Genomic DNA, 72089 nt, shown 5'->3' on the forward strand with positions numbered 1-72089 from the left:
ACATACGGCTATTGATATCATGGGTCCTATTGGCTGTGAACAAAAGTTCATTCTGATCCTAATGGATTTATTTTCTAGATGGCCAATTGACAAAATAGTTTCCAGGGCTGATACTGACTCTGTTCTGAAATTTATTGACACATCTTTTCTATTAGAAGGTATCCCTTCTGTCCTTCTGAGTGATAATGGTGTTCAGTTTACATCAAACAAGGCTAAGAAATACCTTGACAAACTTTGCATAAAACACAAAACCACAACTCTTTATAACCCTAGCAGCAATGGAGTGGTTGAGCGTTTTAACAGAGTTATTAAAAACACTATCCAAATGGCTACCGAACAGGGTGATTGGGAAACACAGGTTAAAAAAATGGTTTGGGCCTATAGAGTATCAATTTGTGATGCCACGGGTTATCCGCCTTTTGTATTGATGCGTGGCAGGAATCCCACTACTAAATTTGCTCCTGGTTGGTTATTCAAACATAACATTGTGCATTGGTCTGAAGAGGGTGTAAGACAAAAAGCTATCGCTCTTCAAGCTAAAAGGAAGGATTGGTACGATTTCAAACACAATACTAAAGATTCTGATATAATGATTGGGCAGTGGGTTAGAGTTATAAAACCTGGTAAAATCCCTAAAGAAGTTTTTTGAACCATTCCAAGTCATTGAAATCATGAATAATGCTGTTCGTCTTTCTGATGGGAAAGTGTGGAATCTTAAAAGAGTTGCTAAATGTTCTGCACCTTCATCTGTCACAAATAGGGTTCCTGTGCTGTTTGATCTTGAGGATTGTGTTGACAAGGATTGTACTAGCGACAACATCATTGTTAACACGGATGTATCCACAAATGTAAATTCTTCCACTACGGTCCTCAGCGATGCTCCCAGTACTTTTGTACAATCCTCTAGTACTTCTGATCAGGGGGAGAGGATGTTATGTCCTCTTCTGAGGTCACTCATGGTAAGCGGGAGAGAAGACCTCCTGTTTGGTTAAAGGATTACATTTCTGATCATTTTCCTTTGTAACTGTAACTGGCACAAGCTTGTTGTAACATGTATTCTGTTTTTGTTTCCTTCTTGTTTCTTATATTTTTTTAATTATCTTCTCTTTCCTCTTTCCTGGTTCTCTCTGTTCTTATGTATATAGTATGCTTTTATTTTTTGTTTTCAAAGAAAAAGGGATGTGTTATGTAGGCTTCATGTAATGTATTTCACTGTATGTTTCCTCGTGCTGCTTCATGTTCCATAGAACATGGAACGTGGAGCGAGCAAGAGGTTGTGACTCACTGATTGCCTGGACGTGAGACTGATCAATTTACTTTCTGTACTCGCAAGCTTCTTTAAATAAATACCTTGTTGAATCGTTTAAGCGCTCATTACTTAACAGGGAGTATCTCGCCATACTTCAAGGATGCTTACCAAGTTATTGCGGAGTCTTAGTGTGTATGTATATATCGATCACAATAAAATTGATTAAACATATAAATAGTCATCAATACCTTCGTCCAAAGTTTTATCAAAAATATAAGATATTTATTGTAATCATCATCATATGAAGATACATATATCAATATACATCACTGTACAAAACATTACAAAAATACAAAGAATTGATGTACCATACATTTAAGCACCATGGAGCTAACCCCACTAATACCCAAATTCACACGCCCATACATCTCTCACAACGTTCATTAAAAAAGGTATTCTCACACCTCTAAACTACCTACAGAAAATCAATACAACAATAAAACAGAACCTAATATTTAACATAATACACTGATGGACCAACAAATATAACAAAAACGAAAAAGAGAAAAAGAATTTCAGAATTAACCAGGTAAACAACAATAGGCTTGGGCGTGGCTTGGCAGCCACCGATGACGGATGCGTGAACTTGCTGCTCCGTGCCGGCCCGATTTTTATCCTATACTTTCTGTCACAGACCAGGCCCGTGACCGGAAGCGGAACATATCCCCTGACACGGGGAGACACGAAAGACACAGAGTGCTGCCTGGGAGCGGAGGAGACGTCAGACTGCCCAGGATCGGAGAGTCAAGAGACGCACCCGAGCTCTCAAGATGGCGGCCTTGGTATTTTGATCTGTAGAGCCGGTGCGGCCTGAAGCGCTGAGAGACGCCGGGCCCATCTGATGTTGGAGGGTTTTGGTGCTGCCCTAATGACTGCACTGAAACTGCGGCCCTGAGGTGAGGGCGCGCTTCAACGCTGAGGGGCCCTGGCATTAGCGTAGCTGCAACGGGTGGAGGAGGCGGACCTGGCGAGTTCGGTAACAGGCCTGCTACTGCTTGGGACAAGCACACGTGTCAACGTCTGGCCGAATTGAGAGCTGTTGAGACAGAGGGAGGTGCGGCGAGTGGGGGGGCCCACTGTGTGGTGGATACTTGGGGCCTAGTTCAGGGCCCGGTGGGAGGCGCGACACTTGGTGCAGCCTGGCTGGGCTCCCCCATGCTCCTCCCCTGTGTGAGATCCTGTTCAACACCATGAGTTAGGTGGCGGGCCTCAACCATGTTCGGAGAGTGGCAGTCGGGTGCTGGTCTGCCCGAGGCAGTGTTGCCACCTGTAACCAGCGCAAGTTACTGCTATATCGGATCCTCGGTGGTGACATGCCCCTACAGGGGCCCAGCTTAAAGCCTAGCAGTGGTCTGCCTATCAGGGGTGACCTCCCGGGTCTCGCCTCCTCCTTCTGCAGGTGAGCCCCCCCGCTTGGTGTTGTGATTGGACTTTGGGCCCGGCTCTGCTGCGGACAGAGGCATTGGACTGTTTGGCAGAGCTGCCCTGCTGGGGATGCCCCCTGAATTGCTCCTCTTCCTTGCAATGTCTGCAGTGGCCTGGGGTCCCCCACAGCTGGTGGCTAATGAAAGAGGCTGACCATTACCTTACTGGGAACCAGGCATAAAGAGGTGGCCTTGATATAGACTATAGCCATCTGATCCCTGGTTTTGGGACTCCCCTCACCTGCAGGAATACCCTGGAGAGGTACTGCGATAGATGACCTCACGGAGCAGAAACAAGGGAAATTGGGGTCATCAATCGCGGTCGACCCAGTGCAACAGCAGATGACCAAAATATCTAAGCTATTGCCGACACCAAATCAATGCTGCATCAGGACATTAGCACTGTGTCGGTGGGGTTGGAGATCCTCAGAGCAGAACACCATAAACTAGCAGACAGGGTGAAAGCAGCAGAGTGTTCGATTGCAGATCTCCACCCTGCACAGCAAGCATTGTCGCGCCAAGTTGCAGAGCTCTTGGATAAGGTCAGCACACTAGAACACAGGGCTGAAGATGCAGAAGGCCGCAATAGAAGAAACAACATTAGGGTGGTAAGCCTGCCCGAGGGATTGGAGGACGGAGTCATGATCGCCTTCCACAAACCCTGGCTTCATACAGTAGTCGCACCAGAGGGCTTGTCGACATTCTACACTCTTGATAGGGCTAATCGTGTCTCGACCCATCCGCCAGTACTGGGTTACCCCCCGCGGCCAGTCGTAGCCAGGCTTCTGCACTAAAAGACAGAGACGTGCTGTTACAAAGAGCAAGGACCGAAGGCCCATTTGTAGTAGACAATTTTAAAGTCTCCATATTCCCCGATTATACAATTGCAGTCCAACAGAGACAAACCTCTTTCCTTGAAGTCAAGAAAGCCCTATGGGAGGCGGGTCTATAATACTCCTTGATGTTCCCTGCCCACCTCTGCAAAGCGTTGGAAGGGAAGAGACACTTCTGTGAGGACCCAAAGACGGCATGGGAATGGCTTGAGGACTACAAGTCTGGGGGACCACCACCCGGGGCAGGGCCTGATGCAAGGCCCGAGCTCTGGAACCCTAGAAGAGATCCAGAAGAAGGTCCAAACAGGGCCCGCCAAAGAAACCAAGCCCATCTCAAACTGAGAGGGAAAGGACTGGGGCCCTTCAGGCAGTGGCTGACATCATGCAAAATAAGGGAACTGTCTCAGAGGCTGGCTCCCACTCGGTGAAGGGGACTGAGGGTTCGTATTTGAACTCCTTCCCTGGGGACAGTGTCACTTTACTGATAGTTACCCCAGGGACTGCGGATGACATCATTTGAAAAAGGGATTAAACAAACATGGCGCCTGTTCCTCCTCGGTCTGGGTTGAGCCTTATTGAACTTATTTATGGCCTGGCTGTGCCTTGATGAAGTTTGGGCCGGCGTAGCATGACTGAGAGATTGCTTCTTTAATTCCCGGACCCCCCCCCCCAGTAGGACCCTTCCCTTGGGTGGGCTGGATCCTTCACCGATATTGATGGTTTACCCACAGTTTGGGCTGCTGGCCGTTGTCAGACTGCTCTGGGATTGGGGAATTGTCGTTTGTGGGTGTTTTTCTTACAGTTTGGTTTATCACAATTGCAGGGGTGATAATGAATCCTTTCTCAGGGAGTGGGGTGGGTGTGGGTACAAGGATGGGCAGTGTTTGAATGTTTGCTTCCTACCATGGCACCCACGCAGTGTACATTGAAGTTCCTGACATTTGATATATGAGGGAGATGGGATCAGCAGTTAAGAGGCACAATGTGCACAGATATCTGAGACAGCGGGGTACAAGTAGCCCTGCTACAGGAGACACACCTCTTGTGGGGGGAGGTGGAGAAATTACGGAGAAGATGGAGGGGGATGATCTTTGTGACCTCTTTTTCAGCATATGCCATCCGAGAGGCTATCACCAACATGGCCAAGGGGAAAACGCCGGGACGGACGGACTCCCTGCAGAAATGTATTCAGTATATGCCTCGAGGTAGGCAGAATCTCTGAGACTTGGGCAGCTTCCAGAATTCACGCAGGACACACTTGTGATTCCACTTCCCAAGATTACGATCTCAGGAGTCCCGGTCGTGGATTACAGACCTCTTTCCATTCTCAACATAGATTTTAAAACACATAGTAAGTTATTGGTTCTGTGCCGGCTTCCCTACATACCCGCCTTAATCCACATGGACCAAAGTGGCTTTATCCCATCCTGGAATACTTTCTTTAACCTGCACAGACAGTACCTAGTACTGTACCACTCTGGGGCACGATCCCACCCACGAGCTGCTCTCCTGTCAATAGACCTGGAAAAGGCTTTCGACACTATGGGTTGGGACTATTTATTCGAGGCAATGGCAAGTATGGGTCTTGGAGAGGGCTGGGTGAGGTGGGTGAAAGTGTTATATGATTGCCCTACAGCATGGGTGGGGATGGGTAAAACATTAGCTACACAGTATGTGATCAGTCATGGCACCTGGCAGGGTTGCCCTCTATCACCCCTTTTATTTGCTTTGGCAATCGAACCTCTGGCCGCACTGTTCCGATGGGGGTGAGGGAATGGGTCTGAAGGTGGATGGACGAGACCCTATAAAATCCCTTTATGCTGATGATCTCCGTACTTACCTGAAGGATGCTGTAGTGGGCTCTGGCATGGTGCTTGGTCTCCTGGGACACTTTGAGCACCTGTCGGGTTTACGGGTCAATAAAAGCAAGACTTACCTGTTCCCTGTGGCTGGAGCCCTACCCCAACCCCCAGATCTCCCTGTGAATCTGAATTCGACGCCCACTACTTTTAAGTGTTTGGGTAATCATATCTTTCACTCTCTTGATGATCTGAGAGAGAGTAATCTGGATAGGGCTTTTTGGGCCCTTAGATCACGCGTTCCTTTTTGATGCTCTTTGCGGTTACCTATTATGGCTAGGATTTCCCTGGCTAAAATGGTCATGCTGCCACACCTATTGTATTTTTTCATCAATCTCCCGATCTCACTGTCCACAGGATGGTTTCAACAATTGAACTCCTTGCTGTGGGATCTAATCTGGGGGATGGACGGCAGAGGGTCACATTGGAGACACTGCAGCGCTCCATAATGGAGGGTGGCCTGGGGGTGCTGAATTTTGAGCTTTATTTCCTGGCCTCTCAGATGCAATGGCTAGCACAGTCGCTGGATGGAGTGAACTCATCTATTTAAAAGTGCTCCCTTTGTATTCTTTTAACATGTGCGAGCGTTTCACTTTAGTACATCACTTTATATCACTATAGTGAGAGGCAATTATTAAAACAGTTTGAATAAATGCCTCTCAAGCTAGCGATGTAACTGATGTATTAAAGTGAAATGCTCCTGCATAGTAAATGCATACAAGCGGCGCAACACCCCTATAAAATTCCACCAGCAGCTATTGATAAATAAAGGTGCAGAGAAATGTAAGATTGACTTTCTGTGAAGCTTATGTATGTGAAAATAATATCTTCAGAGAGTACATCTGAAAACACCATGAGCATGGGAGGGGCTGGAGCTCAACCAGGGGTGAAGACTGGCTCAGACATCTGAGTTAGCCTGAGTGATCGCAAGGACATTTTACCACCTCTCCTTGTAATATTTCTGCAGCCAATGGCCTGATGTATTAAGTGTTCATAGAGGTTGTACGTCAAAACATCTAGGTTAATATAATATTTATAATAATATCGACCAGCACACATATCTACTCCAGAATATCACCTTCCAACATATCACCAAGGTAAGCAGATGTAGCAAAGTATATATTTACTATTAACATCTACTTAACTTGACAATATACAGCCGCGGCATGTGCAGGTAAGAGCGGGGGACCAGAGGGGCAGGGTGGGGAGGAGTTGACATATGACGACGAAGGAGAATAAAATAAAAATAAAAAAACACTTACTTTGCGCTCGCCGCATTGCCGAGTCAGCTGCACCGCACCCCACCCCACCCCACCAATCTTACCTGCACCGGCCACGTCTGACAATAGTCGATATTGTGCAGCCTATGCAAGTACAGATTCATATAAAAAGCAAAAACTATATTTTGGTAGAACGCGTGATAGAAATGCTTCTCTCATTATATTCACATGAGCGAGGCATAAAGAAGGCCTGAAATGGAGAAATGCTCATTAAAAGCCTCTAAAAGACAAGCATTTAATATTGTAAAAATTGTACATCATTACAAAGCTAGGGCTGCATTTGAGCAATGAGGATACAGAAACCAACCGTCTGCATCCTAGATAGGTCGTAAACTGATATTTTATTTAGCTGCCCAAAATGCCAGGGGGCTTTCAGACCAGGTATGCTTGCAGGACGCAAGAGGAAAGCAAACAACGGTGTGGGCTCTGGAAAGAAGCGTTCAGATAGCGTTGTAATAATTCACAGCTGTGCTCCGGGGCCTCCATGTTGCTGTGGGCAAAGAAACTGTATTATAAATTATAGCACACAAAGCAGGATTTGACCTACCACTTGATGCATAATAAACTGACTTAATTCTGAATATTAACTACATATTGTGGCCTAAAGGTTTACTGCTCTCTGAAGGATATCACTGAATTATACACAAATTCTTCTCTTGGGTGAAACCTGAATATAAATACATTCACAATTTTGACACTACACAGAAAGGTACAGTTTTCTCAAGATACCAGTGGGGGAATAAATTAATCTTAAACATTCTCTGTGTCAGGTTAAAATCGCAGCTGAAAATCACTCCTCGTTCTTAGGCAGTGGGTGATAAAATATTTACTACTTGAAATAAGTCATTTTGCGCGCGTTGGCTCTGATCTCGAGTAGTGCAGCGATATAACCTTATCTCTTAAAAATATATCTTTATTTTAGGCTTTACAGGTGAACACAAGGAAACAATGAAAATGGAGGCTGCTATTTATCTAGGAAGCTCGTGACCAATGAAAGTGATCCCGAGCTACTAATGCTATTAGTGTTTGAATAGTGACCACGTAAGATAAGACTACTTTAGTGGCCACCCCAAGCAAGATTGCCAGCAGCGATCACCCCAGTGCATCATGCAGATTTGTCAGCACTAATGTAAAAAATGTTTTTCAATTTGGAATTCCTCTATGTGGGTGATACTGAGCAGTAATAGTTAGAATGCCCCCGTCATAAGGGTATATTAGTAATATTACATGATTTATCATTTAAATATAAGCTTTAAATATATTTTGGAAATCTATTTTACCCCACACACATTTTCATCTCAAAGACACACCTTTCAATTTTGGGATACCTATGTTGATTCTACCCAACAAAAGCTTATCATTTAGTATGTAAATGTAAATATGTATTTGTAAAGCGCGAACGACTCACCCTTACGGGTCTTAAGGCGCTGGGGGCCGTTGTGGAAATTAAGTGAGCTATTGCCCAGAGTCACATGGTGCTGAGCTGCTGCTGGAGCCGGTGATCGAACTGTGAGCCTTGTGCTCCGAAGTCCCAGCTGCACCACACCTCTCGTATGCTGTGCTGCACACAGGACAGTGGCGGTGCGTCCATTGGGGGCGTTGGGGCGTTGCCCCACTAAGCTGGAACAGCCCCAACGCCCCCAATGGACGCAAACTCCTGCAAGAGCATTTACGTTCCAATCCTGCCTGAAAGTCCTTTTCAGTTTCACTGAGTGCACGTCGCAGTCTGTGGGTGTGTGTGGGGGCGGGGCTGCTGCTGACGTGGAAATAGCGGCACGCAGCAGTCCAGCAGACAGCAGTGCGCAATGCACATGTCAAATTTTGGGCTCTATTCTCGAATCCTGGCCTGAACATGCGCACACGTGTGTGTGTGGCACTTAGAAACTTTGACTACTACAGTGGTGACTGGGACCCGAGGGTGCATCTCATAACGCAGCCCCCCGGGTCTCATTATGGGCAGGGACTAACCCTGCTCTTAAGCCAATCCTGGCGCTGCTGGCACAGTGGCGCTGGTAATGCAGCGCCAGGGTTGGCTGAGTCTATTCACCGCGGTCCGCGCAGCGTGCGCAGTGCAGCAGTCGAGTGAGTCATGGTGCGCCGTACGTATGGTATGGCCAATCACACTGCGGCAATGTGAAGCCATGCAGTAGTGATTGGCCATTTCAGTCTCTCTCTACACTGTCGGCGCACCATGTCACTGCGCCTGCTGCCTGCCACACGACACACACGAGACGACACACACGAGGTGCGAGGAGTCACGGTCAGAGAGAGTCACGAGTCGGAGCGAGCACGACGAGCAGACGAGACACAGTGCAGCGGCCAGCAGCGAGTTTTGACTCTAGTATGTATCACTCACTATAATGTGGAGGCTTAAGCTTTTGTATTTTGTAATGTGTACACTGTACAGTACACCGTCACCGAGCCCTTCGACTGAGGCCCAGTCCCTTACACATAAGAACCCCTCTCTCTCCTCACTTGCACTTACCCAGCACTCTAGCGAGCCGGCGGTCCATGCTCTGGCCTAAAAATGCTTTCTTCATACACCGGACTGCCCCAGCCCCTCCCGTCACAGCACGAAGATCCCTCCTTGCACCCAGGTTCGACTGTACAGTTCCAAGACAATTCTTCTCCTCACCCCGGCCCCCACCTCCACTCTTCAACTTATTCTCAATTAGGATCCAGGAATGTGCTCTTAAAAGTGCAGTCTACACCCTAGCAACAGGCAAAATAACAGCACCCTCGGTGAGCCCAGGCCAGGCAGGGCCAGTCCCTGCTCTGAGGTGCCTCCGGTAGGAGGTATCGACCAACTCATAGGCACGAGGGCTCCCATTTGGGGTATTTTTGCTTCATTCTGTTATCTTACACACTAGTCCCAATTTAAATTGAAAAAATACACACAAAAGTAGTTATCTACAAGTGTTTCTATCCTCCAAAATACCTCTACAGAAAAATCTGACACTATCTTTTTCGGGCTGAAAATGCAATTTTTTTTAATGATTAGTTACTTTCCATCCTAAATATCAGAGCTTCCTTTCCATTTCTATACCCTTTCGTCATTTTGACAGAATGAAATAAATCTGACTAACATAAAACCCTGTCCCCGGGCTCCGGGACAAGAGAACGGGGTGTACGACTGCGACTCACCCTTTGGGGTAGACCTAGGGCAGATGGAGGGGTGGATGAGGCCCCCTTCCCGCCTCCAGTGGTGGTCGGACAGGGGCCTGTGTGTGTGGCACAAGGCTTATTAGGAAGAAGTGCGCTGCTAGAGTGGAGGAGTACAGACGGCACAGCGAGAGAGCATAACATCACACAACACACACTAAGTAGTATAAAAGAAAGCTAATAAAATACAAGGAATGCTCCCAATCCTGCTGTCAAGTACGAAGCGAGGGGATGCACCCAAGAGAAGGGGAGAGCAAACAGAGACAGATGGAGGGAAATGGCGCAGAAAAAGACGTGGGAGGAAGAGTGTAATGAACCGCAAGAGGGAGAGAAGAGAACGGGGGAGGCAAAGGGGAGACAGGAAGTGAAAACAATAGTGACAACAGAGAAAAAGGGGACAACGGAGTAGAGATAAAAAAGGATGTAGAAAGGAATGGTGAAGCGGGGGGGAAAAAGAAGAGACAGGGGAGAGAAATGAGCGCATGAAGTGCAAAGGTGAGAGAGTACAAGACAGAGAGGGGTGAGATGGGGTAGGACAAGGTCAATAAGAGGAAGAGGAAGGAAGAAAGCAATTACGAGGGAGTAGAATGAGGAGCACACGAGAGGAAGATAGAAGAGATGCAAAGAGAGGGAAATGTTGTTATAGATGTAAATGCAGCGATGAGAGGAAGTGTGAACGAGCGAGGAAGGAAAGGGGCAAGGAATAAAATAAATAGAGAAGGAGGGGAGACAAGAAAATGGAAATACGATGGAACGGAGGGAAACTGGAAAGAAAATAAGGCAAGAAAGGAGAAGGGCAGAGAGAAGCAAACAAAGATCAGAGGAAGGGCTCAAAGAAAGTAAAGTAAAAAGTGGACGGGGGAGCTTGATTGCGAGACAGCTGGAAATTTGCTTGAAAATGCACCATTTTTCCACTCTTTTTTCAAAATTTTCTCGGGGGGAGAACCCCCGAACCCTCTTTAGGTTTTTCGGGCTCGCTCGCCATGGCTCGCTCGCTATGCTGAAGTATGACAAACATTTTACGCCACACCACTTTCAAAAGTCACCGTCCGCCACTGACACAGGAGAGCTACTTCCAGGTAGCTGGAGAGCTACCAGTTGCTCATGAGCTGCTCGTTGGAGAAGCCTGATCTTGGGAATGTGAGCAGGATCTTATAGGTACAGTATTACACCACTTTTATTTTCACTGTGAATGTTTCCTACTTTTCTAAACCATTATCACACTCCTGGAACAGTTCTTTTCACAATTAAAGCAGAACCCGTTCCTTTTTATGTGCACTTGATTCTTTCTTTTCTTCTCATTAGTCCGTGTGTGTTTCTGAAGCACAGAGAGGCATCTATGTTGCAATCTGTTTTAGCTAACCCTCCCCGACTTTCACCATCATTGTTTGCCCTTTTCGGCTCACCTAGTTAAGATTTCGAGTGTTATTTTTATACCGCAACTTAAACTTTACCTTAAGGATTCTTGCCAAAGGAAATTCAGCTTCATATCACATCTGTGACGGTTCAGACTTTGTCACTTTTGATTTTGGTTTTGCTTAAAATGCATTCAGAATTCGGGATACAGAGTCCAGTTTTTCATTGAAGAGGCTACAGTACCACTCAAAGAAAAAAGAAAGAAAACTGTTGAGACCTACTGGAATGAGATAACCTGGTCCACCTTTTCATGGAGGCCCTCAGTACCCTGATTCTGAATCTGCCACTGGCACAGTAGCCCTGTGGGGGGCAGCAGAGTTGAGGTCTCAGGAAGAGACTGAAAAGAGGGGACAGAAATGATTGGCCACCACACTAAGAATTTTTATAAGAGTTGTCAGTAAACTTGTACCCCAATATTTACAGCACTCACAGCAATGTGCGGCATCCACAAAATGAGTTATTCAAAGAAATCACATTCATGAAAAATGCATATATTGTGTACATATTTATTTCTTGTTGCACGTTGTCACTAGAAACAATCAGTACAAGTAAGGGCTTATTCCTATGAGGAAAACATGAAAACATCAATATAGCGGGTCAAAGTTCAAAGTGCACTTTAAAGAGCAGCTGGATTATTTGAGTATATCGGTGGGACCCCGTTGACAAGGCGGGCCCGGGCAGAGGGGAAGGAGCACCCCCTCTACCTGGGGATATTGAGTGAATGCAATGAGGCAGCACATCATGGGCATCCGCGGAATTGTGTAAACATTCAGTGTATGCACAATCCGAAATCCATAGTTCACCTGTGCAGCGAATACCCACAAAGAGTTAAGGGGGGGTTGGAGGGAGGCTGGGTGGGTAAAGAGTTTTTGCATTGTATTAGTTGACAGAGGCAAAAGGAGATAAATAGCTCAGACTAGTCCAAGGCGTAGCAGGGAAAATCTGTGGATGGGAAGTGCAGGGGAGAAAATGTTTCAAACGATGAATAAGAGCCATATCAGGTCCTAGTGGGAGCAGGCTGGATGCGAATGATTGTTTGATAGCAACAGAAATTGGTAATATTGAGAAATGGGACTGCTCAAGTTGCTGAATTTGAATTAAGAAGCAAAAGTTTTAGAAGGTTAATGGGTGGTAATGTTTTAGGTTAGAGGGAGCGTCCTGATTGCGCTAAGCCGAAGGATGCTTATTATAATGTCATCTATACTTGCATACAATAAATATGACCTTTTACACTTACCAGAGAGGGTATATTTTGCACTCCTCTTCACCAAAGACGTACTGCTACCCAAGCAGCAATAGTACAGGAGCATCTCTACAGCATTCCTGGGCAGGGTATGAGACAGAACTCCAACAACATAGCACCTCCTAGCACACACTGGTCTCCCAGGAAGTGGATGTACTAGTTCTGACACGACCTCTGCCCCTTTTGCATATTCAGGTATAACAGCAAGAGACTGTGGTAACCCAGTATTCGCACAACACTCTCACAAAATGCCCAGAAATATCAGCATGGAGGTACAACAGCCTACCAATGATACAAAAGTCCTACAGCAGGGAGTGCACTATTAAAAATAGGTTAGATTCTCTCATAAACACAACATCAGCCCTACGGTATTCCCAGGCATATCAGCAAGTTTTAAATATTTCCTGTAGTATGAGAGGAGCGATGAAATGCGCAGACTGACTATTATGTCCACTGTCGGCAGCAGTACAGAGAAATCTGCAACCTCCATGGAAGAAAGTGTAGTGAGGGCTGTTGGGAGCAGGCAGATGCCCAAACATGAACAATACTGCCAGGAGGCTGAAGAAGCAGACATGACTGACAGTAGGCAGGGAGGAAAGCTGCTTTAGTTGCTTATATCGGGTTGAGAATTGTAGGTAAAACACAAGACCATCATTAATTTCAATGGAATTTTCTCTCAATACGAGTGACACATTTTTAATATGAAAGATTCGGATCAGTTATGGCCTTTATGTTCTGCACTCTTTGCCAGGAAGAGAGGGTGTTTTTTGGTAGTTTCAAAAGGACTTTGAAGTAATGTACAAGTAAGTCTGTGTACTATTTTAGAGTTTTCTGTTAGTAATATTATCTCATGATTTTGTTCAATATTGATGTTCTATTGTTCATGATTGGCCAAGTATATTGCTTGGTTCCAAATGTATTCAACGTTCCGCAGCGATTGGTGGAGTTACCAGCCTAGAGCAGGGGGTGTTGGTGGTGAAAAAGAATGCTCATCTTCTACTCTACTTTCTTCGTATTACAGAACCACATTTGACGAAAAGAATTACGAGGATTCTGGTGCGCTCATAGCTACAATCGCTTGTTTTAGTGCACAGTACAGAGTGTACAAAAAGTTAGCCAATTTAATGAAGTCTTCTCGAAAAACTCTTAGAACGAAGATTGTACTCAAAGACATAACGGCACACATAAATTAGGTTTGTCAACTGGTTTAGAGAAATTACCTGCTTAAACATTGCTCAACAAATAATGGGGTTCCAGTGAAAAGTATATGTTGAGAGTGGAAGGCAATTCCTTCGATCAGCTCTGATTCTGTAAAAGTCGATGCTGTGCGTCACATGCCATACACAAGCGTCATTTTGCTTCCATAGGTTTGAGTTCTAACTTGTGTTTGTGGCATCTGTCATACATCAGTAACAAGCGCCATTTTGTGTAAAGGGAAAGGTGCAATTTCACATCTGCTTTGTTATGAGATACTCAATTCTAGATACGTCCCGCACACCTGCTTCTTCAAAGTTCATCAAGTCTAGTTATTTCGGGGTGCTATCCTGGCAAGTGCTATGTCATAAAGCACTATGGAAATACGTCAGTTTGCTGATATTTGCATATCAGTCCCAGGATGCAAACCACCACTTGTTAGATGAAAAACATCGTAAGCCAAAAAATGTCATCCATTTTAGTCCGTTTTAATCAATTTCCTTGTAAAGTTTATTGTCCGTTTAGATAAATAGGTGAAACATGGTTCTTCCGATATTCAAATGCGTGTATAATGCCACAGCCTTTAATACAGCATGTCGGATTCGCACATTTCATTATAATATTTAACCCAATGCATTTCGGCCTTTCAGCCTTCGTCAGGGGTAACTCTAGAGTAAAGAAAAAATATATCGTATCATGAACAGTTTCACAAAATCTAAAAAACAATTTTTCTCATAAATGAAATTAAAAAACACTCTCCAATGATTAGTCCCCCGTTTCTTGTGCGCAATTAATTTTTGCAACCCGCAAGGGCGGGCACAGACGAACGTCTTTGAATTAGATTGCAGAAATATTGAAGGTATGAACTAGATACAATGTAGCGCACCTCGCTGAGTAACATAGGGGTTTAATAATATTTGATGATTTTGAGCTCAATGTGGTGGTTTCTTTTTAATGTTATGGGTTTTGAGCAAACAGTGGAATTAATTGTGCACAAGAAACGGGGGACTAATCATTGGAGAGTGTTTTTTAATTTCATTTATGAGAAAAATTGTTTTTTAGATTTTGTGAAACTGTTCATGATACGATATATTTTTTCTTTACTCTAGAGTTACCCCTGACGAAGGCTGAAAGGCCGAAATGCATTGGGTTAAATATTATAATGAAATGTGCGAATCCGACATGCTGTATTAAAGGCTGTGGCATTATACACGCATTTGAATATCGGAAGAACCATGTTTCACCTATTTATCTAAACGGACAATAAACTTTACAAGGAAATTGATTCAAACGGACTAAAATGGATGACATTTTTTGGCTTACGATGTTTTTCATCTAACAAGTGGTGGTTTGCATCCTGGGACTGATATGCAAATATCAGCAAACTGACGTATTGTTATGAGATACTGGCACTAACTCATTGAAATAACGCGGTTTGTCTTTGAGGAATAATTTACAGTGACCAGTGTTATCATCATTTAGGGGCACATCAACAACAACCGGCGATAATTATCGCTAAGCGCACTTAGCGCTAGGATAATTATCGCCGGCTAGCGTTGATTTTTATCGCTGAGATAGCGTGCTATTAGCAACACTTATCTCAATAGCGATAAAAATCCTCACGCTAAGTGGCTAACATGAGATTATCGCTGGAAACCCAGCGATAATCTCACGTTAGCTTGTTGATAGGGACAGACAAACTTAGCCATGATATCCTCCTTCCATAGGATATCATGGCTAAGTCAGAAAAATACCAGACGTAAAAAAGCAGCGTTAACCGCGGTTAGCGCTGCTTTTTTTGTCTCTAACAGGGTTAGCGATATTCTTGATAATAGGAGAAATGTCGCTTAGCGACATTTCTCCTATTATTTTAGTCTGGAACGCCCCCTTTGCATCTCATTAGAGATGCAAGGGGAAGCGTAGAGTAAAAGGGTGTTAACCTGCAAATTTGCATGTTAGCACCCTGTTGTTGATAGGGTGCTAGTTTTATCTCTGCTTTTGTGGCTTTTAAAGCCAAAAAAGCAGAGATGAAGCCCTTGTTGATATGCCCCTTAGAGAGAAAAGTGATGCTTAAACCGAAGTTTAATATAGCCTTATAGCCCGCCGTAGCGGGCTATTCCGGCTGTTAAAGGCCCGCTGCAGCGTTAAAGGCCTGAGCCGAAGGCGAGGGACTTTAACAAAGCAGAGGGACTTTAAAAGCCGGTATAGCCCTGCTACGAAGGGCTATAAGGCTATTAGAACATTCTGCCACTAGAGGGCAGAATGTTCTAACAAAACAAAGCCTTCAGGCAACGCGAAAATCCCCTCAGGCTCCCTGAAGCCTTTGTTCACAGCCAGAGCTGTGAACAAAGACACATTGGAATGTTGGCGCTCCGGGCTTATACCAGCCATTATGAGCCTGGAGCACTCCATTGTTTTCAATGGAGCTTCCAACATTCCAATGTTCTAATTTCTATTATTAGAAGGAGGTACATGTAACATTCTGTTTTAGAAGCCCACAACTCATTAAGTTACCATTTATGTTCCAACCATTTTCTTGCTGTTAACTGTTTTCAGATGGATATTCACTGTAGTAAACTCTGACAGCTCTGAGTCTGAATATATTCAACATTTAACATCAGTGTTACACATGGAAACCCACCATCACCTTCTGTCTCTGGGCCAGATCAACCAAGCATAAAGTGTGAAAAATGGTTGACACATTTTAAAAACTACAAGCTAGCTTTAAATGGTGATTTGTTTGATTCTGATCAATTCTTTTCATTTTGATTGGTATGGAAGCTGAGGATGTCTTCGAATATTTGCCTCCTATTGTACCATCCCAAACGGGGTATTTGCCAGAGACTGTGATTGTTTTACTGAGGCACTGGATTGACTAAATAGGAGGTTTACAGAGGAACCACACATCGATTTAATTTCTTTACAATACATCAACATGTAAATGAGCCAGTTGATGCTTATGTACCAGCGTTAAGAATTTTGTCCGTGGATTGTGCTTTTGGTGTGGAAGTCGATATTTATAAGAGATCAGTTGATCATTCGTAGCTCTAATAAAAAATATACAGGAACAGCGTTTTCGTCAACGCAATAAAGCACTTCAAGAAACTACTGAAACAGCCAAATGTGCAAAACAATCTATTGATTCAAATCTGTTAATATGAAAGGTATCTAATGATATTGCTGCACTAGCTATGAAGGATTCAGTCAAAGAGGTTAATGTGAAAGGGAAGTATGGTAAAGCAAAACAAGTATTCATTCATATTCATCTAGTAGTAGTGTAAGAAAATCTATGTAATCGCTGTGGTTCAAAAAAATAATTCTTCACAATTTAAAACTTGTCCGGCAAATCATAAAGAATGCTTCAGGTGTGGCAAAATTGGTCACTTCAGAAATGTTTAGATGTCAGCTAATAATAAGAGGGTGTCTGTCATTCACTATACTTCTAACAGTGAAAAGTTGTTAAGGGGAAATGTTGTACTTTCTGCATTAGAGAGGGCAAGATTTGCTATTGATAATGTTGACTCATTTAAAAGTCAAACAGTTGCTACGGCATCTATTTTTTTTAGGTCAAGTGTAGAGTCAGCTCGCATGCGCTGCTCTAGGGGAGACTTTCTGTGGTGGACTATGTAGTGGAAGCTCCGCCCACTCTCCGGCCATATTTACCATCGGCTTGTGCCAGTGTCCTTCATAAATACTGGTGTCTGATTTGCAAACAAGCTTGTTAGTCCCTCCTTAGTACCGCCTTTTCTCCATTTGTACCCTCCCATGGTGACTGGCCCTTTTACTTCAGTTGTTACATGTACGCCTTCTTAAGCCTGTGAGCACTATATTCATTGATAAGTTTCTCTTACTGCAGGCAGCACATGGGTGGCCGCTTTCAAAAACAGCACGGGCGCCCGGCATTACCTCAATTTCCCCACCCACCCATCTTGCTCCGTCGCCCTCGTGGATGTTTCTCCTGGCTCTGCCAAACCATCTTCATTTTGATCCGTGGGCAGCCTGGGCACTAGGCAGTGCTTTAAATGTCCGGTACTCACCGGTACTGATTACCGGCACTTCTTATTTTTATCCCTTCAAGTACCGCTACTTCTCCCCGCCAAGGAGAGCACGGTACTCATGTCTTGTATGTTGTGTATTGCTGAATCTGCTGAGGCAGGGTGGCGCCTGCCTCTATGATACCCTGACATCCAAAGTGCCCCTGTAGCCCTGTAACTAAAATAAAAGTAACTGAATTTTTTTTATATATTAATAACTAACATGCAAAATTTAACTATAATATATATTTATATTATTAATCTACTTACAGATATAATGACAGAAGGTGGCAAATGTATCACTTTACAAACATAAAAGCAATTATTGAGTCATATGGGCTACACCTACTTCCAAGAAAGTGCATCAAAAGAAACTATAAACTGGAAGTATACTAAATATTATTCTAATTTATGCTAGGGGAGAACATCTACTAAAGAAAATGCTGTGGTTAATGTAAAAGACCACAACCACCCCCAGATGTTACAGAAATAGAAGTGAGAGAATGTTTACAAGACTTAAGAGTGCAAGAACTAGTTCTCAGGAACCCACAACCAAAATTCTTAAAGACATACTACCAGAAGTTCCTGAACACATAACAGGCAAACTACCATCCATTCCCACTTTAAAACTTTTAATTACGAGCACTAAAAAAGCCACGAGCGACACCCCACCTGCTCCTAGAAGATACCAGAACATAGACATACCAGACAGTTTAACAATTACACAAAAAGAACCCTTCCTTTTGCATGGAAATAAAAATATTGAAAAGCGAATGCTAATCTTCTCCACTGCAAAGTACTTAATGAAACTTACCTAATGCCAAACCTAGAGGATGGATGTGACCTTCAACATGTGTCCCATACCATTCACTCAGATATACATCATACCCCTAAAAAAAAACTAAAAAGTTACCCTACCTGTTCCAGCGAACAGTAGCACATAACTGTGACTTGCCTCCTGTAAAAACTGCCCAAAATTACCCCCAAAAACTGCAAAATAGAAGCTAGTGGTAACAAAATGGCCAGCAGACTAAACTAAAAAATAGAATTGAATGGGAACAATATTAAACACGTTTATTGAATTAAAAAAAATATATATATATTAAAATGTTCAAGTAGGTCAATGTTTTACAAAATGTTACAAAAATTATGAAGCAAGGATTAAATAATAGTATAACATATATATCATTATTTAATAGATACTAATAATAAATATGTTAAACAATGTTTAAAAATGCATGTAAAACGTTTTTAAAATGTGTACAAATTATATTGACAATAAAATAACATGTGAAAATGTACATTATACAAATATGTATAAAATATGATTTTTTTCAGTTTTTCACAATTAAAAAATAAATTACTTTATTTACTTAACTTTAAAATTGCTATCATTTTTATTTTAAAAATATGTTTGACAAAATGTAGAAGTATACAATAAATTACAATTGTTAAAATATAAAATTAAAAAAATATTTGTACCATCTTTTTATTGTACTAATTTCGGTAAAATCTTAAATACTAAATTCGGGGAAGGTGTTGGACACTAAGAGCCTCATTATGTTATACTGCCCGACACCGCTGTGGTCTCAGGAATGACTGACCTCTGGTCGGCGGTCCCGACACCGCTATTACAATGCGACCGCACATTGTGCGGTCGCATACTCCACAAGCTCCCATGGAGAAATGTGAGTTTTTGTTAATCCCTGCACCGCATGACAAGGCGGTAGATAAACCATAGGCCCCTAACCGGAGGCTGCTTTTGCAAGGGGACCCTGCTAGGGGCCCCCTAAGTCACTTTCCAACAGGCTTTTCATGTCAGACATGAAAAGCCTGAGGGTAACCAACATCGTAATCCCAATGGCGGAAACACTGTCCTTAAGGGATTATGTGCTGGTTCCGACTGGCCTACGGGCTCCTTAAGCCCATTGGTAGCCAGCCGGAATGCCAGGTCAGTGTCACTTCCGAACGCCGTCATTGTAACACGGCGGTCGAAAGTGAAACCGCAGATGTCAGTTTCAAAAAAGCCCCTGACCAGAAATCGGAAGCTTTCCGATCGACATCAAAATAGGGCCCTAAAGGGTCGACATTTACTAGTCCCACTCCAATCTAAACCAATTTGGGGAAGGTGTTGGACACTAAAGGGATAATATTTACTATTCCCACTCCAATCTAAACCAACTCAGGGAAGGTGTTTGACACTAAAGGGGTGACATTTACTATTCCCACTCCATTCTAAACCAATTTGGGAAATGTGTTGGACATTAAAATGATGAAACTTACTATTTCCACTCCAATCTAAACCAACTCAAGGAAGGTGTTGGACACTAAAGGGGTGACATTCACTATTCCCACTCTAATCTAAACAAATTTGGTAAAGGTGTTGGACACTAAAGGGGTGACATTTACTTATCCCACTCCAATCTCAGCCAACTTGGGCAAGGTGTGGAACACTAAAATGGTGACATTTATTATTCCCACTTCAATATAAACAAACTCAGAAAAAGTGTTGTACAGTAAATGGGTAACCTTTACTACGCCCACTCCAACCTAAAGCAACTTAGGGAAGGTTTTGGGTAGTAAAGGGGTGAAATTTACTATTCTGACTCCAATCTAAACAAACCTGGGGAAAATGTTGGACACTAAAGGGGTGGTATTTACTATTCCCACTCAAATTGTAACAAACTTGGTGAATGAAATCCAATTCAAATTAAACTTTTTACCTACAATATAACATTTTACAAATACAAAATACATAAGTAATGCAACAAATTATCACACTTTAGGAAATTATATATTTTTCTAAAATGTTCTACTATAACACACTCATTTCAACTACTATTATTTATATAAGTAAAAAATGAGAACAAATTTTTATTTAATTAGCAAATTTCGAAAACTGCAATTAATATTATCTACCATTTACTTTTTTTAATAGTACAACTATTTTCTTTTTACAAAAAAAAGATTTTTAAATACATTTCACAAAATTACTAAAATGTTTGACATCAAAGCAGTATGTAATTTTTCTCTTTCTAACCCAACATCCAGCTACTAACAGAAAATTTCAATTCTTAAAAGAACATTAAAACAAATAAAATTTACAAATTATAACAGTTTATTAAATACAAATTATTCTAAAATTAAAACATATAAAAAAGTGTAAACACAGAATAAAAAAAAAAAATACATTACATACAATTTTACACTAAAAAACGATATGATATCCAGTAATATTTAATACATCGATATTTTTTACACGGATATAAAATACAACACTTAAAACTATATTTTTACCTTCAATATTCCTGCCCATGATATATATGAGATCTCGATATTCTTGACAAAATATTTCTGCAACACGATATACATTTGTATCCGATATTTTATCTAAACACCGTACTAATTTTAGCAAGCTCACCTACCATCTCTTCGGCTTTTCCCCTGCATCTATTTTGGTGCATAGTCCGTTTTCCTCATGGCCCTTATTACAGGTGACTTGCTGGTTGCTTAATGGAATAGTGCATGATATTAAATTGAAAAATTGAATATAGTGATTGAAATTGGAGCTTTAATTACCATATATTCATATCACCAACACACCCCCCTTCATAGCTGGCATGTTTGCTGGAAAAGAGAAAATAAGAGCATTGCTTAAGAGATTTCCATAATTTTATCGGGCGGAATCAGATAATTTTTCTCAATTTTCTTGCCCTGCCTTGTCCTTATTCCTCCTCTTCTTTTTGTAAGTGTGCACTTCTCTGACTAGAGAGTGCCATCTGACTTGCAGAGTGAGTGTAATAAGAGAGTTGGCTGACAGGAGAAGGTCTTAGAGCTGAAGAGACTAGTAAAGCGAGAGGTGAAGTAGAGGGAGCCAGACATAGAGATTAGCTATAGGAATAGGTGATGTAGGGAGAGACAAAAGAACAAGAGAGAAATGTGAGGTAGCAAGACAGAAAGATATCTAAACATAGAAGGAGGAAGAAGTAGATAGAGAAGAAGAGATGGACAGACAGAGTTAGAGAGGTAGAGACGGCTAGAGATTTGGAGAAGGAAATGAAGAGAGAAGTTGAGTAAAGCGATACCCGGAAGGGAAGGTTTAAGAGTGAGGTAAGGTAGAAAGAGGTGAAATAGAGAGAAGTTGAGGTAGAGAGGTATATAAGGACAGGTGGAAAGGTGAGTTATTAAGAGAAGCAAAGAGAGAGAATCAAAAGGTACAGAGCGTGATATGGTAGGCAGAGGGGTAAAATAAGAAAAGGTGTAGAAGGAGAGGTCCAGTAAAGAGAGGAGTAAGGCAAATAGAAAGATAGAGATTGGGATGATGAAGAGAAACAAATGGGAGTTTTAGAATAAAATAGAAGGTAAATAAAGAGGTAGAGATAGAGGGGGGGGGGTGAGGTCCTGAGAGAGTTCTTGGCTGGAGAGAAACAGAGATGGGAGGAACAGAGATGTATAAAGAAAGAGAGCAGTAGAGAGAGGTGAGGTAGAGAAATATAAGTTGAAATATAGGGGAAGCTGCGAAGAGAAATGAGAGAGGAGGTAAAGATAGAGAAAAGGAGGCAGACACTAACAAATAGAGATAATGATAAGTACATAAGACAATAGGAGAGACAATAATAGAGGTGAGATGGCAAGCACAAAGGTAGGAAGGCAAGGAGTTCATGTGGTTAGGTAACAAATGGAAGGTCGGGTGAATTTAGAATGTGAGCTGCAGGACCAAAGGTTAAAAACTGGGTAGGAATTGAGGATGTGTGAGATTCAAGAACGAGAGAGATGATGAAAAGAGTAAAGGTAGAGTTGTGAGACAGAAACAGGTTTGGACAAGAGGTAAACAGAGGGAAGGTATTGAAAGATGGAGAAGGAGACCGAGAGGTGAATAAAGAGAGATGTAGTGAAAGGGGTGAAGTGGATGGTGGAGAGATACAGGGATGAAACGTGTGCAGTGAGGTGCACAAACAGGGGGTGGTAAAGATAGAGAGCTGAGGTAGAGGGAGTGGGCAGACCGGCTTAGATGTACAGGTATGTAGGGAGAGGTAAGCTAATGAGAGGCAGTGTGGCGGGACGTGTATTGAGAGAAAGTGAAGTAGAGAGAGTCGAACTAGAGATGAGTTAGATGTAGAACAGGTACCAAAAGAAGAGGCAGAGAGGGTTGAGGTAGAAGAGGTGAGGAAACGTAAAAAGAATGACAAGAGAAAAAAATATTTTTTCCGGTTAAACTGCCTTCAACTGCCTGCGAGCTGATGAGTTAAGGTTGTGCAATCCAAGCGTGCACACTAGGTGAATCTTTTTAATGCACACTTTTGACTGTGAGGCTTCTGCCCGTTCCATCACTTTACTGCAGGGCTTCTTGGACTGTAGGAGGCCCTGGGCAATTGCTTACTTCGACCCTGCCTTAAAGCATCTCAGGAAGCCCACTAGATCACTGCCCACATGGAAAATGCCAGAGAGGCTGAATGGCCAGTCCAGCCCTGGAATTTGTCCGCTCTACTTGTTTCCCACACGTTTATCCTATTGTTTCTTATCACTTACATGGTATTTTGCGTACAAGTGACAGTGTACGAGTAATGAAACTTCACCTGTCTCTGAATATAACCAGAAACTCTAACAATACTGCCAAATAGCAGCGAAGTTATCTGCGTGGACTTATGGTATTTCCAGGTATACCTGCCAGCCATCATACTTACCCTGCATTCGGACCTTTTTAGGTCTAGCCTATCGTTGGAGCGCGAATGAGTTGTCATCGCTTTGCGAGGCATGCAGTATATACTGTAGTGTGGAAGCTTCGTGGAAGCTCCGCCTACTCTCTGCCCATTGGCTTTTATCTTAATTGCTGCCTTCCGATTGGTTTGAGGCTTGTTAGTCCCTCCTCATTCATCATTTGTATCCTTCCACGGATATTCGCCCTTTTACTCCTGACACTATTTTCTTTTAGGTCTTGCCTAGCGTTGCAGCGCGAATGCGCTGCATCACTTTACGAGACATGCAGTATATACTGTCGTGTGGAAGCTTCGTGGAAGCTCCGCCCACTCTCTGCCCATTGACCTTTGTCTTAAATGCTGCCTTCCGATTGGTTTGAGGCTTATTAGTCCCTCCTCATTCATCATTTGTATCCTTCCATGGCTATTGGCCCCTTTACTCCTAACACTATTTTCTTCCCTGTCTCCCCACCCCACCGCCCCCTCCCTCAGTCTGTGACTTCTCACCCTCCCCTGCCTCCCCCCACTCCCGTTTGTGTTTTCTTGCCTGCTGGCACTTCCGTTTTCTTCTTTATTATAGCCACCTTGAACTAATGAGTTCAAGATGCATGCTGTACATAAACTTCTTGTGTTTAATGAACTAGATTTTAATGTTACTCTAAATATAATAAGACTCTAGTCAACATTTGTGGTATGCATGGCCACTGACGCCTCTTAGTTCACAAATGGCATTGTTGTCGGCCGGGAGGAGCTGCAGTGTTTTAACTCATGCTTAAAACTAGCACTTTTAATAACTTCCTCTCAATTCAGTGCTATAATGTTGTGGACTGAAGTGACGTGCTAAAGAAATGCACTTTTTCGAATTCTGAAGAGACATTATCGCACATTTACATCATGTTTACTGTATGATTAACATGCCGATCATTTTCACGGCTCGCCCACTGGCTCGTATACGCTTGGCTCGTCTCCGGCTGGCTCTACCTGTTAATTAATATATTGGCTTGTGCACCTCTAACAAAGAGAGATGAATAGATACATGACAGTGAGCACAGTAGATGGTAGAGAAATAGACTGGTGCAGACAAAAAGACAAAGTCAGTCTCTATTGCCTCACGTCAGAATCATCACTTTCAATAACCTGGAAATCTGCCGGCAACTCCTGCATGCCCCAACCTCATCTCCCTCACCTATTCTTTGCAGAAGTGGCAGATTCTGAGCTGTGCCCTGCTGGTGCAGAGGAGCACGGCAGAGTCTGTAGAAGCGCTGGGATCCCTAGCCTCTCCAGGCGGGCACCTAAGCCTTCTGGGTGCCTACACACACAGGATAAATGAATACATTTTGTTCTGTGCTTTAGTCGCCCCTCTGTGAGCACTGTCTGGTAGATGAAGCTTTGTGTTATTAAACACATTTAGAGAGGTGGTTGTGTACAAACAAACAACAGTCACAATACCGTACGTTTTGAACGTGTAGTTAAATACCTGCTCATCGAGTACCTCATTGGCTGATCGTTCCATGGCACTCCCAAAATTACATTTGGACACATTTGCTCAACTGTAAAACGCTCCCTTCGATGGGTCATTTAACAACTCGGGGCTTTGGCATTAGGTAATCTATTTTAGATGCTGTGTAAAAGAGTAAAGACAAAAATGAATGCAATGAAACTAAGCAACCAGTACTGTCGACAACACTGTGAAAACTGACACGCATTCTGGCATTTTGTTTAGTTAAATTCTATTTTCTCATAGATGCAAGTAAAGTTAGGGGCATATTCACAAGGAACTATCGCCGAACCAACGTCCCTTTATCACAGCCAAGGTCAGGATAAAAATACCTCCCCATTCACAAGCCTGTGTAAACAGCCCACAGGACCAAGATTACCCGCGATAGCAGCTGCAAAAAACATCGCCACAGAGGCACACCTCAACTATCGCTGATGAGATGCAGAGTGGGAGTTCCCGTGCCAAAAACTGCGACAACATCACACCTCAACATTCTCAACGACCAGACAGAACTGCGATAAAAACAAAACAGTCGATAAGGCGCGTTAGCACCAGGAAATCTACACCTGCTCTCACCTGGTGTAAAGTCGGACGGCAGCCTGCACAACAAAAGGGAGCACAGCCCAGGGCCACATCTGAAGGGCAACGGATGTCATGGAGCCCCCATCATGCGGCCCGGACACCCAAGAGGGCCACAACACCCACCCACACCACCCGAGGACCACAACCCACACCCGAAACACCCCCCCTGGACCACCACAGATGCAGCACAGACAAAGACAGCGGACCCCCAGGAAGCGTACCAGCCTCACAGACCCAACCTCTGATAATGTCACCATCCACCACAGTCTGAAAGGGACAACTATCCCACGCATCCCAACCATCATCGCCCAACAGGCCTACGGCACCAACAAAGCAGACAACCAACAACCCACCCCACACCAGGCTGCTAGCTTGGCTGCACCTGTTGGCCCCTGGCACCCCTGGTACCCCCCAACCAACACCCACCAGAGTCTGAGGAGTTTCACTGCCAACCACATCCAAGTCCCTCACACCTGTCCTGGACATCACCATCACCCTGGTACCCCAGTCCCCATACGTCCAACACAATGCGCAGGTCACGCTGGAGACCAAGCAAGGATCAGACGCCATAGCAGGATGCACGCACATGTTGGGGGCAATCCACAGCACACATGTCCCACCTGTGCCCCCTGATGACACAGTACACAATCACCGCAACAGAAAGCACACGTCCCACTCCAATGTGCAGGCAACAACAGAACACTGTGGAACCTCCAACAATGTCGCCTTCAAATACACAGCCAGTGTGCATGATTCCTTCATCCTCCGACCGTCCATCATCAACCAGTGTACCCAGGGTTCCAAATGAACACCCCACTCACCTTAACTCCACAACCATGCATATCACAACTCTGGCAATGCACATGTCACAAAATCACAACCAACATGCACAACAACAACCCCACCCACCAGACACGACAGAACAACCCACAATGGTTACCTGGCCAAGCCGTGAACATGAACTGTCAACGGCATGGCACCTCAGCCACACAACAATGTGGGGAGAGGTGGCAAACAGGCATGTGTGAAGGATGCAGCAGTACCATGATTGGGAAAGTACACAATGCCAAGAGTGGCAGAGATGTGCTGGACAGACCGCAGTATGCAGCACACACCCATATCCATGGCGACATACACCTCTGGTGTATGGAGTGTAGTGGACAGTAGACGCAAACATGTCACCACAGCCAGTGGGGGACCTAGCGGAAATCTTGCCTGTTACGCCCCCCCCTTAGGGTGATTGGAGTGGGATGGCCCAGCTTACGCAACGCCATCGTAGGGGTGTGAATAAGAAGCACGTAGCGCTGAGCGTGGTCTTCTTCCGGAAAGCCCAACATCTCTGCCAGGGTGGCGCCTCTCATCCCGCCACGAGGCCGATGCCGTTCTCTAGAGCGGAGTTGCCTGGGACGCTGTGCGCCTGCCAGACCACAAACCTGTCAGGCCCGCTCCTGCGCAGCCAGGCCTCACTGAACACCTGCTGACACCGGCGTGTGTCAAGGAGGGCCCACCACGTTCCGGCGAAAGCTCCAGGCCCGAGTCCCGTGACCTTGGTTGCCTCCTCAGACCATCACAGCCTCCACCACATGGGCCCACTTTAGTCCTTTTTCGTTGAGGTACTCTACTGACGCCTCAGGCCTACTCCTCGGCCCAGTAGGTCCCATGTGTGAAACTGTGTCCCGAGTCATGAATGGCAGTGACCCCAAATCCGGGCCAGCGGCAACAGCACCAGGCCCCACCCGATCAGTGAGGTATAGTTCCATATGGAGTTATCGCAACACGTGGTACCACTAACCCTGTTCCACGCCAGCCAGCGATACGTGGTGCCACTAACCCTGTACAACGCCAGCCGGGAATACGTGGTGCCACTGAAACTGAACTACGCAAGCCGTTGGGGCCATCCAACCTGTGCCGGCGACACTCGGTGAATGGCCTGTGCTGACCGCTGCCTCAGGCCTACACCACAGTCAGGTAGGTCACACATTTGGAACTGAGTTTTGATTACACCATGGCAGTGAACACCATTTAAGGCATAGGACAAGTCACTATACTCATTTTCAATATGGTGCCAACAAGTCTCTGCATGGCATCACAACCACACGTGTCTGTGGCCCTACGCGGACTACTGCCCTTGACCTACGCTGCGCACGAGTGGGTCGCAGATTTGGAACTGAAGATCGGTTATTCAAAAGGCAGAATACATGTCATCGCATGCACGGAGAGGAGTAAGAGGATGATGTGTTGCAGTCCGGAGGAAACAAGATCATCGTTACAGAGGTGATTGAACACTACCGACAACTGCCCTTGTGTCACTAACTCTGTGCCTCGCCAGCCAACGACACATGGCTGTGGGCCACTGCTGACCACTGCCTCCGGCCTGCACTGCAGTCCAGTAGGTCACAGACTCTTCATTTTGCAATGGCTGAGTTCATATCAGCGTACCGGCATCATCACAGACAGCATCCCCTCTCAGCAGTAGGGGGTGCCACTAAGTCTGTTCCCCGCCAATCATGGACACTCTCTGGTCGAACTTTGATGGCGTCTGAGTCTATGGACTAGAGGGCAGTTTTCATCCTCATGTAGCTGATACCAAATTGGTGGTGGCAACGAGGCTGTCGCATTCCACTTCTCCATTTGCTGCTTCTGGATAAAATCAAACCTTTTGGTGTCATGCCCTGGAGGACACCTTCCACTGTCCCCCCAAACCCTCCACAACATACATCTCGGACATTGATGTGACCCGCTCAGCTCGCATGGCCCATCTGACTGCACCGCAAGTCACTGTCCCGTGGCTGTGTGCCTGTGCCGGCCGCTGTGCATCCGGGGCCACTTACTCTGTGCTGATCAGGTCTGGGACCCCTTCTTCTGAGATATTGGATGGGCCCTGAAGCGTTGGCCTTGGGGTCATCAACGCTATTTCTCTGTGGCCCTGCACTGTACGTAGCCTTGATGTACCCATAAAATAAACTAAAGGACTATACCTACCAATAGTCCCAATACCATTACCAAATGATCAGTCAATTAGCAGTGAAGAAGGTTCAACTGTTTATTAGACAAAATACTCTATAGAGGAGCCTCCCCAACCCTCACCCAACAGGTGCGCCGAGAAGACTTTTGGCTCGTATTCAAACAAAAGGTTATATACTTTTCGGTTCAACACATACAATCACTGTAAAAGGAAAAATACCAGTTGGCCCTCGAGCTCCAGGGAAGGACCATATATGGCACACATCAGATCAGTACAAAGACTTGACTATCTATTGCTGAGAAGGTCAGGAGGTTGACTCCCTTTCGTCTTGGTGCCTGGGAGTGCAGACACGGCGCCTCCAGGAATGCGCTTATCGCCCCCCAAAGCCAGATGCGACCCTGAGTCTTAGAACAGTCGAGTAAAAACAGCCTACCTTCAGCTGCTACCAGTAACTCAAATGAACTGGGGCCTGACAACTGCACGTGATCAACACGTGATCACGGCCCGTGCTCGAGCATATGATCAGAAGATGGCGTCTGTATGGTTCTCGGCCTACTCTTTTAGGAATAGATATACGAGGAGGAAATAAACGAATTTCCTCCTTACAAAAGCCTACATATCAAACAGGGAGTATACGTATAGATGCATCATGCTAACATAATATAGGTCCAATACCCCTTATATACGGGAAATCTACTTTTTTATCCCTCAGAACGGCCCTTTTAGCATGATGTAGCTAACAAAAACCGTTCAATCTTCAAATATTCCCTCATCAATCTGCATTAAGTCTTTGAGCTCCTGTTGAACTAACTGAGCTTTTACCACTGCTGGGGATGGACCCGACACAGAAGAAGTGAGTTTTGTCGCACAATAAGAGCAACATGCAGGTCCACATTGTACACAAACACAACATGTGAATATGATACCGGCTATACATGCCAGCACCATCAAACTTTTCCACCCCCAAGTAGACAACAAACCCCAGAACCAACCAGAGAGAGACCACGTACCAGTTCCTACATGTATATCGGAAGCTAAACGATGTAACTTCTGTATAGCCAAATGAACAGAGGGGGCGGAGTCAGGAATATAAACACAGCAAGAGCTGCCGATCACAAGGCATGCTCCTCCTCGATCTGCCAAGAAAACGTCCAAAACCATACGGTTCTGAATCTGAAGCGAAACGAGTCTGGTCGCCTGTAGCTCTACAGTTATATTGGTCAGTATTCCTGCAGTAGTGTTAATTACCCCTTCAACTACTCTAGACAAACGTCATACTTCTCGGCTAGTAAGCATAGGCCCCCAAAAGGGAAGCACTCCCTTCATAATGTCGATAAAATGCTGCAGTGGAGCATCGGTCTGATCTATATCGGTGGTATCTATCTCCCTTTTATTTCTTCTACTAAGCACACTACGTTTATCTAGCCGGTGATCCTTGTGATAATTAGAAGGGGCAATATAGACTGGAGGGAACAGGAAGGACAGGTAGCAACGTCCAGTCCAACCTCTTGGAAGCCAAGTATAGGCACTTTCTCCACAGACAAAATATACATTAGGAGGGGTTAGCAACGGAAGACTGCTCAAGGTACGCAACCGATAAGTATAATTACATCGGCTTTCTCCTACTGATATATACCCTGCTCGTTGAACACAAAACGTAGAGGTACTATTTAATACAGGCACTGGAATAGCCCTATCTTCAGTAACATTACGGTCCTGAAAGTGTCGATAATATTGAGTGAAATTGAATTCAACAAAGTCCATAATTTCATTTTTCAACCAAGTGGTATTTTCATACGTCATATACATATTCATACAAGCATTCGGCTCTAAAGTTCCCTCTCCATTGTTCCCTTCGGGGTTAAATCCTTGATGAACCTCAATATATGCTAAAATCATTTCATAATCCCTCTCTGAGAGTCCACAGTCTAATGCATGTACATCATAGAAAGCAATTTGAACCAAGCCTCACAACTTCCCAGATGAGACAAAGGTAGGGATATAAATAAGTCGTGCTTATGCATAACAGATGGTAAGAGACCATAAACCCAGCAATTTGTAGTATTGGTAGCACTGTGTGCTTGATGAAGCATTTCAATGAATGCATTTTTCACATTGGTCTGACGATGCCTTTCCTTATGAGGAGCTAAAGTATGACCCACATGTTCCGGAGGTGGGGTAGTTGTTCCTAAAACAGTATGCATAGGGTGGCGAAAATCCAAATATATGAACACTCCCAGTAATATAATTAACAATATTGCTATATTAGCTACAAATGCAATTTTAACACGATCGGTCCAACTAGAAAAAACAGGCATATATGCAGAAAAATAGTGTGGTACAAAAGGACGGTCCTCTTCAGGAACAAAACGAGCAAAGGGATACATGCTAACTAAAAGTCCAACAATAAACTGGGGCAATGCAGTCCAACCTGCCAGAGGGTGCTTCTTTCCTGTGTCCGTTTAGATCCTCACAGACAGGCTCCTATCGTTCATCTCAGATAATACCAATACAAACTTCTCACGTTGGAGTTATGTTCTCACACAACCCTTGAAGAAAACACAACCTGGGTCCCTTTGAACATAAAATTCAGTCTTTCTTTCTGAACAGAGCAAACAAGTGTTCAAGGCTCTCAGCGCGTTCAGTCCAGTCTCTCGCTCAGTACACCAGAAGCGTATCTAACAGACATTAATAGCACAGATCTGTACCCTATTACTCAAGTCTCTCCCTATCTCCTACCGTGTTCACCTGGTGTACCGTGTTGTTTTCTGGGCCGCAGGTTGTACAGAGTATGGCCAGGCACTTCTTGATCAGAGAACAAAACAGGGGATGATGAATCCGGTGAAACAGGGGTACTGCGAGCCTCTGGGTTAGCTGCAGGAACAACAGAATCTGGGGCGATCAATTGTGCTGATGACAGAGCCCCTTCCGAGCCCGGTGCACCTTCTCCTTGCCCTTCTCCAATTACCTGGGCGTCAGAAAAAGGGATGAATCGAGAAACTCGCTCACCTTCCTGAGTCAGAACCCCGTCCTGGATTCGCTGATCATATGGAAGCGGGATGGGTAGTTTTTTCAAATGTGACACATGAATCCAGTGTTGCTTGCCATTCACTTTTACCGCCGTCCGCGTAGCCAACACGACTTGAAATGGTTCAGACCAACGAGGATCCAAGCTGGATTTTCACTGATAGTTACGGACCAGCACCCATTGTCCTGGTTCCAAATGATGTCCAGGACCCTCCGGCAGGGGCTGCAAAACTGCTGAGACCTTTTGATGAATGGAACGAAGATCTTTAGTCAAAGTATACAAATAGTCTGTCAGCATAGGGTTCTCTATATCACGAAATGTTCTGGGTCTCGGGACGCCCAAAACATTAGCAGGGTGCCCAAAAATGACCTCATACGGAGACAAACCAGAACGAGAATGTGGGGTAACTCGTATTGACATTAATGCCAGCGGCAGAGCATCTGGCCACCTCAATCCAGTACTTTCTTGAATTTTAGCTAATTTGAGCTTTAATATCCCATTATACTTCTCAACCAACCCAGCGGACTGGGGGTGTCGAGCCGCATGGAATTTCTGTTTAATCTGTAGTCCATTACATATATATGTGATGAGTTCTGCATTAAAATGGCTTCCGTTATCACTCCAGATCACACGAGGCAATCCGTAGTGAGGGAAGTACTCCTTTACCAACGTTTTTGCCGTTACCAAAGCAGTAATTTCTTTTGTTGGGTAGGCTTCCACCCACTTGCTGAAAGTGCATACCACGACCAGGACATACTACAAATTGTTGACACACTCCAGCTGGATATAGTCCATTTGAAGCACCTCAAAAGGCAAAGATGGTGGTGCAAAGTTTCCACTCAGAACAGTCTCCCTGCCCCCTGGATTATGTCATAAGCAAACCATGCAATATTGTACCAAATGAGCAGCGGTCCTAGAAATATTGGGATAGTACAATACAGGATCTAATAATGCACAAATACCTTTCACCCCAATATGAGCTGAACCATGTGCCATTGTCACCACCGCATTCAGTAATGCTTTGGCAATAGCCACTGCTGCTTTTCTGTCAAATCGATTCAACAACGATCTGCATCTAATCTCCCAATTCGCTCTTTCCAGTGAGCCAGTTCAATAGGGGTAGCTTCTTTCTGTATTTCTCGGACACTCTCCATGGTATTATCAAACATCTCTGTTTCAGCCACCCACCTAGCAGAACTAGTCACAAACATTGGGGTCAATTTGGATTTTGCAGTTTCCTTAGCGACTTGATCGGCAAACGCATTGCCCTCCCCCACTGCATCAACCACTGCCTTGTGTGCACTACATTTGAATACAGCCACTATTTCTGGTAACGTCAATGCTGTCAGTAATCGCTAAATCAAGGGGCCATGCTGTATTCGCTGAACATTGGAAGTAAGAAAACCTCTTTCTGCCCAAAATCTACCAAAACTATGAGCCACGCCAAAGGCGTACTGGCTGTCAGTGTAAATATTTACTCGCAGTCCTTCACTTAACTCACAAGCCCGAAACAATGCCACTAATACAGCCGCCTGTGCTGACTGATAGGGTACTCGAGAAGCCTCGACTATAGTGTGAAGAGTAACCCTGGGCGCGACACTACGCTTCGCCCACGTAGTGTACGTAGCGCTGCCTGCTTCGCAGTTTTCGAACTAGGCGAAGCAGGCAGCGCCTACGTACACTACGTGGGCGAAGCGTAGCTGCCTGCCGCCCACCACCCGCCTCCCGCCCGCCGTACTTTTAAAAGGTAAAATAAATTTGTAATAAAGCAAATTAGGCACTTACCTGACGCGCGGCGTCTGCCGGGGCTCCCGTCATGCGCATTTGTCAGGAAAATTGAAAAACAGGAAGAGGGAGCCCCGGGAGACGCCGCGCGTCAGGTAAGTGCCTTTAATTTGCTTTATTACAAATTCATTTTATCTTTTAAACGTAGGGTGGGTGGGTGGCGGGTGGCGCGTAGTGGGGCTACGCGAAGCGCGTAGTGTGCGTAGATTTGGGCACACTACGTGCTGCTTCACGTAGCCCCACTACGCCCACTACGCCCACCCTTAGTGAAGAGTAGCTATCGCATATGCAGCAGTTGTCGTGCAATCTGGTAACTTAAAACAAGAGCCATCAACGTACAACTCCCCTTGGGGGTCAGCTAGAGGAGTGTCAGTCAGGTCTACTCGTCCCTTCGTTTCTTCCTCAGTCCGAAATATACAATCGTTCGAAGGGAGGGGTAGTAACGTGGCAGGGTTCAGAGTGGCACATCGTTTAATCGTAATGTGTGGAGCAAACAAAGTCAATTCGTATATCCAGTAAGACACGCACTCGTAAGGTGCTGGGTCTTTGTCTTGATCAATAATGTATCCACAGCATGCGGTACCATCACTGTGAGGTCAGTGTTCAGAACAAGCCCTTCCAACTGTCGAATAGCCACCGCAACCGCAGCAGTAGCTCTTAAACAGCTAGGAAGTGCTCTGGCGACGTTATCCAACACTGCCGAGAAATAGGCACAAGGTCTCTGCTTACCACCAAATCCTTGTGTTAACACAGAAAGCGAGCAACCGTCCACCTCATGTACGTAAAGCACAAAACATTTTCGGTAGTCAGGAGTACCAAGAACAGGTGCAGAACAAAGCGTAGATTTCAAAGAGTCAAAAGCATCTTGACAAGCATCATTCCAGGGTAAAGGTTCATGCACATTTTTGGTGGTTAGATACAGAAGAGGTTTAGTAAGAAGGAAAAATTAGGGATCCATTGGCGACAGTAAGAAGTTATGCTGAGAAATGCATGAACATCACACTGAGTACGAGGTACAGACATATTAAAAATGGTAGTTACATGCTCAGGGGTTAGTCTCCTCCCCTCCTTCGACAGTAGATGACCGAGTTAGGTCACCTCCTGTCGACAATATTGAAATTTAGAAATGGAGACTTTATTGCCGTTAGCAGCCAAATGAGACAATAATAGTACGGTGGCCTTCTTACAACCTTCCTCGGTATCAGAAGCCACTAACAAATCATCTACGTATTGCAAAAGAACATTACCAGAGGGCAAGACCAAATCATCCAACAATGTTTGCAAAGCTTGATTATAAATACTAGGACTCTCTGTGTACCCCTGGGGAGCGCGGCAGAACCGGAAGCTGCGATCAGATAATGAGAAGCCAAAAATATGACGGCTATCAGGATGAATCGGAATGCTCAAGAAAGCATTTTTCAAATCGATCACAGAGAAATATTTAGCAGTAGGAGGAATCATAGTGAGAATAGCAGTAATGTCTGAAACCACAGGGTATTGGGGCACCACTATTGTATTAATTTCACGCAAATCAATCACAAAACGATAAGTATCAGTATAGTCAGTATCACTTCCAACAGGGGCTCTCTTTAAGATAGGCAAATTGGGGCTGTTACACACATTGGCAGCTGTCTCTTCCACTACACCTTTTTTCACCAAATCTTGTATGATGGAGAGCAAAGCCTTCTCACCTGCCGGAGAAATTTTGTACTGAGGTATACGAGGAAGCAGGGCATTTTACTTCAAAGTAATAGAAAAGGGTGTAATCTTTAATAATCCTACATCTGTGTCCCCGGTGGCCCACAATGTTGCTGGAATAGCAGCAAACTCAGGAGGGAGGGGTTCATTTTTAGAGAAACACTGCAAAGTATGCTTCCCAAGGGAATTAATAGTCAAATAAATACCATCAGGTGAACAATGAATCCTAGCATGTAATTTTTTCAACAAATCCAAGCCCAACAAATTTTCACCACAATGGGAAGTCAAAAGAAACGGGGAGTCTATCGTAACAGGACCAATAGTGAAAGGAATAGGTTTGAAGATGGGGCTCACCACCAGAATTCCCACGAATCCTACCGAAACATTATTGTGCCCGGACAGAGCAGCCCCTGGTACCAGGGAACGATAAATAGAACTATTCATTGCACCCGTATCAACTAAAAACTTTTCAGATGTCCCCATCAAATGCGCCTCTCCATAAGGTCCTTGCTGATCAACGGGTACTGACACCTGGCCCTCACTCTGTCCATGGCCATCCTATGTATAAGCATACCCTTCGGTCGCGTCCGTTGCACACTCCTCATTGTAATACTGCCTACCTCTTGGATTATCAAAATAATTCTTCTCTTGTCCAACTCGTCGCATATCACTGCGATCCACACTTCCCCGACCTCTTCCTCTACTTCTCAAAGCCCCGTTCTGGGCCAGCAACAACAGACACTGAAATCGCCAATACCCTTCCTCCTTACAATAAGCACACTGATTTACTCCCAAAACGACAGCCGGCCCTCTGCCTCGTCCAGTTCCCACCCCCCTCGGGACGAATCCTCTACCGCCTCTCTCTCTGCCTCGTCCTTGAGCAACTTGTTGCAACAACACCCGTGTTTTAAGATCCTTTGCTTTCTTTCCGTCTTATCCTTACTCTCATTTTCTCTATGTTCGTAATATTGGGCCATACTCAATATTACCGAGGTCGTGGAAGTGGACCAGTTACTTTCAGCGGCTTGTAGCCGTGCAGAGACTTCTGGTAACAAATTGGTCACAAAACGATTAACAAATAATCGTATACCGCCTTCCAACGATAAATCCTGTCCACTAAAGTCGATGAATACGCCCTCAAATCTAGTGAAAAAATCAGAAACACTTTCATCTTTCTTCTGTTTACATGCGGTCAATTTGTCCCAATCCACCTTACGAGGCGGAATTAAGGAATGCATGTAAGTGATAATACTGCCAGGTAATGCCAATAATTCAGGTCTCGGCTTATCCCCAGGCTTACGATCCTTATCCCAATCTTTTATCTGATCCCATGTTCCGCCGAATTCTTGAGCATGGTCTTGATCATGCACCTGACGCCATACGTCAACGGGAACTAATAATGCAAAAAATAGCTCTATGTCAGCTAAGGTCATGACGGCCGAAGAGGCCGCCTCTGTGAGTTCTTTATAATAAGCCGTGGGATTCTTACGGGGGTCGGGTAATTGTGATTTTAGCGAGAGGACTTCACTTCTCTTCCAGGGGGTATAAACCCATTGCTCCTGCACTCGGGCCTCTACATGAGGTCTAGTCACCACACCATGGTCATCCTTTAGCTCCGGTATTTCAGGATGAAAGATAGGGTGAACTTCTCGCATAGGATGCTTAGAGTCCCTCAAGGGACACTTTTGATGCATCCGCGATAATTTAATAAAATCTCCACATTTCTATAAACTTCCTCTGGGCTAAGTTCAGACTTATGAGCCCTGTCCCGGATGTCATACATCACTTGGGGGGCCATCCCTCCTGGAAAACACTGTTGCCAGAGAGTAATGATACATGCAGCCATGTGTTTCAACGCATGTTGCTGCATAACAGGCTCATAGTCTCGAAGCGTGTTCCATATGTCAGTTATAGTGTAAATAGGCTGTCGCATCCACTGGGATGACTGATCCTCAATCATCTGTTTCTCAGTCGGTCCCACAGCCGAATGAGTAAACAACTTCCGCGCGTCGAGATCCCTCGGAGCACGAAATGGAGTCGAAACAGCTGGAGATGGGGTTGTGCTCGCAGAAAGGGAGGTCCACACAGGGGTGGGGGGGAGACAAAATAGCTGTGGCCGTAACGGAAGACGGCAATGTAACAGGCCATAAAGTAGCCATCTCAGACACTTTAGGAGACAAAACAGAGGACATTCCCGGGGAGGCAAGGGAAGAGGAATCAACAGGGGCGGAAGCTGAAGGGGCCTGTACTAAAGTAAGGGGAACAACAGGATATATACGCTGTGGGCCATAAGGCGGAGGTGGACGAGTATCTAATAATTCCTCTATCTCATCTTCCGCTTCAGTCCTAGCCACATAAGTCTTATCCACTTGCAATCTAAATTGTCTGTCTGCACAATCAGTCCCTTGTTCAGTTCATGCTTTATCATAAGCTATAGCTTTCTGCGTAATCGTCTGATTTCCTTTCATCCTACATACTTTCTCCTCCCGCATACGTCTACGCTTTGCTTCCTTCTGCCACAGGCTTAGGGAGTCAAACATTGACTGTCGACTACGTTTAGAAAATAATCGATACTGCAGAAAATGTATCTTTTTCTCATCAAAAGACCCGGTTAAGGGCCATTGTAATTCCACATTATCTTTAGCATATTTGTGCCATAATGTATTAAACAAGAGAGGTGTAATACCATGCTTAACATACATATCATAACTTGGGCTTCCCTCAGGCGGGGCAGGTTGACTTTCAGCCAAACGTGTATCATTAGGGCGACAACAACATCCAAAATAACTCAATCTACTAAAACACGGCATGGTTATTGTCGTCACGCGTTCCTCATTTGATCATAAGAATAAACTTCCAAACATGGCCATGTTCAAACATTCACAAAACATACAACCTCACGCTCATTCAAACATACACAAGACAATAATATATAAATACATACAAAGATATTCAAATTGACGTCCTTTCAAACAAAGAACAGAGCCCTTCGACTCCTGTTCGTGGAGAATCAATCAAATTCAAATTCCAAGACCGACAGATACCAAAATCAAGCAGTCCAAAGACTACCAACAGACCGTCAGACAGGTATAACCACAGACCGACCTACAGACCATCCCGTAGCCTTCCTGGTTCACTCCTGGGACTATTCTGACTAAGCCCACTTCATTAGCGCCACTTCAGATGTGTTCCCAAGGCTACCCAGATATAGCCACAGGCTTTTCCGAGAGCAGTCCGGCCGGGCGCGCACCACACGTGCCACACCGGGTGTCCGTTCGGCGTCTCTATTATTCACAAAAGGTCCGTGGAGCATCTACACGTGCAGCCACCACAATGCTGCCCCGTCAGACCCCCAAGATTCTCCGTTGTACACTGACCACCAAATACTTGCACAGTTAACTGCTTCAAAAGCACTGCTCAACAGTGCATGCCAAAATCATCAAAACAATTCCACTCACTTGGTGCACACAGGTACAATCGCATGTTCTCCACTGCCAACTCCTGAAGACCAACACGGTCAGCTCCTGGGTTACGCCCGTAGGACTCCGGTGAAGGGTCACTAGCAGCAGGGGATACTCTGAAGAGGTTATATACTTTTCGGTTCAACACATACACTCACTGTAAAAGGAACAATACCAGTTGGCCCTCGAGCTCCAGGGAAGGACCATATATGGCACACATCAGATCAGTACAAAGGCTTGACTATCTATTGCTGAGGAGGTCAGGAGGGTGACTCCCTTTCATCTTGATGCCTGGGAGTGCAGATACGGCGCCTCCAGGAATGCACTTATTGGCCCCCAAAGCCAGATGCGACCTTGAGTCTTAGAACAGGCGAGTAAAAACAGCCTACCTTCAGCTGCTACCAGTAACTCAAATGAACTGGGGCCTGACAACTGCACATGATCAACACGTGATCGCGGCCCATGCTTGAGCATATGATCAGAAGATGGCGTCTGTATGGTTCTCGGCCTACTCTTTTAGGAATAGATATACGAGGAGGAAATAAATGAATTTGCTCCATACAAAAGCATACATATCAAACAGGGTGTATACGTATAGATGCTTCATGCTAACATAATATAGGTCCGATACCCCTTATATACGGGAAATCTACTTTTTTTATGCCTCAGCCTCTGGGCCCAACAGCATCCCACCAGGGTTCACACACCAAATCGAGTCATGCCCGGCCCGGGCGAGGCATCACCGCAGAAGGCACACGCCACCACCGCAAGGACCACCTCCAACAGCCATCTGCCAATGTCGACAAGGTGGTCCTGTCAGACTTACAGAGTTGCTCAGACCTGTCGTGGATGCCATCATCGGCCTGATACCCTGCTCAGCACTCCAGGTGCCAGTGACTCAGTGCACCACAAGCCATTGTCCGTTACATATTGAGTTTTGGGCTGTGGAGAGGTTGCGCAGCTATGTCACCTCAAACAGTGTGGGGGCCCTGAGATGTTGATGGGGAAGATGATGCAGGTATGACACACCCCACTGCATCTGCATCAGGTATCTGTCGGAGGGACACAATCCGAGACTTTTTCTTCACATGGGCGTGCTCATCTCTGGTGTCCCATCTCCAGTGCACTGCAAATCACGGACACTTCTGTTTGCATGTTGGCTGTCCTCTGGACTTTCTCCGGCTCCCTCCTTGTTGCTCAGCAGTTGACTCTTTTATGCATGTGCTTTCTGTTTCCATTGCACTGGTGTCTAATGTTCAAGTGGTTGCCAGCACCAGACATTCTGTGCGTGCTGGCTTACACACATCCAGCACAGGTGTCACTGTACATGTGGCCCTGCCAATAAAGGGGCCGTGCGCACGTGACCGTAGCCAGTTCAACGTAATATCTGCATGTGCCCCTGTGGTCTTGTTGTATGCATGAGGACACTGGGCCCAACGCCATTACATTGTGCTGTGTTCATTGAATGCAGATGTGTCACCGCAGGCAGGGGGTTGGAGCTTGGACATGTAGCTTTGTCGTCACCGTCGTACGCAGAGCCAACCTGGGTGTGTGATTGATATTTGAGCGCCCCTGCCCATGGTTCAGCACTGTGAATGTGCAAGTGTCGTGGGCCAGCTGAGCTTGTGGGTGCCTACTGCTGTGTGGTCTATTGCAGGCTCAGTGTTCTCCTCTGGGTAGCTTGGCTGTACGGGTCCTGGTGGGGGTTTGCATGGGATATCCTTGTGCTGTTGTAGGACGTCGGTGTCGAAGGTGTGGTGGTCCTCTCCGGCATCACTGATGTGTTGTAGTCTGTGCTCTTCTGAAGGTGTTGTGTGCCCCTCAGCGATGTGAAGGGGAGGTGCGTATTGACTTTGCGTTAACATGTATGTTGGCGCATTGTGCAGGTTTGCACGCAGACTGTATGGCAATGTACATAGTGACTGTCTGGGGGTGCTGGATTCTTATGCGGGACAGTGTACATTTGGTCTACATGACGGATGTGATGTTGTACGCATACATTTCCATTTCAAAGTTTCCCGGTCCTTCAGATGTAGTAGGCATGTTTCTGTGCATGTGCGGAGCCAGTTGTGTCCTCTGTTCTGCAGTGTCAGCTATGTGCGTTGTTCCTCATTGTCGTCAATGTGGGTGTGCTGTTCGTGCTATGTGTGTGTGCTGAAGTGTGCCAAGGGGATCGGGCCCATGGACCTGGGTGATTGTGGGTGTGCAGTGTGCTACACCTCATTGTGCATTTATGCCATAGTGCCCACTCCCTCCGTCCCCCCAGTCCCTGTTCATTGCACTCCCTATCGATGTTGTGTCAGGTCCTCTCGAGCTGTGTCCGTACGCCCTACTCCTTGCACCGTCTCCACACTGATGACTGTGGCCTGGGTTTCCTTCAGTTCCTCAGGTTGCGCAGGACTGCCACCTCCTGTCGCCGTTGCTGCCTTCCTGTTGGCAGTGGGTTTGTGCCTGGTTTAGGTAGTCACGTCATGCCAGCGCCTATTGGCCTCCTGGATTGGCCTCCTCGGCACTCCGAGTGCAATCCAGGTGGTCTGCTAGTGGGTCAGTTGCTGATAGTGTTCTGTCATCTCCGTGACGCTGGTCTTGTTTTCCTGCGGTCTGCACCCCGTCTTCCTCTCCCTTGGCCTTCCCGACCCCGTTGTTCCTTGCTGGTAGTCTGTGGGGGTTGTGGGGTTCGAGTTGGCCCCTGCGCTGTGTCAGGGTGCATCCATGTTGCTACACGCTTTGGATTGTTTTTGGTGTATTTTTTCTGTGGTTTTTATGGTGCATTGTTCCGCCAGATGCGAGGGATTTGCCTGCCTGTGGCTGGTTTTTGGTACTTTTTGTACCGCGGTTGGCCTCATCGCATGGTTTTTTTGCGTTCGCGTATCGCATTTATGCGGCGTGGCGTTGATTTTCACACGGAGATTTGGCGAGTTATCTGGTGACTATCGCATGCTACCGCCTTTTTGTGAATTCCACGTTGGGACGGGGTTATTTTCCCGTGATAGGCTGCAATATTGAAAGTTGCGTTAGGCTACTCTTGCGGTAGTTATCACACGTTCTTGTGAATATACCCCTAATATCTTAATGAAATCTGGACACTTTTAACTAATAGCACCGGACGACCTTTGACAACTAGGCAATGAATACATTTTCATGTACCCCCGAAGCCCTCCTGCCCCCGCCCCCTTGGCAAACTTGATTGTCTCCCAGTGTTTGGGGGATAACCAAGACGCAGGACAGTGAAAGAGAAGCCGGGATTCGGATTCACATGCTCCAATCCTGACTGCGTTGGTTAGTCCGTAAGCACTACTTTTATTAATGAGTTTCGCATTAGTAAAGCACCATGGTGTGCATGTGTGGCGACACTTCACCCATGAAGTACGTGCCAAGCAATTGTTGACACAATCCACACTTTCCGTCTTTTTTAATATATTTTTTTACGAAGTGCAGGACCTTTCCAAGGGATTTTGCAACCTACATACATTCACTCCAAAAATAAAACGTGTAGGTAAAAAAACATTGCCATTTACAATGTCAATAGCTCTAACTCACAAATGCGAGACCTATTTGCATTGCAAATGCTTGTTTTGTAAGGATTCACTTTACAGTACACATTCCCGCGCACGGTGTCTTTCTAATAACCTTCCCGTGCATTGAATCCCAACCCCTGCCAGCTAATGAACGCTCCCTGAGGGCAGAGCCGCAGCGACGCTTGGCCAGTCCTCTCTAGCATGCCCAACAGGACTCTAGCTGCTGGAATGATGCTCCTATTATCCGTTGACCCCGGTAATTAAATGCACCCGGATTGTTCCTTGGATAAATGTGTGGGAATTCAGGAGCAGCAGAGGATGCTGCGGGGGACGTTAGCTAATCCTCTAAATGACATTTGCTGCTGGAACCGCAGGGTCACACATCACACCGGTGCACTTTTAATGTGCCGTTTGCAGGAGAGGAACTTCCTACTTGTCCCTTCAAAAAAGTTTTCATTCTGCTTAATGGACATTGATCACTTAAGATTATTACAAAATAATAGACAAGTTTTACTGTTGCGCACTTTAAATGCATGATCATGCATGATAGTATTTTGTTGCTGCCATTTAAATCTAGCTCCCCTCAACATGTGGAGACCCGTGAGGATCTGCACTGTTCCTAATGTTTTTTAAATGTACTTATTGCCTTACATAAATATGATGGCGATTTATGGCTTTTAGGTTTATAAACATGTCAGTGATATTCAGCTCTTGTTAACTATATCGAAACATACATCGGCAAAAGGCGATTTGCACCATCACGTCCCACGGCCATAAAGAGCTGGAAGAGTTGCACCAATCACGCCCTACGGCCATAAAGAGCTGGAAGAGTTGCCCCAATCGTGTCCTACGGCCATAAAGAGCTGGAAGAGTTGCACCAATCACGTCCCACGGGCATAAAGAGTTGGAAGAGTTGCCCCACTCACGCCCCAAGGCCATAAAGAGCTGGAAGAGTTGCACCAATCACGTCCCACGGGCATAAAGAGTTGGAAGAGTTGCCCCACTCACGCCCCAAGGCCATAAAGAGCTGGAAGAGTTGCCCCAATTGTGTCCTACGGCCATAAAGAGTTGGACGAGTGCAGCTAAATTACAAGTCAACTTTATGAAGTCAGAGTTATTTATCTTTGGGTCTAACCTGTAAATTAGAAATCCTACAATCTGAGAAACACAGACTTTGACTGATGTCCTAATCCAGCCACACGCGTTAGAATCTAGAATTACTGGTGAAGAAACACGCTCCCTGGAAACCCAGATTAGACCCTCAGCCAAATCAAATGGCTCGGTGTGACACTGAAAACTTCCATATTTAGGAATTACCCACGGTGTTGCTGACAATAACAGGCTTTGTGCTGTCACGCTTTGTCTAGATGATAAGCACATGTTTGGGTTTCTCTGGGTAACTTCTACACCTCATACAGGGTACAGAATTCAGCCTCCTTCACGCCTTGAGAGAAGTTTGTGGGGGAAGGGCTGTGTCGGCCGACAATGTTTCAGCTGCTCTGTGTATCCTGCATTTGCTGCCTCTCGTTCCGAGGGTTGGTGGTATGATCCAGGCGGGCAACTAGAGCCAAATTTGGGGGAGGGTGGGGGGGAGGAGCTAGAAAAGATTTCGGGGGTGGGCTAATTCTTCGAGCCATAGGCAGAGTGGCTCTAAGTGAGGGTGAAAACACAACAAAAGCCTCATTAACAAGTAAATGGTATTTTAAAGACCTGTGAAGTACTCGGGTGCGGCTGCAATGAGAGGGTCGCCAGCGCGCGAATCTGTCTCAGCCGGGCTGACACTAGGCCTGGGAGGTAAATTTCGTTCTGCTCGCGGAATTTGCGATATTTTGACATTTTCGCGTTCCGCGGAGAGCGCGAAAATGTCAAAACTTTCGCAACCTGCCGTGAAACTGAAGTTTTTTCTTGTTCGCGCTTTAAAAATGCATTCTCGCGCACGCGGTCGCAACTTACCGGGTCCCCGCATTCGCCGACGAGTTTTCCTATCCATTCACGCGCGCCACAAGATGTTGGATTGTTGATAGCCAGTCGCGCTATCCCACAAGAGTTTGCGATCGCGAACACGTCATTGCGATCGCGAACAGGAAATAAGCATCGCGAGCAAGATGGCCACGCCCATTAACGACTGCATGGGCAAGTTGGAGATATAGTTTCCCGCAAAAACACATCGCGAACGGGCCGGAAAAGCAATCTCCGCATCTTTGCGAAAGTTTCGCATGCTCACTGAGATTTTGCGCAATTTCGCGATAATTTGCGAGTCAATTTCGCAAATTCCGCCCACCCTTAGATGACACACACAGCGGGGGAAGGTGGGGGGCTGAAGCCCCGTGATCCCAATGGGTGTTGCGCGCCTGGATCCAGCCACTAATCACTGCACGAAGGTGCTACTCCTTTTCTGCACAATGAATTGCTTCACTAATACCAGTCACATAATGAGACCGTCTTATTGCTTTCTTCTAATGGTGCCGCCTGTTCCGGAGGTAAGGCATGGCGACATGCCCTTGCCTTATTTTGGTTATGGAATGCCTTTCCACTGCAATAAGGTAGTCGTGGCTGGACTTTTGCTCTCATTATAACATTAAGGGCCTCATTACGATGAGACTCGTAAAGCCTTCCCAGTTTCTTTGCGATTGGATGCCATCACAGGCAGGGTGGTCTGTTGGGGTCAGCAAACCACCAAAACTGTGATCGCATTTAAATAAAGTAAAACATTTCAGTGCCGCCTGTTTTCCTCAAGGGAAACGGTTCTGCATTGAAGAAAAAACAAACTTTTTATGAGAGTTGGCAATGTCCACTGCACGATTGCCCACTCCTAAACTTTTTCTTTCATTCACAAAGGGGAAGGGGTTACCATCTCCTTTGAAGAGTCGGTAACCTAGCAATGGTTTTCAACCTAACCTGCAGTTGGAAGCCATTGATACATAGGGGCATATTCACAAGTAGTTATCGCCGCGTTAGGGGCAGCTTTCTGTCGCTAATGCGGCGATAATTGTATCGCCTTATTACCAAGCTGCCACTAACAGATGTTAGCGACAGTTTTTAGGTGAAAACGTCTGTTGTAAAGATCTGTTAGCGATAATTGTATGCAGGAGATGCATTCCCATGCAAAAACGGCCGCAAACCCCACTTCTCCATATTTACAAGGGGATCCTTGAAGTTCTGAGGACCAAAACAACTGTCGCTAACTACAGTTAAAGAGAGTTACTTAAGACCAGAAAATAGCTGGTCTAAAAATGGGGATAACACTTGGGGCCTCATCTCAGCAGGTTTTGGTGCTGGACAGCGCTGCAAGCAATATTGCAGCATTGCCCTGCGACAAAACTAATAAGACAGTGCACATTCCTGGGCGCCAGTCATGTAAAGTGTTGCAGCGCTGTGACAAGGCAGCGTTGCAACACTTCTCACTACGCCCTTCTTGCGAATGCATGGATGTGCTGTATTCACTGGACAACGCTCCATGAAGCAAGTAATGACAGATACGTCATGAATCTTGACGTATCTGTCTACGCTAAAGTCATGCATTGCTGCAGTCGTGTCACAACCATGACACAACTCCATCAATGCATGGGGCCAGCCTATCCCTGTGGCATTGTGTCACCCTCACGCCTGCCATCAGGCAGGCTGAAGGTACTGATGCTGTGCCGTTCATGAGGGGTGCCCGAATGTCGGCGCTGTTGGAGATCCATCGGTGGTGGTTGCACGCTGCGGTGTCATTGTATGGAAGCATTGGTGGAGTGTTGGTGCGGAGGGAGTTGATGAGACATTCTTCGGTGGCCTTGATCCAGCTGCGAGGGGGTGCAATGATGGCGATGGCGTCCGGTGGGCAAGGTGAAGACGTGATATTACCAATGATGGTCGGTCCTGGAGAGTCCGGTGTTGTGGCTGTAGTTGAAGTTCCCGCTGGCACAGGTGACGTGCTTGACCGTGTGTCCTGCTATGTGGCTTGTTGAGGCAACTTGCTGCTTACGTCTGATATAGGGGACCGTCCCCTGGAGGGGGTGGTGTTCTGGTCACTGGGGTTGTCCAAGAGGAACTTGAGTTCATCGAGTAGGATGTCGTCGGTGGATAGGAGACCGTGGGGTGAAATGAGGTCTACATTGGTATTGGAGAATAGGTGGCCATGGCCCGGGGGCCTGCACATGAGGGTGCTGCAGAGAAAGTACTTGGGCTAAGTCCGGATTTGGGAGTTGAGGTGGTCCATGCTCACCCTTGGGTCATTAGAGTGCGTGGTCAGTCGGAGTGTGTTTTCTGTAGGTGATGGCAATGCCTCCTCCTTGATGGTTGGGGTGCCCCTTGCGGGTGATACTGCAGCCGTCAGTGATGGCGATGGCGATGTCCGGTCCTGAGCAGAGGTTGGTCCTGGCAGGCGAGGTGGCATCCAGGGTTGATGGCGAGGAGGGTGCCGGCGTCGTAGCGGTGGAGTGTCCAAGAGGAAGGCTCCTTGGTGCTGAGCGCTGTCCAGGGGCAGACGGACGCAAACGATGTAGCCTATGGATTGCCTTTGGCATGGGAGACGACCATTACAATGCCGACAGTACATCGTTAACAACGCAACTCCGACAACGCAGGTGCCTTAACATCACATTTGATTACAACACATTGTGAGGTCTGTAATGGGGCAATTAAAAGTTGTTTGGTTGGGTATGGGTTTCGGATGTCTGATCAGGAAATTGGGGTGTGTTTTGGGGTGAAATATGAATATTGGGGTGTGTTTTGGGGTAAAAATTGATTTTTGGGTGTGTTTTGGGGTCTCAAAAAGGAATTCCAGGGTTCACGGTCAGGTTTGAGGTGCAAAGGTTAGTTTTGGGTTGCACTCACTGAAGCGGGAATAGTGATATTTATATCTAAGCTATGCAACATCGACTTTACTGTTGTAATGTGCCTAGTATGAGTATGCACTGGAATGGAATGCAATGTTATGGCATGCGTCGCAACTACGTATGTGCCTATGGCACATGAGTGGTACGCTCGCTGTGCATGGGTGCACAGCAGCCACCATTGAGAAGTGCTGTGGGCTGGAAAGCTGTGAGGGCAGCCAGGTGGTAGGGCATCGGGTAACTCGAAAGTTAGTCTGGGTGATGGGGGACAGGTGCCGGCGAGTGTCCTCCAGTGTTGGGTCGCCCATCCATGAAGGGTATGTGCCACTGGGCGGTCCTTCAGGGAGGGGGAGAGTCAAAAAGCTTTGATAAGGGAATGCGGGGGAGTGGCCTGGGAGAACGACTTGATGTCACGCAAACTTGAGCGTGGAAGAGCATGGAGTGCCCTTATGAGAGGGGCATAGAGTGCCCTTATGGGAGGTGCATAGAGTGCCATTCTGAGGAAGCACCAGCCAGCATGGAAGGGGCAAGCCTGTCCCGAGGAGCACAGAGGCAGGCAGTAAGAGCATGTGCACAGTGCAGCCTGGAAGGAAAACCCTAGAAGGGGGGGGGGCAGAAGCAACACCGGGCATCCAGGGAAGGGAGCTCATAAGGGGCATCTGGGAGCCTAGGCATGGTGGCCCTTCAGGGGTGGAGTGGTGATCTTGGGTAGGTAGGGGAACAGGTGCCTTGCAGTGTTGTCCTTGAGGGGGCATAGAGCACTCTGGAAAGGAGGTCCGCGAGAGAGCACCGGGCAACCTGGTAGGGTACCTGGAAACCCTGGAGGTCCATCTGAGCTCCTGTGTGGTGAGCCCACAAGAGACCACCGGGCATCCTACCAGGCTGGCCCTTCACAGGGCACCTGGAAACCTGGGAAGGCAGCCCATGATGAGGGCATTCTTGGAGGTCAGCCCATGAGGCAGGCACCAGGCATCCAGGGAGGGCAGCCCTTCACAGAGTACTGCCAAACCTGGTACCCATTAGAAGGGCGCTGGCAGCTCTTTACCGAGCACCTATAACTCTGGTGCCGTGAGGAGGGCAGTCCTTCACAGGGCACCTAGAAACCTGAGAGGTCCGTCCATCAGGAGGGCACCCTGTGGGACAGCCTTTATGGGTGGCACCTGGGTGTATGAAGGGCATCACATGAGGGTAGAACTGGGCATCCTGAAGCCCACGAGGGGCACACTTTGAAGCCTGGGCGGCCGGCCCAAGAGAGGAGCACCTGGGGAGGTGCAGACTTTGAGGTCGGCCCTGGCCTGGCAGGGAAAGGAACCCCCAAGAAGGTCACTGCAGAGCCTCCATGTGCAGTCCTCCAGGGGGCACAGATCAACCTGGGTAGGTATCCCATGAGGTGCATCGTGCAGCCCGGGAGGGTGCACTGCACTTGATGCCCCTCTGTGGGCCTGGGGGGAAGGCGAGGTGGGAGGCGCACGTGAACCTAGGTGTGTAATTCATGACGGGGTACATGGTAGTCTGGATAGGCAGCCGTGGTGGGGGGCACCAGAGAGCCTGAACTGTAGTCTTTGAGGTGGCACTGGCCAGCCTGGGAGGGTAGCCCAGGAGAGGGGCGCCAACAAGCCTGCCCCAGGCACTCTGGAGTGCTGCAGAGACATACCCCTAAACGTGTTAAGTGCAAGCTTAGGCCGTCAAGAGCGTCATTCATGTCCCTGGAAGGGCTGGCACTGCCCTCTCCATAGCATTTTCACAGCCACATTCTCAAAATGTAAATATTTTATCAGGACAGGCAGCCCTGAAATGAAAAGACTGCCGCCGCTGCCACTGCTGCCCCGGGCTGCAGGTTCTAAATGATGCAACAGTTTTTTAACATGATCTGTTCGTGTTAGAACTGAAATGATCTGGCCCTGATAGGGCTGTCGGTGCTGCATGGCCGTCAGTGGACTGGCTGCAGGCGATCCCTCACCCATCCGTTGGTGGGCACCGTGGGTGGACGCACAGGCCAGGCCTCTGAGGTGGGTGAGGTTAGAGGCACCCGCTCCCGGAGGCCTGCCGTTCCCATGGCTATCTCTGGTTGGCGTAGGGCATGAATGATGCATTCATCCCCTGCAGCTCGCGCCGAGAGGCAGGTATGTGCACCGGCGCAGTGTACTATGTCCACATCAGAAACCGAGGAATGGCACCTACTACTGGAGAATCCACCCTCATGCCTTCCCCACACAGGAAGCGGCACACAGCTTCTCTTCGCCTTCTCCAAAAAGATAAAAACAACAGAAAAACAAACATAAAAAACCACCACACGTACATCAGCCCTGGGGTGGCTTCTTTTTCCATCGTAAATTAGTGTAGTGACCGAACCAAGCTTCCCGGGGCGTGTGTGTGACAAGGGCCACACGAGAATGCAATGCACTAAAGGTAGCCCCAAGGATGGCACGCAGGGTACTTCTCTGGTTTGCTTGTGTTTCTTTGGTGCATGTGTGTATTTGCCTCTGTGACTGTATAAACTGCACATGCAGGCTAGTGTTTGAGTGCGTGTTCCCACCTTCGGTATGCGCCTTAGTCTGTGCTGGTGTGTGCACCTGTGCTATTTGTGAGCCCTTGTGGTGTAGTGCCGGTGCGCAATCATGTATTGTGTATATGCATATCTATCTGTACTTTGGTTTTGCGAGTATGCCTACTTCTGTCTTGTATGTGTGTGTCAGTGTGTGTTGATGTGTGTGTGTACTCTTTTGCAGCATGTGTGGTGTGTGAGTATGCATGCTGCTGTCTTGTATGTGTATGTGTTTATGTGTGTGCTCTTGTGCTGCACGTGTGTGAATAGGCAAGCTTCTGTCTTGTATGAGTCCATGTGTGTGTGCGGTTATGTGCGTGTGCTCTTGTGCTGTATATGTGTGCGTATGGCTGCGTGTTGTGATGTTTGTGTATGCTTGTTTTGGTGTGGCCCATGCACACTAGAGGCAACAATAGGCATTTACGCTCCCACGCTATGCACCAGTCACTGCAGCGCCCATCCCCCAACAAGCAATACAATTACATGCCAATCATAAATCATTAAACGCACTTCACCTCTTCCAAAACACAGGGGTGTCCCTCCTTTGACCGGGGCAGGTCCCTAATTCCCACCAGTGTTACCTGGCGTGCAAGGAGTTATCGCTGCATTAGCGTCAGCTTTCTGCCGCTAATGAGCCTATCGCTAGGTATCGCCCGCAAACGCCGGATTTCCTATCGCCATTGCGCTAATGTTAGCGGCAGTTTTCACCGCCGTTCCCTGATACTATCGCCATGTAGCGACGGCTTGTTAATACGCCACTAACATGGTGATAGTTTTTAGGGTTAGGCGGCGATAAGAAAACTGCCGCTAACTGGCGTTTGCAATAGGTATCGCCGGTCCTTGTGAATATGCCCCATAGTGTTGTAAATCAGAATTTGAAAGAGACGCATAAAACACATCCCTTTCAAACCTCAATTCATAATGCATTTCTAAATTCATTTTGTGATTTGGTAACCGGTAATCGAAATGTAAAATAGTTTAGTACATTTCTACAAGCCATTTATCGGTCACAATCCTTGTGATTTGGTGAATCGCAGGCTTTGCAAATGGTAAATGTCTTCATACATCTGGCCCATGATTCTTTTGGATTAGCCCAAAAAAACAAAAACATGATGTTGTTCTTCATTTCTCCAAGCAGTGCCTTTTTTGCTGAGATTAAATCTGCAGCACTCACTAAATCAATTTATTAAAGGTATCAGGGCGATTAACCACCCAGCCAAGGAATCTTTTGGTTCTTTGCAAAGTTCATGGTAAAAAGCAGTAACTGCTGCTTCATTGGTGCAGGCGGCCTCCGCCAACAATAGCCAAAATAGGCTAATATATAAGACCCTGTTTTGTGGACTTTATTCAGTGGTTAAGAAGCTCACATGAGCATCGTGTTTACCTTACATCTCATTAAATAAAGACCTAACATTTCTCAGAAACAATCTATAATTCTGAAGACAAGAATGAGGATTGATGATCAGAGGGGTATCCCAGTCCATTGCATCTCGTCATAAATATGACAAATTAGATAGACTTTGGCTTTATCAGTTGTAAATGCTTGTGGGCAAGCCAAGTAATGAAGGGAATGTGTGAGGATCACCTGCATATGTCTTTGTACTGCCACTAAGTCATGTAATCCCAAACCAATCTGCTTCATCCTGTGGCAAGACAATTCCTGAAGCTGGAGGGGAGAGAGGAGTGGTAGTGGTACTACTGGTCTGAGAACTTGTAGCAGTTCCAGGTGCCATCTTGTTAATGCAGTCTAACAAATGCACCCTCTACTGACTGGGTGATCATAAATTGTCTTGAATATTACTAATGGCTTGAGACATCGCCTATAGCAGATTCACCACAGACTCCATGAGAACCACTATGATTTAGCTTGGCATACTATCACAAATTGATGCTGGTTGTGATTTCTCTCATGCAAACAGAATAGCCTCAGCATGAAGAGAGACAAATCTGAAGATAACAGGGGAAGGGGAAAGAAAGTCAGGTAAGGTCCTCATGTTGATATGGCACCACACATTACAGGGTGTTCACAAGGGCTAACTAGACCACCAGGAAGCACATGAAACATTAGAAACAAATCTGTAAATTAATGTTAAACTCTAGAAAGGCACAAACTCGGCAAATTGTTTACCTGGGTTGGGTAGCGAAAGCACTGTAATTAGCCTTCCAGCTACCAGGAAACTGGCAGAGAAGCGAGTCATCAGTCAATGAGCCTTTAGTAAGCAGACCAAGAAGATAGAGGAATGCCAAATGGTGAGAAGCACTGGACTGTAGGAAAGCAGAGGAGGGAGATGTTAGAATTCTGCCTGAGAGTGAACTAACTGCTGTGGGAACAGTGGACAGAGAAAACACTGCAAATGTCTGGGTATGCCAAATGTGTGCCAACTGAGACTGAATTGGAGGGAGCCAAAAATTGCTGTTGTCAAGCATTGTCCTCCATGTTTGCTGTCCTTTTACCTGCCACTGCTTGTCACAGCCTTGAAGAGAAATCAGTTTCTTGGTCTAATAACCTGAGTTCTGGATGGCCAGGCTGCAAAGTGCCACTCCAGTCTCCACTTCCACATATTCAAGGTGTATGTTTGTGCCACTACTGCAGCTTGGAAAAGGATGTTATAACTCCCTGTGGTGACTTTTTCTGATGCTTCTCTGTAGGGCTCACCACTGGAGAACCCCAAACATGAGGTTGATTCCTGACACTGTGCTGGTATTTTATGTGGGATAGTCTGCAGTACACAAAGATCCTTATAAATTGTTAACTAATACTACTCAAACCATTAGGGGTATTATCAGGGTTATCCTTTGCTGAAAGTCCTCAGCATGTACATCAGTGGGCCACATTACCCTTCCACATTTAAGATCTCTATGCATTATTGCCAACTACTGTTAGGTGAGGCGCACAATATCTGGCTCACCTCTCAAAATGGGCCAGTTATTGAGGGGCTAAACCTGACAATCTACAATAGTGATTCAGCAATGCATTGATCTCTGGCTAGCAGAGATCAGTCGTTAGTGTTAAGATGGCTGAAGGGTAGAAGGTTAGAGACCCCATAGCAATAGCTGTGGCATCCTCCAGATTCTATTGAGAAATGTTCAAATTGAATGCGAGTCTGCCTGCCCCCCATCTACTAGTGATGTGTTACTCCTCTAAGGAGGCAGGGATACTGCAGAGTGCTATTAGGGAGTTTATGATTATAACAAAATTGGGCCAATCAACCCTTTTTTTAAACTTCTTTTTATGTATTGCCTCATAATACCCATTTGCCATTTAAAACACCTGTAAATAACAAGTAGCACTGTTACCTAATTTAATACATCTTAATTTACCAACATCTAAATAATGGAAGGTAGTATTAGTCTTAACAGGCTTAGGACCTGCAGATCTCAGGGGATGTAAGCTGTGAGTATTCTTCTCAATGAGCCATCTAACCAGCTACTAGTGAACCTCAGATTCTTCTAAGAGGACTCCCTGACATTATTGTTTGTTTCCGTCTTGCTATTGTGTTTGTAGGGAATTCGTTTTTTGGTTGTGCTTAATGTCTTTCTCAATATATTTCTAAGTTCTCTCCCTCTATATCTCACCAGGACAACTCACAGGAAACATAAATTTGGGAAACCTATGAAAAGGTTAGATGTGGAGCCCTTGTTTACTTGTAACAATCAATCCACAATTGTAGTATCTATATCCTACACAATGGACACTATTCTTCATGGACTACATCTTTGTACAAAGAAATTATCTTTATTTCCTGGTATCCATGGTATTTTGATCATGTGTTTGACGGTATGTTTGGAATGTACAATGTTGGTGTGTGCCATTCCTTTGTGAAAAAGAGGAGAACTAAATTTTATGCAGAGTGAGAGTTAAACTATAGTCAGTTATAGTAATGATTTGTGAAAAGATGGCACCATAAAGGGCTGCTCTTGTGCCTTTCTTTTAAGGAATTGTAACCTTAGAACTCCCAGAGGGTTTTGATGAGATATTTACGGTCATCCTCACACTGGTGATGAGGATGTGGATTAAAGGAGAGGTAAGTTTGCAGTCAGGAGCTGAGTGGTGACCTTGCAGTGAGGAAGTAGTGGATGTGTTAATTATTTCTGCTTTGAATGATGGCTGCCTATTTTCATGGTGCTATTTATTCTAGTTGTGTAGTAGAGTGATAGGAGTGATGTCAGTGAAGGCTTTGTTAGCTCCGTCTTTGTGTAGAGTAGAAAGTTAGCCAAAGACAACATTTGTCCATTTTCTGTCCTGTCTCAGAAAAGTGGCGGGAGGCATATTTGGTTGGAGTGTTAAAAGGGATGTGGTCATCGAATTCCTGGAAAACACAATTTGTGGGGAAGAACATCTGGGAAATAAAAACAGTGTCAGGTAGTGGTGTACATTTCCAGTTGCAAAAAGCAAGACTTTCTGGAGAAAGGGGAGGAATCACACACAAAATGATGGCTTTGTATCACAAGAAGGCATTTGTCAGGTGAAGGGATTTTATGCCTTATTACGACTTTGGCAGTCTTACAGTGGATGGTGCAATGCGACGTCCGCTGTAGGACCCTCACAGCCGTGGTGTGTCCGCCCGCCAGATTAGGAGTCAAATCATGGTCTGGAGGGTGGTCCTGTGGCAGTCTGACAGCGATGGTCTGTGAGGCTCAAAGAAGAGTCTCACACGCAGACTGCTGCTGCCAGAGCGCCAACAGCACCTTTCTGCACGAAGTGGCATACATGCCGCACCATGCAGGAAGTGGGGGTTCAAATACTGGGGGGGGGCACTACATGTGCCCGCCTGCATGCACCCCCAGTCCCATATCCGGCAGGGGGCCCTGTTAGGGCCCCCTTTGTTGCCATTCCACCACCCTTTTCATGGCTGGCTTACAGCCATGAAAAGGGTGGTGATATGGCAACTCAGAATATGCTCGGCGGTGCCAGCTGCTGCACCACTAGCATATTTCTGCCAAAAGACCACCAGCCAAGCAGGATCCTTCATCCTGGTGGTGGCGGTGGTCGAGTGGTGGTCCGACCACCGCATTCTTAATACTGCGGGTGGTCTCGCAGTGTGGAGGTGGTCAGACCGCCACCATGGGTTCAGCCGTCTATAGTATGGTGAAAAATTGTCCATAAACACACTTTTGACTTGTTGGAAGTTTGTAAGCCAGCAGCCAATTTTGATGCCTTGGTTGAAATCAAGAAAAAAGGTTCAATCAGGAACACTTTCCAAGGGGAAGTCGTGAGATATCACGAGAAGTTGAAAAAGTATATGGATAGCAGACAGGGAAGACATTGTCTGGAAAGCATTCAGGTAGGGCATTGATTTGTATTAAAAAACTGCTGATGCTGGTAAAGGAACAGCAAGGTGGTCTGAGCCCATTAATGCGGTGAGGCTAGAGGTGGAGGTGAGCCGATAGTAACTTGAAATATCAACTACAGAGACATTGTGCTGCCAAAATATTGTGACCAAAATATTGGGGAGCACTTGAAAAGGCTAGTGCACATAGGTAAGAATAGAGTTACTGTTCTTAACTCCACATTTACATAACTAGAAGATTTATATATGTGGAGTTAAGTAAAGTCCATCTATAATTACCTTCATATACTTATCTTCTCAATATTTTGATCCTCGATATTTTGGTCATTATATTTTAGTACCACAATATTCTTGAGTCCATATCAAGGTGGACAACCAGAGAGGCTAGCAGATGCTAGACGAAGGAATGTGAACAGGATTTCAATCCGTCATGGACATTTGGAGAATTGAGAAAGGCGACAAAATGATAGTGATAGACCCCTAGCCCCACCTGCACTTGTTCCTGCAGGTTGGAGTCAGCTGTGGGTTTTGGGCCCCGGGTTTGCTGTCACATTGATGGGAATTAAGTTCACAATTAAGGTTTTCTGATATGTTTTCAAACCTCTCCAAAGACTGGGAACAGTGCATTTAGAATGTTTTTTTTTATCATTAGAACTGGTTCCTGCATTTCCAGAATATATTAAAGGAGTAGAACAGGTGGGAGTGAACATACATAAAACATTCATTGTCCTTTTTCTGTCCACTTGGAATTTCAACTTGTGGTGGGGAAGTGACTTGGTATTTTGAGCCCAACAATCAATAGTGCAATCTTTTTACATATATATATATATATTTTTTTATTTGATATTTTTAAAGCCATGAGTACACTGGATAAATACAGCAATAGGAAAAACAAATACAGCAAAAAAGGATATATATTTATTTGGTCATATTAAAGAAGTTATTACCAAAGTAGGAAGCTGAAAATGAAAGAGCGTACGAAAAAAGAAAAAGATGACTACAAATGATAAGAAGTGGTAAGTGGCTAAACGCATTGTAGACCGGCCAAGACCCTGTTGGGTGCACGAAGGCCTCTAGCCTTAGCTTGTGCTAACTCATATTTAAACACCTGTCTGAGGAGTGCCCAGAAATCTTTAACATTTGGACTGATGAGACTTATCCAAGACCTAGCGATACAGGGGGGGGGGGCACAGGCAATAGCGATAGAGTAAAAAGCCTTCTCAGCATTATTAACATCCAGAAAAGGCCTATGATTCTCTCGAATGGCCTTTCCTCACCACCACGCTGTGCAAGCTGGGCATCCCAGGCAATTGTATTGCCTTGACTGCATTGCTTTATTCATCTCCAACCGCTCGGCTTCGAGTAAATCGTTCTCTGTCATCTCCAATTCCGATTACACGCGGGACATGACAGGGGTGTCCTCTATCCCAGTTGCTCTTTATAATAGCTTTGGACCCATTGCTTCGCCATATGCAGGACAAGCACAGGTTTTCGGGGTCTGCAATTCCACTCGGGTCCTTTGCTAATGTCCATGTACGCGGACGATATCTTGTTATTTATACGTCATCCCAATGATAACCTACAACCCCTCATAAAGGAGATTGGCCGGTATGGGGCCATGTCTGAGCTGAAGATAAACTGGGACAAATCAGAACTGCTTCCTATCATGACTGCAGCCTTGGCGGATGAGACCAAACTTCCCTTGCGAAAGGCAGGCGACACCACCAAGTACCTTGGTGTGCACCTGCGCAGAGATAAAGAACAGGTTGTACGTCTAAATTATGGACCTGCAATTGAATAGCTTACTACGCAGGTCGAAAGATGGATCCAATTGCCCCTGTCTATGGCCGGTCGCATCGCTCTTATCAAAATGAAAGTGCTGCCCAGATTCTTATATCTATTCGGCACTATACCCATCCCACTCACCAATGCTTTCTTCTGTCAATTGAGGGGGTTACTTATACGACTGATATGGGCAGGGCGCAGACTGAGAGTTTCTTGGGAAACCCTGACACTCCCATATAACCAGGGCGGGTTTGCGGTACCATGATCCCCAACTTTATTTCTTAGTGGCTCAGGCGACATTCGCTCATCACTGGTTCCACCCAGATGCTCGTATACCTTACACGAAGCCTGAATGTGACTTGGCGGCTCCCACAACATTGGAAGCCCTGCTTCCAAAGGGCATACCACTGGATCCTCATGACATTCAACCCCATACAACTACTATCTGGGTGTGGCGTAAACTTAACAACATACTGGGCAGAGGCCTTATCTACTCTCCGGCCATTCCCCTAACAAATAACCCATTTCTCCCGCTGACCTCCGAGAAGAGGGTACAACACACTCTTGCTAAACTAGGCTTGGGTACTCTTGGCTCCCTATTCCCGAGGGCTGGGCACGCACATTGACCGAAATGTCTACACAGCCTAAGATGACATACATGGATAACTTTATAGCCGCCCGATTGCTGGGTACACTTCGTTCTATGTTCACCTCCTTCCCATCCCCGCCAGTAGACTTCACCCCACTCACACTGCTTATCTCGGATAAAGAGGGAACTCACTTGGTTACCAAGCTATAAAAGGCCTGCTTGTCACTCAGACAAGCCAAAGACAGGGAGATCAGACAACGCTGGGAAGAAGACCTAGGGCATCCACTGACGGATGACCTAGGGCATCCACTGATGGATAAAGAATGGGCGTTTTATCTTGATCAAATACAGAACACTTCCCCAAATCATAGACACAAACTCCTTCATTTTAAATTCGCTCACAGGGTCTACATTACCCCGCGTCAATTGGCCAAATTTAATCCCACCAAATATTCAGGTTGCCCTAAATGCAGGGCACTGAAAGCCGATTTTGCTCACATGACCTGGTCATGTCCCCAAATCATTGCATACTGAGTAGAGGTATTTCAAACAATAGCTCAAATTATCGCCGCACCTCTCATTCACTCTCCGAGGCTAGGCCTGTAAGGGTTGGTCAACCACATTAAACCATGTTACCGTAGATTCGTGGCCATAGCACTGATGGTAGCAAAACGAGAAATAGCAATACACTGGGGCACCAAACATTACCCTACTAAAGCAGCATGGATACGCAGCATGTCCTATTGTAGTCTGCAGACTGACATTTATGCCACACTGCAGCCCCCAACCTCGAAACCTAAAGACATATGGTGTGTTTGTTGCACATACTTACAACAGGCTCCGCAAACCTACCAAGCATCGTCTCCGGAACTTCTTGGGGGCCTCTGGAAGCGAAGAGGCCGGATCTTCCCCCGAGGCCGGTCAATGTCCAGACATAGTGACATTACCCCCCTGTACGTCCCACTCACTGCTCACACCTCGGAAACCATAAAAAATCTAAATTCCCCGGTATGATAGCCAGAATAAACTAAAACAAAGAACACACACCGTAGAAGACTCACCCCCCGTCTTACCCCCTATTGTTCCTTCCTGTGTAGCTGATTATTCATATTTCTTTTTTAGATTTGTGTTAAATTTCCATATCTGTATCGTATATATGCTATTTTGCAATTGTTAATTATTTTCCTTTAATAAAAATTGAAAACAAAAAAAAAGACTTATTAACGTCATGCTTAAGGCCAAGAAAGATTTCTTTATCAGTAAGCTGGACCTGTCGACCGCCTTGCGCTGCTAGTGTTGTTAAAACATGCTGCCAATAAGTCCTAAGCATTGGGCAGTCCAATAGCATATGCTAAAGGTCTGCGGCATACAAATTGCATTTGGGACAAAATTACTTATCGGAGAATCGGGATGCTGTCCACTTAGATATGAGCTCGGGAGTATAGTAGAGCATAAACACTGTTTTGTGTTGCTGCAGTTTAAAATTGATAGAGACAACTGCTCTATCTAGGATACCCAGTGACTCCTACACTTCTTCGGCCGTGATATCGGTATTCACTAGCCGACTTAGTTTCCTAGATATACGCAAGTTGTCATCAAGAACAAATGCCATGAGTTTCTGATATATTACACCTATGGTGCCTTTTCTATTGTTCTTATAAATACCAGTCAATAACTCATATGTATATGGTGGCGTAAGTGATTTTATCCCATTTAAAAGATAATCTCTGACATGGAGATATTTTAAAAAAGAGTTAGAAGGAAACCCAAACTCATCTCTGAGCTCCATAAATTAACGCAAACCCTGATTGTTATATAATTGACCCAGCCAAATAATGCCTGAAGACTGCCAAGTTCTTCCAACTGCATCCTGGAATATATCAGGCAGAGTAGGGTTGCCCCATAAAACTGTATAATAATGCAGCAGAGGCAGAGAAATTTGGTAGTGACAGCTTCAAGGAGTGGTTCATAATTCGAGGATATAAGCTCGTATACCCTGCTACAAAGGCGTATACTGAGGTATGTGGCTGTATTAGTGACCCCCAAAGATGTTGGTAAGATATCAGGTTGGTAGTTAAGGATTGTTTGATTTTTTGATAAGTTCAGCTTATAGCCGGAGAATGAACCGAACTGTTTGGCTTCATTTGTTATAAGAGCTACCGCTTCAACAGGGTTCACAGAATAGTCAGCAATATCGTCCGCATATGCGGTGACTTTCAATTCCATACTATTCAGGCTGATTGGGAGAATACCGGTATTTTGCAAGAGATGTCTGATAAAGGGCACAATGTAAAGTATGAAGAGTAGTGTGTATTGTGGACAACACTGGCGGGTGCCACTTTGGACAGGGAATTGTGTAGATGATAGCCCGTACACATTAACAACCGCGACTGGATTAATATATAGTTTCTGAACGAGAGTGACAAACTGGGTCCCCAGTCCAAATTCTAACATTGTCCCCAAAAGTGCCTCCCATGCTCCCATGCTACCCTATCAAAAGCCTTCTCGGCGTCCAGCATGATCATACTGATCAATGTTACTAGTTTGCCGGATACGTCAAAGGCCGCTAAAATGATGTTAATGTGCGACACTGTATCTCTCCCAGGAACAAAACCATGCTGCTGTGGAGAAACAAGCTGATGTATATTAGAAGCCAAACGTGTGGCCAAGATCTTTGAGAATACTTTGGCTTCCTAGTTAATCAGAGTTGGGACCATAGGAGCTTCTGTCTTACGGCGACTTTCCCTTCTTAGGAAAAACGATAATAGTGGTCCGGCAACATGAAGCCGGAGCTTGCCCTCCATCAGAGAAATATATAGTAAGATCCGTAAACTCTGGAGCCAAGATATCCCCAAACACTTTATAAAACTCCAGAGGAATTGTATCCTCGCCAGTGGCTTTACCCGTGGGCAGAGCCTTGATTGCACCCTCCACCTCGCTTAATGATATTTCTTCTTGTAATGTCATTGATTCATCAATATCAAGTCGTGGAAGATGACTCTCTCGTAGATAATCAGTAAGCCTGCTTTTATTCAAAACAGATTCCCCATATAATTTAGCGTAAAGGGCTTCAAACTGTTCCCCAATCTTGTGAGGTTGCCTGTAGGGAAGCCCGTCTTCTCCCTTAATTACTTTAACATTCGATTTTGCCTTGCTATCTGCTGGGAAAAATCCTGAACAATGACTCCGAAACAACGAGTTCTGGAGTCATGCAAGCCGAACAACTACTTGCCCGAACAACGATTCAGGCTTAAACATGCATGTTATTATTAGGGTGGGGGGAATTAGTTATTGGGGATTGTGGGTGATCATGTTCAATTTTAGAGTGGGGGAATTAGATTATAGAGGGCGGGGTGTTTGGGGTTAGTATACAGGGGTTGGGGGTGTGGGTGAACATGTTTGTTTTTAGGGTGTGTTGGTAATCGTATATTTCATTTTAGGGTGGGGTCATTAGTATAGTGTGCGTGGGTGATCGTGTTTACTTTTAGGGTGGGGGGAAATAGTTTTTAAGGGTTGGGGACTCGGGGTACTAGTTGGAAAGCATTTTTTTAACTTACATTCTTTTCCCACGAAAATCATGGTAAAGGAATGCGTGGTAAAAGAAATCATTTAGACGAGGTCGTGGTTGCGACCCCGTGGTTAGAGAAGCCGTGGTTGGGGATGTCATAGTTGCAACATAGAACCCTATTTGCTATCTGTAATGCCAGAAGTTGACCAACCTTCTCCCCGTATTCATATTGTTTAGCATTGTACTTATTAAAATTGACAGCAATTTTCTCCATAAGTCTTCTACTCAAGATAAATGGTTTTTTAACAGCTGTAAATAGATCTCGCGTTCAGTTGTATCCTTGGACTTAACTGCCTGTGCATGCCGTTGTTCTAAACTAAAATATTCACTGCGATTTTGTTCCGTTTCTTGAGCTAATCGCCTGTTCTGAGCCAAAATAAACTGTTGGGTTGCCCCTCTAATAAAAACCTTCATAGAGTCCCAAACTACATGAGCCGCAGCAGTGCCCTTGTTGTTACCTAAATATTCTCCCAGTGCAGCACTAGAATGGGTACAATAGTCTGGGTTGTTAAGTAAGTACCTCGGAAATGAGAAAGGTCGGTGACCACCCCTTACATTCTGCTCCACCCGTAGTCTTAATGTCAGAGGGTTATGATCAGATGTTACTTTGGGGCAGATTTCCATTTGGGCGTTTACCATAAGCAATCTTTTTGCAAAAATCATATCGATACGTAAATAGTGTTTATCTGGTTTAGAAGAGAATGTGAACCCTGGTAGCACAGGAATGAGCGTCCTCCACGCATCTTCAAGTTGATAAATGCGCATAAGCTTGAAAATTGTAGCTAGGGTTCTGTGCATTCTGCCCAATGTATTACAATTTGTGGTGTTAATTTTCGGGTCCATTATACAAATAAAATCCCCCATAATAATCAGATCCCCGCCCCACCCCAATAATTCAGTATTTAAAAAGTGAAATATGTCAGGAATATCGATATTAGGGCCATAAACCAAACATATGGTAAATGTATGACCAGGGGTGAATGTTTTGCCAATGTGCAACATTCCGTCCATCATCTTGTGTGTAAATGTATGACCAGCAGTTGACAGCTGTACTATGGCCCATCTCCCCTTAGATCTGCTAAAGTTCGAAGCACTGACACTTTGATATTTTTAGATTTTAACAGGGCATCAATAGTGCAAACTTGTAGCATGCCGAGTACCCTGCCACTCACTCTGATGAACAGAAACCCTTTCACTAGCTTAGATGTGCACCCGAAGATTAACCAACCTGGAGCATGTGCTCTTTGTATCACTTATGGTATATATACATTAAATTAATTCCTAGCTCAGACACCGGTGGCTGGAAAATAAAAGTGGGACTCTTTTGTGCAGGGTAGCCACAGGGAAAAAAGATATGGCTACTGAGGGACATAGGTGTACTCTCAAGTGAGACATAGAAACTGGCAAAACTGAGGTGGAGGAAGTTTATGTATTAAGTGGCCCCAGGGAAAGAGAACACTTATCCAAAACAGTGAATGAGGTCAAGAAGATCCTTACATAAAACAACAAAATCTCATAACGAGAGCTGTCAACAGGCCGGAAGGTATAAGTAGCCACAATGGAGAGATTGATATGGGCACTGTGGGGGTGGATGAGGGGACACTGGAAGTTGGATGTGAGACCACAATGCATATACATAAGGGGACAATGGAAGTCGGATGCAGCACCATGGAGGAGAGAGAGATTTGGGACTTTGGAATTTGGATGCACAAACAGTTTTGAGATACAGTTTGGCAAATTAGGGTGATGAATGAAAAATAAAATTGAGACACAAATATGAGAATTCCATGGTGATGGACACAGGTAGCAAACCGAAATGAATGAATGATAAAAAATGAAGTGGGGGCATTAGGGAAATAGACACGTGGCACCAGGACAGCCATCGGTAGTGATATCCAGTAATCCATGCAAATTAGGTCTGCAGGGGTCTATTTTAGGTAAAAACTAAGAACAGTCACCAAGCATTGATTTGGGTTTCAATGAAAACGTAGAACATTGGTCACTGCTAGGATGCCATTCAGTCGGATGCAAATGACTGTACCACTGACCATTTCCACAGTTGCTCCTGCCACAAAGGCAATTAACGGTAAACAGATTTATTCGCAAAAGCGCTATTTATTACAAATCTTCCTTAGGCTTTCAGTCTATTCAAACGAATAATTTTAATAGCCCCACACAGGATCATGAATAGGAATATACAGTATAAGTTGATACTCATTTTCAAAATAGGTTTGTTACAGTTCAGGTACGACAATGTTCTGAAATTTAATATATAAAGTGGTACATAGAATATGTAAAGGCGAGGAAGTTAAACGTTCTTTGTCTATACATTTCAAGCAACAAAACATCTCTTTCTAGCCTAACTACCATGATCAGAACAATCCTGCATAAATCTGGAACAAAACGTAAAGTACCCAATATTTGTAACTCGCCTCTAAGCAGTCATTCTATCCGGTTTAAAAGCTCCTTGGTGTCTGCTGCAGGAAACACCGGGGGAGACCATGACTGACTTCGCATCCTTCCTTCTATGCGATGGTCTTTTGTTTGTTACTGAACAAGTACCCCATGCTTTGTATGGCCTATCATGCAAAACAAAAAGAGAAGGATTGTCTCTTTTGAGGCAAAACCAAGACTGAATTGCATGTGCTTATCAAAGAGAGCAAAGACGAGGGAATGGAATGTGCCTCAGAGCAAATATGAGTCATTAGGACTAATGCCAGCATTCGCATCAAGACCGTTCTTTGGGTTTTTTCTGAGCCTCTCTTTTTGTCTTGCACCTTATAGAACTGATTGACACCTGTCATGTCGTGACCCCCAATAACGACTGACACGTGGTTAGCGTTGACGCTCTTTATTCTCTCTCCATTCCGACACCTCCTGCCCCTAACTTGTCCCTACTCTAACTGCCCGCTTCTTTCCTCGCTCCTCCTCTTCCCCTCACCCCAAGGCTCCGCCCCACCAACTACTAGAATGCTCACAGCATTACATCTCCCCCTTTGTTAATAAAGCTTGTGACCAGTGCTCACATCTCTTCGATCAACCGTCTAGGTTTTTGAATGTCTCTTCTTGTCCGGAGGGACATGCCTTCAGACGCAGTTCCATTGCTGCCCTCAGCGTCCCGTTCCTGACCTATAGGTATCCGATCATGTCCTTCACCGTGTTCAGTCACAGACGTTGTAGGCCCCGGCGTGAGTGTCTCTTTCATGATGGAACTGCATCTTTGAAAGTGGGGGATATTGCAAGTGATGCGCCTGTTCTCCGACTCAGCCGTCAGCGCGGTGCCCTTTTGTCTGGTGACCAGGGGGGGCTTTGCCCGGAACCAACAGTCCGTTTCTTTACTTGGTTCTTGTTTGACCACGACGCAGTCTCTTTCATGAGGCGAGAAAGATCTAGCTCGTCTCCTGTGGTCCGCATAAGCTTTCATGCTCTCCTTGCCGGCGCGATCAGCATCAGTTACTACTTCTTGGTGACGACGACCTGGTGACACCGGTCTTAATGCATCCTCCCAGGCGGGTATCCTCATCCAGATGGGGCGCCCTAGCATGAGTGTCGCTGGACATTTGCCTGTAGTGGCATGGGGTATTGTTCGATATGCTCGAAGCACTTCAGTGAGAGCCATTTGTGGATCCCGTCTATCAAGGGTAGCTTGCTGGAAAGTCTCTTTGAGTATGTCCATAAACCTTTCACTAGTGCCATTGGCTTGTGACCACACATGTGTTATCCGCCGATGCTGGACACCCAATGATTTCGCAAAATCGCTGGATTTCCGTCCAGTGAACGGTGGACCATTGTTTGTTCTCAGTTCCTTGGGCACACCCCAGGCTGCAAAGACTTCATCTAGAACTGCAATGGTGGCGGCAGCACTGGTGGACGGCACAAACTGGGCAATGGGAAAACGTGAGTATTCGTCCATTATTACGAGAACATAGTTGCCTGATTGCATCGGGCCATAAAAGTCTAGGGCTAGTTCGTGCCACACTCCAGGCGACGGCGGTGTCATCTGACTTGGGGCTGGAGAGTCACCGTGCCCTACTACTGGACACTGTGGACACTCCTTCGGGGTGACATGTTGAATGGTCTCCAGGGAAGCTGCAGGCGGTCGAGCTTGATCCTCCACGAGATGGACATCTTCCTCTACAATGGACAGCCCAGGTGTGTGTGATGCCCTGGGGTGTCGTGACATGTAACCGGCCAGGTTGACTGACTTGCCTGGTTTGTGCACAATGTCAATGTCATTGCTGACACGATAGAGGACTTCCACCAGACGCAGCCTTTCGGCCGTCGGCAGACTAAGAAGGCAGTCAGCCTCCGGCCCTTCTATGACGTGGATCACAGCGGGAACTGACATTGTGTTGTGTCTCAGCGTAGTTGAAAACTTCCCGAGACAGGGAAGTGGCTTCCTGGACATCCAGGTGTAGACCCGAACAAATGCAGGACTTAGGCGCGGGAGAGGGTTCATTTTTTTGTACTCCGTCACCGGAATGTAATTTAGTGACGCTCCACTGTCCATCACGAATTTGGTGGCATGTCCACCGACGCTGATGTCCAGTCGGGAATATTTCTTGAGTTGGTCCGGGTCAGCAACCATACTCGCATATTCAACTGAATATTCTTGTTCGTCCGATGTTGACCTGGAGTCTCTGGATGGTGATCTCCTCGACCATCGGGATGTCTGCGACTCCCGACTGGAGTGAGAGGATCTGGACGACGACTTTGGGCGGTCGTCCATCGCTCGCGCGTGGTGTTGGCGGGTGTCGCCGCGCGACGTCCTGTGCGCGTTCTTGTCCTTCTCCCGACGATACTCGCTGCACATGGCTTCAAAGTGGTTGCACAGCCCACACTTGCGGCACTGCTGACCCAGGGCTGGGCAGGCTCCGGTGTGCAGGAAATCATACCCGCATCTGTAGCATTTCCGTGCTGGCGTTTTTCTTACATGATCCTGACGCTTGCTTCTCCGCCTTGCTTCCGGTTGGCGATGTCCAGAATAACGGCGGCGCGACGACAGCCGGGAGTGCCGCCCTCGTTCCCTGGACCCTCGGCGGGGGCGACTGGTCCGCCCATGGCATACTTGTTCCCGGCGTTCCGTACGTCCTGCTTCCATGGTCCTGGCGTGCTCCTCAGCCTGATCGTGCACCCTCGTCATTTCTTCTATTTCGTCGAGGGTGTGACTTTTCTTCAATAGTTTTCTCCTGAGCGTCTCGGACTGGCACCCATCGATAACGCGCAGCCGGATGGCGTCGTCCGTCGAGAACGCATCAAATTTGCAGTGGCGTGCCAGCCGGCGTAGTCGAGTTATGTATGTATCCATCATCTCATCTTTTCCCTGGTGCGCCCGCTGGAACACATGCCTCTCGTAGTCCACATTCTTCTTGTGTAGAAATTTCCTATCCAACGCCTCACGTACTTGGGCGTACGTCCCTGCGTCCGCAGCCGGAAGTTCTTTAATCATTTTGCTAATGTCCTTTCCTATGAGATTGCGGAGCGCGATTAATTGGTCTTCGTCACCGGTTACCTTGGATCCTTTGATATAGTCTTCAAAATCTTCGATCCATTCTTCCCACCTGGGCCCCATGCTTCCACCAACCACGAGCGCCAGGGGCTCCGGAGGGCGCAGGTGCGACAATCCCACCATGATATGTTTTGCGTCCAGCCGTGCAGGGGATCCGTGGTTCGACATCGCGACTCACTCACACAGGGCTCTGTTTATTGTGGCGTCTTCTTGCACTTGCTTGTGCTTGTTTATTTCCACTCCTCCAGTTGGACTGTCTCTATGCTCTCCCACTATCTTGCTTGACGTCTTTCACTTATCCTTATTCCTATTGCTGCATGTCTCTTTGTGTGTTTGCTCGGGGTTGTTTATTGCTTTTGCCAATGCTTTGTTGAAAACTTCTGGGCGCCTGACTCTAAGATGGCCGCCTACTCTTTTCACAAGGGTGTCTACCTGTGGCCGCCTGACTCCAAGATGGCCCCCGGGCCGACGTCACACGTTTACACGAGGCTCAGCCACTTCTCCATACACGCTCGGGGCTGCACCGGCGCTCCACTCACCAGCTTCCCTCGAGCTCCTACGCTGTGCTGGGTCCCTCAAGGCTTTGTCAGGTGCGCAGCGCTTCAGTCTCTGCTTCTCCTGGTGCGCGCGTGTTGCAGCCCTTGCACCGGGGCACTCACTTCCATCTCTTCGGCCTCAGCCAGCTCTCCGGTCACTCCGGTCACTTGAGCTTGCGTCCTCGGTGCCCAATACTCGACGCGATCTAGGAATCGCGGAGTGCTTCAGGGATCGCTGGTCTTTAGGCGGACGGCGATCTGGTCGGGGCTCACAGGTCGCGACGGCGGCTGCCTCTGCCCTCAGCTCGGGGACGGGCCACGTTTCCTTCAATATTCAAGGGGGGGGGGCAGGCTCTTAATCCCACCCTCGTCGCCAGCTGTCATGTCGTGACCCCCAATAACGACTGACACGTGGTTAGCGTTGACGCTCTTTATTCTCTCTCCATTCCGACACCTCCTGCCCCTAACTCGTCCCTACTCTAACTGCCCGCTTCTTTCCTCGCACCTCCTCTTCCCCTCACCCCAAGGCTCCGCCCCACCAACTACTAGAATGCTCACAGCATTACAACACCCTGAAGATCCCTCAGAGCTTCCACTAAAGGGGTGTTCTGGCCTCACATTCCTTACTTTGAGCCAGCAAGAGAGAGTTGTGTGGAAGCCAATAGATTGTTCTACGCAGTGCATACATAGAAAACATTGTATTAGTTAGTACAAGATCATAAACATCAGGGCAAGCCTAAGGTATGCCTTAATATTGAGTTTTTCTTCAATAGTGGCATGCCAATAAGTCATCTGAGAGACTTAAGCAAAGCATGCCAAATGGCTGTGAAACGTAAAATAGGTGCCCAACAACTTTACACCATGAGCAAAACTTAGCAAAAGATCCACCAGACATTTAGACTGGGAGGCAGTGCACAGGCAGCGCACAGATAAATCTTAATCTGAAAGTGAAAGCACGAATTCAAATCAGACATTACATGTTTCTGAAAGTGAAAGCATGAATTAAAATCAGACATTACATGTGTAATTGGCGATATTAACATCAAATTGTTATTAAATATATGGATTTCTTTTTAATGGAAGATTTTTTTAAATATATTTAAATTATGAACTTTTCCAATACTAAGTAGCATTTTCGACTTGGGATTCTAGGTTAAAATTGCCTGGGTTGTTGCAAAATTGTTCTAAGGAATAGGTTATGTTGGACAAAATATGAATGAGTCCGGTTCAAACGTGTCCTGCATATTCACAGCAAGTGTAGAAGCAATGATAACAAATTTGTTTTTTTAAGAATTATGGTTAGTTGGAATGATAACTGTGGTTGGTTGCAATGATAACTGTGTAAACTGTATTTTCGATCTTTTTTATGTAGTGTAATGCTGTGCATGCTACGTGACTTAATGGTCTAGGGCCTGATGTACCAAGCCATTTTGTTGTCACACACGGTGCAATTTGCAAAATCACAGGGTTTGTGAAGTCAGAGTCGCTTTCAAAGTGTAAGACACATATAAAGAAATGAAATGGACATCAGCTTCCAATTTAGGAGTCACAAATATGTATCAAATGTTTGTAAATGTAATGACTTGTGACCCCCTGCGAATGAGCAATTTGCAATGAGATTTATTGGTTTATAGTGGGAATTTCAAATTGCACACACATTCTCAAACCAGGCATTGTGCAAATTGCACATTCTTGAGTGTTAGTGGGTTCTAGAACATCAGATTTGTGATCCTTACAGAATTCTCAAACCTGTCTTCAGTCAGCAAAGCCAGTAGGCCTGGTTTTCATGATCCATGTTAATTCATTTAAGTGGCATTTGTTTTATAAATAGTTTAGGTAAGTAGTCCCCATTCTCACTATTGACTCCTTTACATTTGAACAAACCTTTCTCTTCTGTCTTGCATAACATATACCTTTACATGTTTAGGTACTGCCACCATAGTTCTAAGTGCCACCATCATATATCAGGTACAGCATTGTATACCCAGGCACTACCACCTTATAGAGCGACTCTCAAAATAGTGAGATTTTTCAGATGACAGCAAAGTAAGCCACATTTCTAATAGCATTAAAAAGATTCAGAGGCCAGCACGTTGCAAGGTCTCCCGATGAGTTGCCTAAACCAAGTCACAGTGATCCATCAGCAGTCTCATTAAGTTCCACACTGGTCAACAATGCTGCTGCGTTCCTGAAACTGTTAAATGGTAGCGGCAGTTTCGGTCGATAACCTTTCAAGTATTGCCCGGCGGTAATCGCCTCTCATACCATTCGATAATTTACCAATGAAAGAGGCAGGCGCCGGAGACTGGAAGGCAGGAAACAAAGTTTTATTCCGTCGGAGCAGAACACATCAGATCAGACAGCAAGGTATCGTCACGAGGTGCTCTAACTGCGTCTCTGAGGCCTGGCCTCTTATACACAGGTTTATGACTTTATTGCAGGTTTATCACACATGGCACATTCTTGAGATTGTCTTGATACAAGAAAGAACATCCTCGGAATCCCCACTCCGAGCTCGTTCCCACACATATCTTCAATGGAAGTCCCCACCCCACCCACAGTAGGAGATGGCTATCACACAGCTGGACATTCCGCCAATTCCCGGGGGTGTGTGCAACCGGTCGGGTCTCAGGGGGTGGGGGCCTTGATCTGCTGTAATCCCTTTGATGTGGGGTGTTTTCCTTACAGTAGGGGCAATAAACTGCATCCGCAGGGCTAGGTGATGGCCTGGGATCGGTTCGGACAATCAGGCGCGGAGGATGGGGGTTATCAGAAAGGATGTATGACCATGTATGGGATGAAAGGAGGTGTTGGTCAGGCACGGGGTGCGATTCCATGGCAGGGTCGCGCAGAAGGAGAGGTTTTACGGCCCATGTATGAGAGAGAGCGGGGGTGGCCAGCGCGCGGGGGATGTTCGCAGCGCCTGAGGGGCACGCTGGTGATCGGCAATAAGCGGGGAGAGAGAGTGGGGTGCCTAAAATGGCGGCCGTGCGTTCGCTGTGTGTGGCGCTGGGGAGAGGCAAGATGGCGCAGATAATGTTCAGTTACAAGCTAAATTTCCACAGTCCTCCCTTTTAACATATCTCGCCAGCTTGCCTGGCCGACATTCACCTTTGTTAACCCTTTAGCTATAATACCGTGAATGTTTTTCATGCATTCCTTAAAAGTACAGAGTTTTTAGGACAGGCAGGAGCAATCTGACACAATTGTACATAGTTACATACAGTTGATAAAGTAGGCGAGGAGGTAGTGCATACAAAATTACATCAGCTGTGCCGCATGTCAGGCCCAGGGATAGGAGGAGGGGAGCTTGTTTGAGCACAAACATGATACCGTAAAGCAAAAATGTTTCTGGCAAAACAAGGGATATTTCATACATTACTTAAGGCCCAGACTTCGTGTGGATCAAAAATAGTCAGCATAGTCGTGTGCAGGGCTGGTGTTATACGCCTCATGATCTTTCATGAGGCGAGAAAGATCTAGCTCGTCTCCTGTGGTCCGCATAAGCTTTCATGCTCTCCTTGCCGACGCGATCAGCATCAGTTACTACTTCTTGGTGACGACGACCTGGTGACACCGGTCTTAATGCATCCTCCCAGGCGGGTATCCTCGTCCAGATGGGGCGCCCTAGCATGAGTGTCGCTGGACATTTGCCTGTAGTGGCATGGGGTATTGTTCGATATGCTCGAAGCACTTCAGTGAGAGCCATTTGTGGATCCCGTCTATCAAGGGTAGCTTGCTGGAAAGTCTCTTTGAGTATGTCCATAAACCTTTCACTAGTGCCATTGGCTTGTGACCACACATGTGTTATCCGCCGATGCTGGACACCCAATGATTTCGCAAAATCGCTGAATTTCCGTCCAGTGAACGGTGGACCATTGTTTGTTCTCAGTTCCTTGGGCACACCCCAGGCTGCAAAGACTTCATCTAGAACTGCAATGGTGGCGGCAGCACTGGTGGATGGCACAAACTGGGCAATGGGAAAACGTGAGTATTCGTCCATTATTACGAGAACATAGTTGCCTGATTGCATCGGGCCATAAAAGTCTAGGGCTAGTTCGTGCCACACTCCAGGCGACGGCGGTGTCATCTGACTTGGGGCTGGAGAGTCACCGTGCCCTACTACTGGACACTGTGGACACTCCTTCGGGGTGACATGTTGAATGGTCTCCAGGGAAGCTGCAGGCGGTCGAGCTTGATCCTCCACGAGATGGACATCTTCCTCTACAATGGACAGCCCAGGTGTGTGTGATGCCCTGGGGTGTCGTGACATGTAACCGGCCAGGTTGACTGACTTGCCTGGTTTGTGCACAATGTCAATGTCATTGCTGACACGATAGAGGACTTCCACCAGACGCAGCCTTTCGGCCGTCGGCAGACTAAGAAGGCAGTCAGCCTCCGGCCGTTCTATGACGTGGATCACAGCGGGAACTGACATTGTGTTGTGTCTCAGCGTAGTTGAAAACTTCCCGAGACAGGGAAGTGGCTTCCTGGACATCCAGGTGTAGACCCGAACAAATGCAGGACTTAGGCGCGGGAGAGGGTTCATTTTTTTGTACTCCGTCACCGGAATGTAATTTAGGGACGCTCCACTGTCCATCACGAATTTGGTGGCATGTCCACCGACGCTGATGTCCAGTCGGGAATATTTCTTGAGTTGGTCCGGGTCAGCAACCATACTCGCATATTCAACTGAATATTCTTGTTCGTCCGATGTTGACCTGGAGTCTCTGGATGGTGATCTCCTCGACCATCGGGATGTCTGCGACTCCCGACTGGAGTGAGAGGATCTGGACGACGACTTTGGGCGGTCGTCCATCGCTCGCGCGTGGTGTTGGCGGGTGTCGCCGCGCGACGTCCTGTGCGCGTTCTTGTCCTTCTCCCGACGATACTCGCTGCACATGGCTTCAAAGTGGTTGCGCCGCCCACACTTGCGGCACTGCTGACCCAGGGCTGGGCAGGCTCCGGTGTGCAGGAAATCATACCCGCATCTGTAGCATTTCCGTGCTGGCGTTTTTCTTACATGATCCTGACGCTTGCTTCTCCGCCTTGCTTCCGGTTGGCGATGTCCAGAATAACGGCGGCGCGACGACAGCCGGGAGTGCCGCCCTCGTTCCCTGGACCCTCGGCGGGGGCGACTGGTCCGCCCATGGCATACTTGTTCCCGGCGTTCCGTACGTCCTGCTTCCATGGTCCTGGCGTGCTCCTCAGCCTGATCGTGCACCCTCGTCATTTCTTCTATTTCGTCGAGGGTGTGACTTTTCTTCAATAGTTTTCTCCTGAGCGTCTCGGACTGGCACCCATCGATAACGCGCAGCCGGATGGCGTCGTCCGTCGAGAACGCATCAAAGTTGCAGTGGCGTGCCAGCCGGCGTAGTCGAGTTATGTATGTATCCATCATCTCATCTTTTCCCTGGTGCGCCCGCTGGAACACATGCCTCTCGTAGTCCACATTCTTCTTGTG

This window comes from Triturus cristatus, chromosome 3_2 (genome assembly GCF_964204655.1).
Source record: "Triturus cristatus chromosome 3_2, aTriCri1.1, whole genome shotgun sequence".
NCBI classification, from domain to species: domain Eukaryota; kingdom Metazoa; phylum Chordata; class Amphibia; order Caudata; family Salamandridae; genus Triturus; species Triturus cristatus.